Here is a 53,287-nt window from a genome sequence, read left to right as displayed (position 1 = left end):
TGTATGTTTAATGTTTTATTTAGATATTCAAAGATTCGATTTAATGTTTTTGAAAAAAGTTTTTAGGAAATAAACATGGCCTTAGTTGAATTCACGTGCAATAAAAAGCATTTGAACAGGACGGAGCAGCAGTAGCCATCAAATTTGTTTTGGCCCGGATGGCGCCACGCAGCGTTTGCAGGCACCTGAAAACTGTGTTCATGCTGCTGTGCGTACGAGGCAAGCAGGCGCATGGCCTTACGTTCACAGGAGCCGCACCACCCACCGACGCGGCGGATATCGTGACACGCTGCGAACTAACGCTCATTGGCGCAACCAGATACTGCATTCAAACACGTGTAAAATGTCACTGAGTCACTAAATATTTAACATTAATGATTTTTTTATATAAGTTTAACTATTCATCTTATTTAATTTTTTATAAAATATAAAAAGCTATATATATACATAAAAGTATATTTGATAATAAATAAAATAATATAAAATAATTAATAATTATATAATTTTTAAATAAAACGAATGTTTAAACGTGTATAAAAAATGACGTTAACAGTTTAGAGACGAAGGGAGTATAAAATGACGCAACAAAAAGACAAATATTACTCCTCTGCAACACGAAAAGCACGGATCGATCGTTGTGGCCGGATCGATGTGGTGGTGGCCGCCGTTCCTGTTCCCGCCGCCGCCATCGGCGCTCGTGGCGGTGGCGTCGGCGGCGCAGCTCGCGTCGATGGCGAACGCCGGCCTCCGGGAGCTCCGCGGCGAGCACATGGCGTACTCCAAGTTCTGGCAGGTCGTCGCCGGGAAGAGGCAGGACGGCGGCGGCAGGCTGCTGCCCAGCCGGCGGGGGATGCTGGTGGCGTACGTGCCGGCGCTCGTCGTGGCGGCGGTGGCGTTCGCCGTGCCCGGCGCCGTGGAAGGGATGCGCGCCCAGCTCCTCGCCGCCGCGCTCGCCGTCCACTTCCTCAAACGAGTTCTCGAGGTAAAAATCAAAGTATTTAACACCTTGAAATTACCTCGGAAACCATCGATCTGATTACAAAATCGGTTTTTTTTTTCTGATAGAACGAAACTGATTCGAGTATAAACAGATCACATCCATTTTTTTTCATCTTTTCTCTGGGATAGAATGAAAAAGGATTTAACTCTTGTTTTGGAATAGAGGAATTCTGCTGGAATTTCCTGAGAATCGAACTAATTCATGTTAAACCCCATGTTTCAAAGGAGCCTTAGGCATGAATATCATTTTTTCTGTATGATTACATAACATTTTATATTGCTCAGTGTTGAAGTAAACAAATCGGATGGTGTTTCATTCCACACTCAAAAATCTTTTAACTGTTAAAATGGTAAAACACAGCTAAATTACAGTTTGAAACATTTTTTAGTTGAGGGTATGAAACATTTAGTTTTCAAAGAATGATCTTCAACATGTCACCACTATGTCAAAAAGTATTTTTAATATATTAAAAATATTAAAACATAACCGCATCATTGATTAAAACATCCAGCTTTCTCATTTAAAACATCCCTATATTTGTAATAAATAAAAGATATAGATATGAAAGCAACACCAAAAAACTCAGTGTAACATTTCGAAATAACTCCCGTAAGCGTCATAAATTGATTATTAAAAAATTAAAACAGCATTATATGCAATACTAGAAAGATCTATTGAAAAAAAAACAAAAAGTTAACTTTTATATAATGTGATCATATGGGATATTGTTGTAAACAATTAACTATAACAAATACAATGATATAATCGGATCATAGATCGGAGATGCAGTTAAGTAAAAAATAGTAGTATTTACTAATACGTTGTGCATGACTATTAGAGCAAAGCAGCCCTGTGCATGCACTTCACACTTGTTCATATGGGAGCAGACTGCAGAGGAACTGAGTATACACGAGAATCGTGTGCCCGTGTGAGGGCACTTTCGTGTTTTTGTTTGTTCTGGAATAATAGACTGAATTTGAACTATTTTTAAAAAAATTAAAAGACCTTTTGGGTTAAAACAAGGGGTCATCAACCCGAGATTTTTTTTTAGAAATGCATATTTTGCTGTTTATTCTTCAAAACAAACAGGTCAAAACTTCTTCTTTTTTTTAAAGAATCTACACCATTTATATACACTTATATATATTATCCTGCATTGTATGGCAATAAATTATTATCATGCAACAATTGGTATGGTAGAATCTCACGCTACACTGGCGTGACATGCATGTGTTGGAATACGGTGTAAAATTTCGAATATAAGTTTCTAGATGATTTATTTCTAACTATAAAATTAAAATGGTGCATTAATTTAAGAAAATAATTGCTCAGCTCCAGAGACAAATATTTTTCCCCATGTCACTATCGCCGCGTTCGTCCGTGGCGGTAAGTTAACTTATCACTCTCGTTTTCCGCGCGCACGCTTCCCGAACTGCTAAACGGTGTATTTTTTGTAAAAAATTTCTATAGTATTTTAAAAAACCATATTAATCTATTTTATATTTTTTTAATAATTAATAATAAATTAATCATATATTAATCTAGTAGTACGTTTTTCACGCCAGGATAAGTTAACTTACCTTTACCCAACCGAACACGGCCTATGTCAGTTTATACTTAACTGCAAAATGGTCACTGCATGAGACTGTTTCAGGTACTGTTCGTCCATCAGTACAGTGGAAGCATGCCACTCACCACGGCGGCCACCATCTCCTCCAGCTACTTCCTCATCACCGCCGCCATGCTCTACGCGCAGCACCTCGCCGCCGGCCTCCCGGACCCTCCCGTCGACCTGCTCTACCCCGGCGTGGCCGCCTTCGCCGTCGGCATCGCCGGCAACTTCTACCACCACTTCCTCCTGTCCCAGCTGAGGACGACGACGGCGAAGACGAAGGAGTACAGGATCCCCACCGGCGGCCTCTTCGCGCTCGTCGCCTGCCCGCACTACCTCTTCGAGATCGTCGGCTTCTTCGGCTTCGCCATGATCGCGCAGACGGTGCACGCGCTCGCCGTGGCCGCCGGCGCGGCGGCGTACCTCGCCGGAAGGAGCTGCGCCACCCGGAGGTGGTACGAGTCCAAGTTCGAGGATTTCCCTGCTAGCGTCAAGGCGCTTGTTCCATATATTCTGTAAATTTCTCAGTTTGAAATGAATAAGAACTTCTGTTCAGTAAAAAATATATGATCAGACAAGAAATCTGTTAGGTCTTCGTCGCTCGTTTTGAATTTGCACGAATTGTCGATCAGTTGTTTACTGTATGCCGAAACTGGATCCTCTGCAATAGACTGCATATGAACTCGTCGATGACATGTGGGCCCAACGCCCCCGGGCTCACATGTTAGCGACGATTGCACGAGGCAGTCGACTAACCCGATCCATGTACTGCATGTATTAAATAATATACGTGTTGTTTAGCCTTTGATTTATAAAATAATAAAAGTTTGAATTTTAAACTTAATTTTGGAGTTGATTTTGATTTTTTAATCATAGCTTAAAACATGTGTATAGAAGTTTTATCCATAAATTAAATTACTTTTTAATCACTAAGGGTCGATTCATTGCTGCATGATAGGAGAAAAACTCCCTTCGTCTCCCGTGAGCACGTCTTAGTTTATTAAAAAAATCTAAAAGTTACTTTAAAAATTATATTATTTTATATTTTAAGTTTATAATAGCTAGTACTTAATTTATCATTCAATAAAATTACTATACATGTGGAAAAAATAAATCCAAAAAAATATGGGGAAATTTGCTTGTTCTTAAACCTAGTTCATCAGGTGCCAAACACACGCTGATCTGAAAATTTTAGATACTCTGTTAAATGCAAGAGAAGAGTTTGTTTTTCCTTTTGAAGTGAAAGGGAAAAACACCCGAAGTTTTGATAATCCTTTCCTTAGGTAAAAGTCTAGGTCGTCTCCCATTTCAAATAATTTCAGCATATGATGCAACTTTTATAGTTATTAAACATTTTTATTAGAGAAACATGTGTAAGATGGCACCGGTATATATCATATATAGATCGATGACCAAATTGAGATTGACACTCGTTAAACACATAATATTTTATTGTGCGTACCTGCGTAGCATAACCGTTCTTCGAAATGAAATGGTATTTTAATTTTTTGTTAGTTGGTTGGGATTTCTTAGCTTCCTCAACTATGACAGACTGAATCATCAGGATTCATATAGATGCATGTCAGGTTCATGAATAGCAGCTGATGACTTGGTTTAATTTGAAATTTGAATAATGTTCGAACATGCTGACCTTTTAAGCTCGATAGTCTCATCTGATAAGCACTGCAATTAAGAGGGCTGTCAAGTTGCTGAAAAATCATTTGACAAGGTCTAGATCCTTCCTCATATGTAGTGGTCACGGGAGCCGTGATTCCGTGAAATCAACCCACGTCAAAGTCATCAGAGCATGGATTAGAGATATGAAAATTAGTTAGATCTTGAATTTTTTTAGAGGTATTACGAATTGTAAATTCTCATTCAGAGTTTCTTCAGAAGTTCAGAGATCATTCATTATTGGGTAGCCAAGGATTAAAATCTATGCTAGTTCCAGTTGTGACTAACAAAAATAGATTAATTTACTAGTAGGTTTTCGAGGAAAAAAAATACTAGTAGATCATATGATTCTTGCCAGGGTTAGCTTCATCTTCTGTCAGTTTCAAATGTGTTCTGAATGTTTCTTCAGATAATAACATGTTGAAAAAGGGTCAAAAGGAACCTTCTTGGGTGAGGATAAACAATACTCTTTTATGAAAAGTAAAACAATTAGACAACTGCAAATCAAGTCTATAACAACTTGATGTAGAACATCCCTGGACTGTCAGTAAGTTAATTTGACTCTGTCAGACAGTCACACGGCTTAATCAATAGGCCGTGTTAATTTCCTACCAGATGAGGTTGACAGGAGCAGGATGCAGGGATGCTTGGACCTTGTCATGTCTGATGTCAATAGTTTGGTGCTGGACTTCTGGTGAAGTTAATTAGTCTTTGGAGTGTGTCAGTTATGAGAAGTTCTCAAACATCATTTGGAATCAGGTGAAACAAAACCCACCGACTGATAGTCCCCTATATATCTTCTTAGCTATCTACTATGCCTTCTGGTCACCTCCCTCTTCTACATGGCAAGACTAGCAATGAGAACACAGTATAAAGCCATTGCTACTAAGATCTTTATAACCATTAGGCTACATGTCGTTTCACGACAAGACTAACGTTATTTGAATTCATATTGATACTAATAAATCTAAACATGTATATAAAACATATGTATTTATCTGTAGATGAACACAAACAAGTCTAGAAAAATCTTATAATATAAAACCAGAAAAGTAGGATCAATCAGCTTGGTTAAATGATATATGCCAACTGAAGGGAAGGAAATATCTCTGATAATATGAACGAATGAATGACTCTGCGGATGTTGTCAATTGTTCATGACAGGAACATTATGTTTCTGTAAACACAAAATACTGTGTGATTTTAACATGTATTGACTGGATTCATTTTAACTATGTCATAGTTTATTTTCAGAATTTTCATGATCATTCAATTTAGGTAGCATACAGAAAGACAGTGACACATCCCTTAAAGTTAAAAAACAATTTTCATGTTCCCAAGTCCAGATGATGCAAACGGAGCTGAATATTGGGCTGAACAAAATTTTAAAAAAAATGAGCTATCAGATTAATCAGGAAATGTACAGTTCTGAAGACCAAAAAAAAAAAGAAAAGAAAAGGATACACTGAAACACTAGAAATAAATATTACATGCACATCGATCGATCGGTTAGCACTTAGCAGTGCGACTGTTCGTATTAAATTTCTCCCACAAACGAGAGAAATTTTGCACGAACTGTATGATCTGATCCCAACATTAACTAGAATTCTAGACATAATTTAGAACAGAACGCCCAGCTCTTGTAAGGCCTGCATCGTGGTCGGGGAGAAGAAGAGGCTGCTCGGCGATGGAGGAGGCACCGCCGCCGAGCTGTCATCGATCGCCGGCGGAGCAGGCGGCTGACGCTGCTTCCCAAGCGCGAGCACCAGTGGGTCGGCGGCCACCGCCACGGCGGTCGTCTTCGTCTCAGCCTCACGCCTTCCTCCGCCTCCGGCCACCTGACCATGCGATGTCACGGCTGAAGCCGGCGGCGCCGCCGACTGCTTGCCGGTGAGCTTCTGCACGACGGCCCTGAACTCCTCCGGCCGCGCGTGGACGACCCTGGGCGTGAGCTCGTACACGATCACCGGTCCCGGGTCGCCGGCGGCGGCGGCGACGACGCGGGGTTTCTTGGTCGGCCGGCTCGCCGCCTCCGCCGGCACGATCAGCGGCTGCGGCTGCGGGCCGTGGACGCACCCGCCTGGCCTCTTCGCCGTCGACGCCAGCGACGGCGACGACGACATGGCTCGCTCTCGATCGCTGCGTGGGCGTGGGCGTGGCCGGCCGGCCGCGACGTTCGTTCTCGTCGGAAGTTGCTGCGGCGTGGTAGAAACCCAACACACGCGAATGCTTTATATAATGGCGCCAAGCAAAAAAGATTACGTCAAAAGCGCGCGAAAAGGTCAGACATAGAGTTTTATTTTTATGTGATGTGATTAATAAATATTGTTCCAAGCAGCCTTCTGCTCAGCTGCTGCATGCGCCGTGCTCCCTTCGATTCTTTTATTTAGCGCCGCTGAATTTAGAACCGTTCGTTTTATTTAACTTTTTAATAAATATAAAAATGATAAGTTTTATTTAAAGCTAGTTGGGTAATAAATCAAATCATAAGAAAAAATAATTAATAATTATATAAGTTTTTAAATAAGATAAATAACTAAAATTTAACTGTGTTAAATAAAAAAACATTTGGAGTATTAAACATGCAGACGAAATCATGCCGAAACCGCGTAGTAACCTTTACTTAGTAGTAGCAAAGATCTGTCATTAGATTGTAATTGGTGTTAGTTTAATGATATAAATACTCAAGTTCAATACTAATTCATCTATAATCAATCTATAATCAATCTAGTAGCCAATTTGTACGGTAGCTATTATTAAAACATATACTATCATGTCCCACCGCCATACACACGTTATATTTTAGAGTTCATGCTGGCTATAAATCTATTACTCACTGCTATCCTCTCTACCCTCTTATTTACTTAAAATATATTTATAGCCGGTTTATAATCTGCTACTGTATCTCTTATGGGCAGTGCTTCCTTCTTGGACACACACTGCTCCCTGCATGTCTGCTTCCTTAAGGTAGTCACAAACTCGGATTGATCGAGCTGCATCTGCGTGCATGCACTTAAGTTGCGTGTTTGATTTGAGTTCAAAAATGAGAAGCTAGCTTCATCAATTTAATTGATAGAAATTGCTATATAAGTTCGTTAGCATATTTTAGAAAGCGTTCAAGTTTCAATGGTATCTATGTAATTGCAATATAACTATACAAGAACTACATTATAACTTTCAATTTCTTGACCATTAGATCCATCAAGATTTGCATAGTATATATGAAGGGACGAATCCAGGTCGCATCAATATTTGTCGAAAAATCGTGTGTAACATTAAGTTGCATAAAAGTTAAGTTTTTTTTAAAAAAAGTCTATGTAACTCCCCAAAATTATACTCCCTCCATTTTTTTTATATGACGCCGTTGACTTTTGGGTCCACGTTTGACCATTCGTCTTATTAAAAAATTATATAATTATTAATTATTTTGTTATAATATGATTTATTATTATAGAAACTTTAATTATGCATTATAATTTTGCATATTTGGATATAAATTTTGAATAAGATGAATAGTCAAACGTAATTCTAAAAGTCAACGGTGTCATACATAAAAAAATACGAGGGAGTAATTAGTCGTTACTCCGTCTCAAAACATAAACACCTCCTAATGGATTAAATATATCCTAACACGACGAATCTGAATATGCTACAATACATTACGACGTAATTCTATACTACAAATTACTCCCTCTGTCCTAAAAAAACCAATTCTCTGGTTTCCCTGTCCAATGTTTGACCATCCGTCTTATTTGAAAAAATTTTAGGAAATTAGAAAAAAATAGTCACACGTAAAGTACTATTTATAATTTATCATCCAATAAAAACAAAAATATCAACCGCAAAAAATTTTTGAATAAGACGAAGAGTCAAAAATTATAGGTAAAAAGTGAAAAATTGGTTTATTTTGGGATGGAGGGAGTATTTTATAGCCACATTTAGTTTTATTTTAAAAAACTGCAATAAATTCTATTTAAATCCTGTGTAAAATTAAGTTGCATAAAATTTAAGTTGAAAAAAGTCTATTTAACTCTCTCAAACTATAATTAGTTGTTATCTCCATCTCAAAATAGAAATACCTCCTACTTGATTAGATATATCCTAACGCGATGAATCTAAATATGCCACGATACATTACAACGTAATTATATACTACAAATTATTCTATAGCCACGTTTAGTTCTCTTAAAAAAAACTGCGACAAATTCTATAGAAAAAAGTCTGTTAAATTGCGTGTTTAACATGGGTTCAAAATAAGACGCTTGATTAATTAATCTTGTTAATACCCTCCAACTGATTAATCAACCAGAGAGCTAGCGAGCGACTGCCCCGGCTAGCCATCACCTAGCGGATGATGCACGCACGGACGTGTATATGTACTCCAGCCTACACCTTTCATTTTTTATACACGTTTAATTATTTTTATATCATTTCATTTATTATTAAATATACTTTTATGTATATATATAGCTTTATATATTTAAAAAATTAAATAAAATAAATAGTAAAATATTTATAAAAATATCAACGGTGTCATATATATATAGACAAAGATAGTATATACCAAGCAGACGGATAGTACCTGCAACGCATATACATTTGACTATGCTAATGCGCAGGCAAAAAGTAGCTAGCAGGTCAAACAACGCATGCACTTGTGTTTATACGGTGAGTAAAAGATTAGAGGAAAGAACATGGTTGATATAATGAGCGAACGCCCGCGCGCCTGTTAGCCCGAACGAACACTTCGTATATGCATATAAAGTTTACACTTATAATTTTTGATAGTGTATATAAAGTTTCATTTTTGTACATCGAAAGTTTTCCTATAGAAAATTTATACATGAAAGCAAATTTAATATATAAATATGTACTTTAGAATTATCATGTTAGAAAGTTGTATCTTACTTAAAAAAGTTTTTATATGGAAAGTTTATACATATGAATGTTTGTGCGGGTTAGCGGACACGCGGGCACTTACCGGTTAGACTTTTCAGGAAAAACAATGGGGAGAAGAACATATTGTTTGGACAATTGGAATGTTCTGCTATATGTACTTTGTCACTGTACGTGCAGTAAAATTGTGTTTATATGGATCGATGCTAAGGGTGTGTTAGTTATTATGGATCAAAGTTCTCAAGAAAGAAAAAACAGAATAACGATCAATAAATGCAAATTGCAAGCTGGGAAGGCTGATTTTGGTCAAACAAATTCAACAAATCAATTCTGCTTCGTGTGCTAACTATCAGAAATTCAGAATGTCCAAGAACAATCAAGCTACGTATATACACATCGTTGTGCTTTTCTTTTGCACGAACTGTACAATCTCTGAATCATCTGATGCCAAAATCTGGAGCTAATTAGAACAAAGCCTCGAGCTCTTGTATGGCATGAATCATGGTCGGCGAGAAGAAGAGGCTACTCGGCGACAGAAGGAAATCAGCCGCCGGAGATGGAGGCTCCAAATAGTAATAGTGGCCGTCGCCGGTCGCCGTCGCCGGCGGAGCGGCTGGCTGACGTTGCTGCCCAAGCGCGAGCACTAGCGGGTCGGCGGCGGCGGCGGCCACCGGATCAGTTGCCAATGCCGCGGTTGAAGATGAAGCCGATGGCGACGGCGGCGCCGTCGATGGCTTGCCGGTGAGCTTCTGCACGACGGCCATGAACTCCTCCGGCGGGGCGTGGACGACCCTGGGCGTGAGCTCGTACACGATCACCGGTCCCGTGCCGCCGCCGCCGCCGCTGAGACGGGGTTTCTTGGACGGCCGGCTCGCGTCTCCCTCAACCGCCGCCGCCGCCACCATGATCAGCGGCTGCGGCCTTGGGCCGTGGATGCTGCGGCCTGGCCTCTTGGCCTTCGCCGGCGACGGCGACGGCGACGGCGACGGCGACGAAGACGACGACGACATGGTTGGATCGCTGACGTTGTTCTCGTCGGAATGTTGCTGCTGCTGCTGCTGCGTGGTGTAGAAACGAACGCAACCGAGTGCTTATATAATGGAGAGAGGCCGAGTTAATTAAAACAGAATGTCGTCAAAAGCGTACGAAATGGTCAGATTTAGGAGTTTTCTTTGTGTGTGATTAAATTAATCCATTTAATCGTGCATACCAAAGGGTCAGACACAATCATACCTATAACGACGACGATGGTGATATGGATACATTTGTTTTTATCAGATTATTTCTCGATTTTTCTATGTATATCAAACATCAAACTATTTTCTACAAAATATTTCTATATGAAACTTATAATGTTTCGTTTTATAGTATTTAATTTTATCGTGTATATACTATTAAATATATATCATAAAATCAGATATTTTTTCATGTTTCATATTCAATCAACCAAAATAAAACAGCCCTAATCGTGCTTCATCAACTAGCTAGTGATTTGGACGTACTGGTTGGTGTTAATTTAATGATCTGAAGATCTAATTAACCTGTTAATTACATTGCATGCGTGCTTCCGGGACACCCGCTGCTGGCTGCATGGCTGCTTCGTTTCAGGTGGTCAGAAACTCAGATTGATCGATCAAGCCATGCGCTAATTAATTGCGTGTTAAGAAATGAGATCCATGCGATTAATTAAAGAATCGTCAAGCCACGCGAGCGTTGGCGTAGCGGATGATGCACGCGCGCATGGCATCGGCCGGCCGGAGATGTGGACGTAGCCCTATCTTTTTTTTTCTTCTTCTTATATTTATAACGCAAAATTTAAATTTTTAATCTTAAACTTCAAGTTAATTTAAGGTTTGTTTATGTTTTAATATTAACTTTTAAATCGCTAAATAAATATATATATATATAAGTTTTATTTATAATTTATTTTTTATTTATAAATATGTTGTTGGGCTTTTCCTATAAAAAACTAAACAATCACTTGGCCTGTAAGCAGCTCAAGCTAACTATGCTATCTTGGTGACAAATAAATAAATATATATAGCTAGGTAGGCAGGTCAAGAAATGGATGCACGTGCTATGCTGTAAAAGACAAAAGACAAGAACATCCATCCTGAATGGATTGTTCATGCATTATGGAGGTAAGACTGTATGACTTGTATGAAATCATGCATTTTCTCTTGAACAGATGTTGGTGGAATTTTGGACATAACTTCACCCACGTATTTTCGCTTCTAATTATGCTTATAATTCAAAATTTAAATTTAAAACCTTAAATTTGAAGTTATTTTTGGAGTTTTTCATCGTAGTTTATTTTTAGTTTTGCTTTTAAATTGCTAACAATGCATATATAAAAGATTTTGTATGGCAGGTATGAAATCAGTCAATTTTCATTTTTAAATGATGTTGGTGGAATTTTGGACATAATTAACTTGTAAGTTTGGACACAATTAATTGATTGGCTGCGCCTAGCTCACGCCTTGTTTCAGCTACAAATTATTGTAATCATTGTAATCTAGATTATTAGGTTATATTAGTATAAGATGATTATTATAAGCTAAAACAGAAAGAGACGACAAAGATAGATAATTATTTTAAAGTATTTAATAGCAGGGGGTCTAAAGCCACCCAACAATCTTTAAAAAAACATATTTGGATTGGCTTATTAGATTACAGTGATCTATTCTAATAATTCATAAGTGACACGGGACAAATTAGTGAAACTAAGAAATGCACGTCCCCGTGCACGCTGGCTGGTGGGAGTGATGGGTAGTACCTAGGCTAGTGTCAGTGTAACAGCTAGTAGTAGCTTTTTTGGTTTTTATCTGCTGCTACACCTGCGCGTGAAAAGGAGGAGAGTGAGAGCAACACCAAACCAAGAACATTTTCTACTCTCTCTTTGCCAGATCTCACTCCCGCTCATATGGATTTCGCCTAAATTTTTTACTCGTTACTTCACCGTCAGACCATATGGAACAACATGTAAAAACATGTTATACTTTTTACACTCGATGATACCATATGGAACAAGTGTTGATATCATTAATATCACAAGGTATCAGATAATACCAGATAATAATTGATGGTATCATCGAGTATAAATTTTGGCATCATTAAGTACTTAGTGGTATCACACGTAAGGTATCACATGATTCAAGCATGTGTCAACAAGTTATAATTTTTAAACTAGATGATATCATATGGAACAAGTGTTGATACCACTTAGGCTGCGTTCGGCCCCAATGTTAGATAACTTATCTCCCTTGTTTTCCGCGCGCACGTTTCCCAAATTGCTAAACGGTGTATTTTTTGCAAAAAATTTCTATAGAAAAGTTGTTTTAAAAAATCATATTAATCTATTTTATATTTTTTTAATAATTAGTAATTAATTAATCATATACTAATCTATTACTACGTTTTCCGCGCAGGCTAAGTTATCTTACCAACGTTTCAAACGAACGCGGCCTTAGTATCACTAGGTATCATATGACCTAATTGCAGCAGGTATCATCCAGTATAAAATTTGGTATCAGTAGGTACTTGTGGTATCACATCGTATCAGAATATATCACCTAATTCCAGCATGTAGGCACATGTTATAATTTTTATACTGAATGATACCATATCGATACTTGTTGATATCATTTAGTATCAACACATATCAGATGATACCGGATGATAACTGATGGTATCAACCGCTGTCATCTCCGGCGGCCATGGTGTCCGGCCAGGATATGCCACCGCGCCCCGCCGTAGTACACTATGTAGTAACCAGCAGCTACTTGTGATTAGCCAAGGTCTCTTCCATCTTGTCTCCTGTCATTTGCTAGCTACCTCTCTCTCCTATGCCTTGATTTCAACACCTTAATGTAAGCAGTATGGGACATGTCACCATTAACCGAGACTAAACAAAAGAAAAACACAAAAAGAAAAAACTTCATTAACTGTCCCGTCCGAAGGGAACCTAGCTTTTCCGATAATTCATTTGTTCCTTTCAGCTTATAAACCAGATCGTAATAATCCCAAGCTATAATCTCCGTGGCTGGGAATTGGGCCCTGCTTCGCATCGTCAAGCCCATATAGTAGTAGTTGGGCCAGAACGGCACCGTGGCCTATAAATTAGTTGGGCCACAAGTGCGGCCCAACAATGCAAATGTCGTCGTGCGTACGGCCCACATGCAGAGCTGCGTTTTCTCTCTGAAAATTTGTCACTTAGCCGTATGATCCTTAACCCTGTTCGTAGTCTTGTCTTTTTTTATCTAAATTATACAAAATTAAGTTAATGCATGTGGTTAAACCGATAGGTGTATGCCTGTATGACTACGTCCAAGAGGTTTACATAGCCACTTGAGAGTCACATGGTACGCGAAAAATACAAAACCAGGTCAAAATGTCAAACTATGGAGCAAATTGCATGTCAAGTGGCTAAAAAAAAGGTGAATGGTGATCAATAGAGCAATGGATCTCTTCAGTGAAAATCCGGCAAAAAATTGAACTGGATATAACTCATTAGTTAAGTTACTTGTGATATAATAACCGGTTCTTTAAGTTTAAATCCTAGATTCGATATGAATATTTATATTTTAAAAGAGTTTAGAGCGGCGGAGTTGATGAGTGTGTATGTTACACGTTGATGAATATATGCACGTTACAAGTGACTGTTGTTTGAAAAAAAAGATTCAAAAAAGTTTATTAGAAATGCTGAAAACGGTATACATGCCCACTTGAGTCGCATGGTACGCGAAAATACAAAATCCTGCAATATTGCATGTCAAGTGGTGAAAAAAAATAAATGGAGATCAATAGAGCAACGGATCTCTTCATGAAAATCCGGCAAAAAATTGAACTGGATATGACTAAATTAGTTAAGCTATTTGGATATAACGGATTCGTTAAGTTTAACTTCTATATTCGACATAAATGTTCTTCTGTTCACAGTTTGAAGGTGTTTATAGTGGCGGAGTTGATCAGTGCATACGTGTACACATTGATGAATATATGAGCGGAGCAACTGTAGTTTGAAAAAAATCCAAAAAGGATTACTAAAAATGCTAGAAAATGACATATTGTGGAAACAAGATAGTCAAATACCTAGATATCAAACCTAATATATATATATAAATATATAAAATATTAAATCGAATATCTACGTATCAACCATATCCCGTCCTAAAACTGGACGCCGTCAAAAAAAAAATATTGGCGAGATGACCTGTTGTTGCGGCCATCAACATCTCACGTGTAAAGAAAAACAAAATGATCCAATCACGTAACGTACGTGTCTCGTCTCACCATCCTGACCGTCCGATCTGGCGGGCGCCGCATCGGCGTCGCCTGAGCACCCCCCTGCTCTCACTGACAGCTCGACCCGCGAGGCTCAGGTGGCCCACATGTCAGTGTCCCGGGCCCCTGCTCTCCTCGTCCCCCTCCGGCCATCTCCCCTCTCCCTCCTCCACCAATCCCTCCGATCCAATCCGTCGCCGCCGCCGCCGCCGCCGCTGCAGCCGGTTGCCTAGGGTTACGGCGGCCGCCGCGCTCCCACCTCGGTGGCGCGATGGGGAACACCTGCGTTGGCCCCAGCGCCGCGGCAGACCGCCACGGCTTCTTCAACTCCGTCTCCCTCGCCGTGCTCTGGCGCCCCGGAGGCCGCGCCGCCGAGCCCTCGACGCCGGCGTGCCCGCCCCGGGAGTCGAACCACGCCGCCTCCACCACCTCCACGGCCCCCGAGCGCGTCACCATCGCCGACTCCGACCTCTCCTCCTCCTCCCCGACCGCGAGCTCCAACCCCGACAAGCCCAAGCCCAAGGTGAAGCGGGTGCAGAGCGCCGGCCTCCTCGCCGACTCCGTCCTCAAGCGCGACTCCGAGCGCCTCAAGGACCTCTACACGCTGGGCAAGAAGCTCGGGCAGGGGCAGTTCGGCACCACCTACCAGTGCGTCGAGAAGGCCACGGGCAAGGTGCTCGCCTGCAAGTCCATCGCGAAGCGGAAGCTGCTCAGCGAGGAGGACGTCGAGGACGTGCGGCGGGAGATCCAGATCATGCACCACCTCGCCGGCCACCCCAACGTGGTCTCCATCGTCGGGGCGTACGAGGACGCCGTCGCCGTGCACCTCGTCATGGAGCTCTGCGCCGGAGGCGAGCTGTTCGACAGGATCGTGCAGCGCGGACACTACTCCGAGAAGGCCGCCGCGCAGCTGGCCCGGGTGATCGTTGGGGTTGTGGAGGCATGCCATTCGCTCGGGGTGATGCACCGAGACCTCAAGCCGGAGAACTTCTTGTTCGTCAACCATAAGGAGGACTCACCACTCAAGACAATCGACTTCGGTCTTTCCATCTTCTTTAAGCCAGGTCCAGCCTCGATCCTTGCTTGTGTGTTGCATTAATAAGATGCAAGAATGCTGGCAATTTGCGGATTTTACCGCCCACCCCCATCATAGGCAATGCTAATTAAGCTGATGTTTTTGCCAACTTAGCAAGGTAATGGTGGTGCATTGCAACCCCCTTAGCTTTCAGTTGTAGATTTGCATTTAATACATACTGAAGTATTGTACTAGGGGAGTTTGAAATGTCCTTGGGAGTCTCTTCATGTGTTGTAGTTACAACTAGTGAACTAGATGAACCTTTTGCACAACCGCACATACATTGCAATGGATATGTTTGTTTTTCAAATATGCATGTATTTGACTGGTTGTTATATCTTTTTTGTTCTCTGTAGTACCGCAACATCGTAGTTTGACTTTCTTTGCTGTTTGCCAAAAAAAAATGCCAAAATCTGCAATCAAACTGTTGTGCAGGCTAACTTTCGTATTCACTATGATATATGATTCTTAATTGAATGCATGCTATACTTGTGGTGATCCTGAACTCTATGTTGATGAAAGTGCCAAGGGAATGGAATGACATTCTATGTCTCCCTTTCATTTTGGCTGTCAATTAATGCATTCATGTGACAGAACCTTAATTTACTGAAATTTGTGTAATGTGAACTCTAATACACTGCTATCCCCTTCTTTTAGAGCACTGGAATAGTACTGGCTATACACCTTTTCCAATGCATCATGAATTAACTTTACAGGTGAAACTTATTCGGATGTTGTTGGAAGTCCTTATTATGTTGCACCTGAGGTTCTGATGAAGCATTATGGCCGTGAGGTGGATGTATGGAGTGCTGGTGTAATTATTTATATCTTGCTTAGTGGAGTTCCTCCATTTTGGGATGGTGGGTTATGTCTTATCATCCATGCTGCTTTTTCAACCCTTACTTCTGCTTGATGTTGACAATTTTCCTCTATTTTGTGTTCTTTTGGACTCTGGCCTGCTTGCACAGAGTCTGAACAAGGGATATTTGAACAAGTTTTGAAAGGAGATCTTGATTTTTCGTCTGATCCCTGGCCTGCTATCTCAGATGGTGCAAAGGATCTGGTGAGGAAAATGTTAAACCGTGACCCCAGAAAGAGATTGACTGCACATGAAGCTCTATGTAAGCATAAATATCACATTATAGAGCATCATGTCAGAGCCTTCACTAGTGACCCATCTTTATGTTGGCAGGTCATCCTTGGGTTTGTGTTGATGGAGTTGCTCCTGATAAACCTCTTGATTCTGCTGTCTTAACTAGACTGAAGCAATTTTCAGCAATGAACAAACTAAAGAAGATGGCCCTTAGGGTGAATATTGCGTATAATTTTGCTTGTTTTTCTACCAAATGTCTCTATTTAGTCATGGTCCATACTGATGCTCTTATTAAAATGTATGGCATCTGTAGGTCATTGCTGAAAATTTATCGGAAGATGAAATTGCAGGATTGAGAGAAATGTTCAAAATGCTGGACACTGATAATAGTGGCCACATCACACTGGAGGAACTAAAAACTGGCTTGCAGAAAGTTGGTGCTAATTTGAAGGACTCAGAAATTACAGCCCTAATGGAAGCGGTGAATTTTCTAACATAACTATGGCACTTCTATTTTCAGTCCAATATGTGCTAAAACAAACCTCTGCTTTTGCTTTGAACTCCTACCTTGAAAAACTCTGTTGAGCTAGTGTTATTCAAATAACAAACTAAGTGACAGGTATTCAAATATGTTTATTTGACATCATTCTTTAGGCAGCTTGCAAGATTTTTTTGATGTTGATGGTTTAATTCATAAATCTATCGTATTTATGAATTTTGTGGATCTGATAAATTTAACAGTATGTGAGAATGGATCTTCTATGTTCTAAGAAAGGACAGTGAGTCACAAGAGCTGCATTACTAGGTACGAGATATCTTTGGGCCAAGATAATAATGAATACATATGTTTTGCAATTTGCAGGCGGATATTGATAACAGTGGTTCAATAGATTATGGGGAGTTCATTGCTGCAACTATGCATCTGAATAAAGTTGAGAGAGAAGATAATCTCTTTGCAGCATTTTCATACTTTGATAAAGACAGCAGTGGTTACATTACTCAAGATGAGCTACAAAAAGCCTGTGAAGAGTTTGGCATAGGAGATGCACATCTGGAGGATATTATCAAAGATATTGATCAGGACAATGTAAGTGGACATTTGTTTCATTATGAGATCTGAAGGACTGGAAGATTAAGAATCACATGACATGTCTGTGTCTCTTGTTTTGTCTCTGCAGGATGGCCGGATTGACTACAATGAATTTGTAACAATGATGCAGAAAGGGAATAACCCACTGGGTAAAAAAGGACAAGGCCAGCTAAGTTTTGGTCTAAGGGAAGCATTGAAGCTTGGCTAATGGTAACTGCTCAGATCTTGCAAAGTTGCATTTGCTTTTTAGTTGATAAAGTGAACAGCCCAAAGGCCCTAAACTTTGGGACCCGCATTTAACATGATTTAGATTACCTAGATTTTGTTAGTGGCAGTGTGCTTAATAAGATCCTCAGCACATAGAATGCAACCTAAAGAAAATTGCTGAAGCTCTTTGTATGTTCATTGCTGCTAAGGTATTATTAGGATATAATATGTTAGTGACACAATACAGTAACAAATCAGTATAAAAACATGGGCTATCAGAGCATATTTTATTTGTGATCACAAGAAATATTCAGAACTCAGGACTAGTGACCAGTTTCCTGACAATGATGATGTTATCTTGATTGTAGCTGCTACTTTCTTCCAACTTAGCACTACATTCACATTATATCTTCCCTAAAACTTTGAGTTACTTGTTCATAGATTTCTTTTTGATTAGTAAGCTTACAGTGAGGTGGAAGAAGTAAACATACCGTTGCTGTTCATGTCCACCAACATTTTCTGCTATACCTAAATTACCCTGAAGTAGGAGCTTATGGTTCAAATATGAATCAAACTCAACATAGAAAAGGGCTTTGATAGTTTGCGTTAGCTTAATTATAATTCCTTTATCCTACCAAATGTCAATTTCCTTTCCATCTAGTGCATTGGTGGATATTGCACTTTGATACATGATAATAATAATGGTTGTCGTTCACTTTTTTTTCGGCAGGAATAACGGCCCTAAATGTAAAATGAAGTGCTATCCAGTAAAGGACGAAGACTGAATTTAAGAAAGCAGAAGATCCAAGACAAACGCTGCAAGCCTGCAACACTCTTTAATCAACATTTTGTGAAGATACAAACTAACTTTTGGGGTCTATCAGCCGGACACAGAAGATTTCAGACGTATACGAGTTTCTTGAAAGTTGGAAGAGTTAAACAAACGTCCGTGGACCCTCCAACCGTGTAGGTGTTTCTTTTCTTGGAGTAGGAACAGTTCACAAGAATAGCGTGTGTGTTGTTTCATGGCCTTTTCCGTTCTGGAAACTCTAAGCTTGACATGTTTGGATTGGACGGGATTCCTTTGCATTGGAGAGTTGTATATAGTTGTTAGCATATATCTGATGTAAGAAAGTGCGTAGGTTGTACCATAAGCAGTCAAGTGAATAAAATGGTTGGCTTACTAATTCTCGACAGTGTCATCCTTGATCGTTTTCTATTTTCTGCTGCATGTTACATGAACAGCACAAGAGGTTTATGTGTTTAGGCCAACCTTGTATTTTCTGCTGCATGTGGAGTAAATGAACAGGTGAGATCATAATAACGGTAAAAAAATCCCAAAAGTAATTGTTCAGCCCATGGCCTGCAAGAGATTTGTAAACAAACCCAATGAAACAGTTTCCTTCCCTATTCAAGGGAGAATTACTTTTTCTTATTTTCAGGGGAGCATAGAACATTTTTCAGCGAAATCTATGTAGACCTTTTGTTTTTCTTTTTATCCTTTCTTTTTTCATAGATTCCCTGTCTTTATGGCCATCTGTTATCAATCCGGATTGGAAAGTTAAAGTTACATTGTTGTGACTTTGGATCTATTCACAGCAGTTTGATTTCCAGCCAATGCGTTCGATTGATCGTTACAGTACCGATGAATAGTGCATATATTATAGTATTTTACTGTTTTTTAATGTAGCTATATTGTTTAAAGTCAGAGTACTTTGGAGCAAGACTCATTTCACTGTGTTTTTTGGTGACTTTTCTTTAGGAAGTCAGCGAATCCGGATTGATTTGTTATACATGTGATGCTGATACAACTTCCACAACGTTGCCATGGTCAGCCTTGCGAACAAACTCCATGGCGACCAAACGAAATGCTTGCCCCATTTTCAGTCGCTATTACCGCCTCTGAATTTATCTCCATCTTCATGAGCATGGTTGAGCTACGAAGAATATGAAGTGCCGGCTCCATTTGACCTTTCTGACCCAAAAGTACAGTGATCTGAACCCATTTGAGATGGTTGTGATGTTCTTCCAAGAGGAAGGCTTTTAGATCACTGCAACTTGTATATAAAAAATTTATCGATAAATTATTTTTAATCGTTAATAAGCGATTTTGCTTCCGTTTATCACAAGCATACCGATGAGGTTGGTAGAGACTAGTGATTGGTAAACCATAAATTAAATAACCAGTAACCCATGTGTGTTAAATCTTCAATTGAAGATGTTTCCATCAGTTTTTTTGGTACGTCATCGGTTTGTTTTCATAAAACATTTGCAATCACACCAATTTTCTTCGGCTAATGCCGCTGCCGCTTCCGTTCACAAACGTTCATACTCAAATGTTATGTTTGCTTTCGTACTACCTCGTTACATATTTAATAAAGTTGACATACCTTATAGTCCTTATTCATTGTTCATCGCTGTAAGTTATTTTGCTTTTATATAAAAATATAAGCCATCGTATCATTAGATTGATAACTAGTGTGAATATGATAATTGTGTAATCTATCGTTATTAAACATAATCTTATTCTATCTTGATTACATCTGATCTTTCAAGATTATAGATGGCTTATTTTGGTAGATCCACGCCCGCTATTATTTAGATTGTAGTTAATGGTCATCGACTTATTATATTAATCGACTTATTATATTGGCACTGTCTCCGTTTCGTAATATAAGATGTTTGATTTTTTAGTTACAACGTTTAACTATTCATCTTATTTAAAAATTTAGTATAAATATAAAAAATGATAAGTTATACTTAAAGTTCTTTTGATAATAAAGTAAGTCACAAGCAAAATAAATGATATTTCTATAATTTTTTAAATAAGATAAATGATCAAACATTGTAAGAAAAAAATCAAACATGGTTTTGATTTGTTAAAGCATATGATCTGTCAAGAGTATTCTTATTAAACTAAGTTAGATGTTTTATATATTTTAGTTGGTGAGATCAGTTAGTTGAAGCCAATAATCTATGCAAGTTCTTACGTACTTATTGCTTTTACTTCGATAATATAGTTGATTACCTTATTAGTCAATCAGCTGATCTCAACATCTCCTATCAAGCCGTTGCCCGACCATTTGCTTGATTTAATCAAATCCTTTAATTTCCTATCAATTATAGTGTTAAATTGCCTGACATGGATCCTGAACATCAAGATTTAGAACCTACGACTCAAGGCTGGTTTCAAATCTCCATACGAACATGAATTTCAGATTAGATTATTTGAGAGGCTAAGTTCATAACTTAGACTAAGCCTGAATTAAAAAAAAATAGTTGCTATATCCAACCGGATATAGACAGTAGAGTTAAGTAGATCTCTTATGTCTTTGACGCTTTTGGTGTAAGTTTTGCATCAACACAAATCTAGACCTAAAAATTAACATTTTTAAATTTTAAAAAGAGCAAAAGTAACAGTCCTTATAATTTTAATTCTCTCTGATTCAAACTTGCAGTTTATAAGATTGTTGGTTATCCAATAATCATGTGACACGTTATATAAAACTCTCTTTTAAGAAAGTGTAATGGAGCTAAGCAAATAAAATTCGACCAACAGTGGGACCTTTTCCGCGTGAAACACGAGTAAACATTAAGGTTAATAAATGAACTAACTATTATCTCTAATTTTTTATTATAAAGAGCTAATATAAAGTCAACTTATATCCCACAGTTGCACATAAACATATACCGTATAATAAATATATGGCCACCTCTCAAACACTCGGTGTTTTAGCATGTTTTTCTTCTTCTATCTCATTTCTCTCTCTTCTTTATATAAGCATAAAATATGATGTGATAATTTTTACGGTCAGCTTATCTTATAGATTCGCTCTAACAATTTTTTCTTGCTCAGAGAGTAAATAATAATTATCAAATAAATAAATACTCAATCCATCCAATAATATAAAGCACATCTAGCACCGACACTACCACAAAGATTAAGAAAGAGTTATAACCACTTTCTCGTTTAGATTTCCTAGATGTATATAATATGTTTGGATGTATTTGATGGTGAAGAATTTAAAATGAATAAAATTTAGAGAAAAAATTATATTAGTTAATGCATCTTACATACACACATTATATTATACGATTAAAAAATAGTTATAAGTTATACAGAGTATATTATAGAGCAGAGAGAAGGATTTAAAGTGATTCGGATAATTTCTGTCCAATCAGACTATTTTTCATATTCGTATAGCTTCGGTAGAATAGTTCTGAAAATTTTCGAATTCGGAATCGGAATCAGATTTTTTTCTTCGGATACGAAAACAAATACGACAAGAGTGATATCCGTCAGAATTGGATAACGGTCATATACTATCCAGATATTTTTCGGATATCCGGACTAATACATTAACCATTCAATCCAATCAGTCCAACCTAAATAAATTCATCCCAACGACCCAATCAACGTTAATCCTAGCTCATTCTCAATAACTAACTTCAAACAATCTAGATATCCATGGTCCCACGACACCTAAGTCATCACAGATGTTTCTTGTTATGTTATTAGTAATCATTTATATTTAAAAATATCGATTAGTTTTATACTTATATAAAACATAACAAGTTATATTTCTTTAAAATTTTATGCTTAGTTGAGGTCACCGTATTTATCTCGAATCGTATTCGATTCCGTTTTCCTATGCGAAGTAGATTTCGACTCCGTTTACGTCCTCGCAGAGTAACAAAAAGGGAAAGCGCACGACCGCACAGGCCAAGAAGCACAGGAGCACAAACCCCCCACGATTCCCAAACACGACCGCGAGCCGAGCGACGAGAAGCTCCCGGAAATCCGCTGCCGCGAGAAGATCTCGCCGCCGCCCGGCGCTGCGCAGGTGGAGGTGGGAGGGGCTGCTTGGATCGGATCGGATCGGATCGGGCGCGGCCATGATGGATCCGGAGATGATGCGGCTGGCGCAGGAGCAGATGAGCAAGATGTCCCCCGCGGACCTCGCCAGGATGCAGCAGCAGGTTAGATCCGCCCCATCGACCGGTCTGTCGATCCGTCGTCCCGTCGCTGATGCTGATCTGGGGGTGGTTTTTGGTGCTGTTAGAGCTCTAGATCGCGAGGAAATCGCGCTCAGTTCGGTATAGTTAGCGTTTAGGTCAAATTGAATCGTGTCGAGTTCGAATCCGTCCGCGGATTGTGGCTAGGCCATCGCAAGGAAATGCATGTGTACGTGGAGCTCAATCTCGTTGAGTTCGTTCGCGTCCAGGAGAAATCTGATTCCGTGCCATGAGATCGTAGGGTTGAATTGGTCTTACTAGTTACTAGTAGCTCATAGTATTATCTCAAGTCAAATGATCTTACTGTTGTACGCAAGGAAAACATTGGTGTCACTCTCGAAGTCAAATTAGACAGTGAGTTGTGGGCTCCAGGTTGGGTTTTAGTATTTGGTTAATTGATTGCTGATTACGATCGGCGAATGGTATGTGTTTTAACTTTATTTTGATATAAACAACTGATGATTGTATAAACTATAAGCAATAGGAGCGTAGTTGCTGGGTCTTTTGCACATTAGTTTATGACCTTGCCTCAACAACTGGAGTTTCTGCATGTCCTTACATCTGTTTAGACTTTGTCAGCATTGCGCCATACAAACTCAATGATGCCAAATGGTGCCCATGGCATATTTTGCTTGTAGTGACCTAGAGGTCTCTCATACTGATCTATTTTGTTGCTTAATATTGCTGGTTATTTTAGTAGATGCCATGCACGAGAGTTGACAAGTTTCTTGTTATGATTGGGATTATTGCAGCTTCTGTCAAATCCTAACCTGGTAAAATTAGCATCTGAGAGCATGAAGAATATGAGAGCTGATGACTTTAAACGAGCTGCGCAGCAGCTGAATCAAACAAGACCAGATGAAATGCTTAATATGGCCGAGAAACTGGCCAATGCTAATCCTGAGGAGGTTGCGGCAATGAAGGTTCAAGCAGAGCAACAGATGTCGTATGTGATATCTGGTGCCAAGATGTTAAAGCAGCAGGTATATATAGCAGTCCAACTTCATCTTTTACTATTATAATCTGTTGGAATTCAGATTGAATCAGTTTGATTTTTTTTATAGGGTTTCATACTGCATATCTTTGTGTATGTAGTGTTCTTAGTTTTGTTTACACTTTTGGACAATGACAAGTGCGCAAATTGTTAAAATGAAAAAAGATGGTGAACACTCTATGTGCTATGAGGTCCATGCTATATAGGTTTGGGTCACCCTGAGTTAACCAGTGGAGTGCTGGAAAACATAAATATGAAGTTCATGCTACTGTCAACACTGAACACCGAACAAAAGAATACTAGTTAAAACCCTTTTTTTCCCCTTTACACACACCGTTTTGTGTTGACTGTCTACTGCATCTTTGGCTTCTTTGCACATCTACCAATATTCTCTTGTCTAATAAAACATTGCACCTTGTTAATTATTTAACTAATCTGAACTTGCTAACTTCCTAATTTTGAACTTCTTATGTAATATAGACATTTCTTATTCCCATAATATTGCCCTTATTTGTTTCATTTTTTCTTTAATTTCAGGGAAATGAACTTCATAAGCGTGAGCAGTATGCTGAAGCTGCTGCCAAGTACAAGCTTGTGCGTTTCGGATCTGAACCCTTCATTTTCTAAGTAAAGTTTTGTATAAATTTGAATGACATGTCAGTTAAATTGTATTCTTTTCCTGACTAGGCCAAGGATAACTTAAAGAATATACCATCGCAAGCAGCACATTCTCTGCAGTTGGTGTGCACTCTTAATTTAATGGCTTGTTACCTGAAAACACGGAATTTTGAGGAATGCATAAATGAAGGCTCAGAGGTATGTCTATTGTGAATTCCTTGTTTTATTACTAAAAAAGGCAGCACATTCATCATGTTAGTTTTGTTTGTCTTTGATGTACCAAATGTGTCATATGTGTAAACTGCCCTAGCACTAGCAGTGTAAAGTAAAAAACAATATAGGTTAAGAAGTGTACCAAGCTTCTCTACAATTAACTGCTGACAAATAAAATGAGTTGCTCCTATTAAATTAGTCACCACCATCTTGAATACACTATTCTGTTGCTTCTGATTGCCACCTTTGCCACCCGTGGTTTGATTTTATTCTAGCAGTTATGTTTGTTTGCTTTGTTGAGTTCCACTGGACACATCAACTCTTCTTTCACCTCGAGCTGATTCAGCTACCAAATTACAGGTACTAAGTTATGATACGAACAACGTCAAAGCATGCTACAGGAGGGGCCAGGCATACAAAGAACTAGGAAACCTGGAAGTATGATTTGCTTGGCCCTTTCTTCTGGCATGCAAAGCTCTTTTCTGTGTTTTTCCCAACTATTGTAACGATGTTGAAATACTTTTAGGCTGCTGTTGTTGACTTGAGTAAAGCACATGAACTTTCCCCAGATGATGAAACTATTGCTGCAGTTCTGAGGTACAGCTGTCAATTATAGGCTTGAAATATTAAATGCACCTTTTTAAAAGTCCCCAATATGAACAATCATATAACCTTATTTGAAGGACACAATTGTTTTTAATTATCACTGCCACACTGATGGATTTGTTTGTCATATGCATTAAGTGAAAGTTCCCCAAAATATCATTTTTGCTGACATTGAAATTCACACACTAGTGTTTACCTGTCAATGCCCTGCTGATTCCTTCCGTGATGCAGAGATGCAGAAGAAAAACTTGCAGTGGAAGGGAAAGGAGTGAAGCATCCAAAAGGTACTTGCCTCGATATTTGTTTTCATGAGACGAAACAAATTGTATTGGTGTTTATGTTTCCTACTTTCCTTACCACTAGTTCAGCAGCATACTGTGTATGGAATCTCCATGGTTGAGGATTCCTTTTATGATGCATGCATATTTCTTCTTTCTTTTGCATAAACTGGTCCTTCTGGTGAAAATTAGGCATAAATAGCTTAATAAGGAAAGAAATTAAATCAAGCTTAGGCTTGATTATGTTGTACCTTTCCATTAGTTGGACCCTGGTACTACTAAATTTTGGCTCATGGGACTTGATTCTTTTTTATGTTACTGCTTGAAGGTGTTGTAATTGAAGAAGTAGAAGAGGATGCTTCCAACCCATCAAGCAGTCAAATGAGTTCATCCCCTGGATACACTGTTTCACAACCTACTGAAGGAGAAGGGAACTCTACACGTTCAGGTCCTTCAAGCATCGATGCTAATGGCTTATCGAAGCTGGGAATGGAGGGAATGTCACCTGAACTAGTAAAAACTGCCAGCGATATGATTGGCACAATGAAACCAGAAGAACTTCAGAAAATGTTTGAAGCTGCTTCTTCACTTCACGGAACAAGCTCCAGTCCAAATTCGGGCCCTAATATGCCAGAAGTGTCTCCTGAGATGTTTAAGATGGCATCTGATATGATTGGGAATATGTCTCCTGATGAATTACAAAATATGCTGAATTTCGCTTCTAATATGGGTGGACCTAGTACTGCCCCCTTGCGACCAGAGAATAAGTTTCAATCTTCATCAAGGGCCACAACAAGTAGTACTTCCCAGAGATCAGTGGATAATAGCCAACCTTCATCTTCTCAAAATATAATGGAAAATCCTGATGAAAAATTAAGCAATGTAAGGATTGGTGAATCATCGTCTGCTGGTGCACCTTCTACAGCTGATATGCAGGAAACCATGAAAAATGCTATGAAAGACCCTGCGATGCGGAAGGTATAGAATCTTGTAACAGAAGGAAATTTTGAATGAATTTGTTGCCTGGCAAAAATGTTTGGCTTTACTTTAACATATGTATCTTTTCTAATTTAATAACAGATGTATGCATCTATGATGAAGAACATTAGTCCAGAGATGATGTCAAAAGTTAGTGAGCAGTTTGGAATGAAAATGTCAAAGGAGGATGCTGCCAAAGCTCAGGAAGCCTTGTCTTCATTGTCTCCTGAGGCGCTGGATAGAATGGTGAGAAAACTAATCTAACATCCCACATCCATCAACTATATCTAGCTCTTAGCTTTATGTTCATCGTTCTTGCCTGGTTGACACGTGTAACTCATACATAGCCCTGCTTATGCTGTGATGTTCTCCATTGACTGTGCATTAACAAACTATACTCTACATTAGCTTTAAGGGATGTGTTGGTTCTATGGATAGATATTTTATGGCTCCATTTTGATTAGCTGTTTGTATTTTCCTACGAAAAATGCTTCATCTTTCTTCAGCCTCGACTCAATCCAATCCAAGTCACATAGTTGAAGTGTACTTAAATGTCAAGCCAGAATCATACTGATGAATCGTTTACCGCATTGTTCTATATCCAGATGAGATGGATGGACCGAGCACAGCAAGGGGTAGAAGCCGCGAAGAAGGCCAAGAACTGGCTCTTAGGCAGGAAAGGCTTGATCCTTGCTATTGTCATGCTGATCCTGGCCTTCATCCTTCACCAGCTCGGGTTCATCGGTGGGTGATGACCTGAATGCAGAGATCGGCTGTAACTAGCTTGCAAATAATCGTTGGGTAGCAATATGGTGTGCTTCCACTTTCTAACACCTGCCGAAATGCTCCATGGGAAGTAAGGGCTAAGAATTCAATCAATCTGGCCTTTCTTGTAGCACTGTTCCCTCCTATTCTTTTGTCGAGTCATAATTATTTGTAACATTAATCGGATTATTGTGAGGAACCGACTTCAAATTGAGGTAGTATTACTGTTCAGGTTCAGATAACTTGCCGAAATGTAGTGACTGATGAGATACCAGTGTTTTTATGCGCTTATTGGAAGTTATATGTACACGTGCTATGTCTCGTATACTCATGGTACTCTGTCACAAAGTAGTACTACTTGTATTTAAACTAGCAAAATGACTGTGCGATACAATGGTTAAAGTTAAATATATATAATTGTACGTACCTTAATTTCGTTGTTCATCTCCCTATGCGAACCTGCTTATTTCGCCTTCTAGCTAGACCAGACGACGGATGAAAAAGGACGGTATATTCGGAAACGAACGATAATTTATTAATAAAAATTATATCAGTGTTTTTAGTGATCTAGCAAATACTGAAAAAACATATCTCGGTAAAAAAACCTTAACATCAACTCTAAATTTAAGATTAATAATCTAAATTTTTAGTTATAAACAAAAGCACAAAGACAAATTGTCATATAATTAATTAAATATTATGTATAAGTTTTAAAATATATTAATACGATTTTATAAACAACATTCCTATAGCAAAAGATGCTAACCAATTTTTGTTTTAAATAGATCAATATGATTTTAAATGCAACCATCCTATGAAATCATCTTTTTTTTAATATGCTGTTTAGCCATTAGAAAAACATTCGAACACGTACTTAACCTTATAAAAGTAAACAAAACGGCTGTTTCAAATCGAGCTTGCGTGCGGTGGTGAAATTTTATCGAAGCAAACGCATAGTACTATTAAAAAAATAATCAATCAGAAAATCTTTTTCTTTTATCTCGTTCGTCAATAAAACACAGGTATATCATGCGATGCCATTCGTTATTGTGGTAGAGCTCCAATGCTCCATCTCGCCGGCGAGCAGGACGGTGAGCCTCGTCGGTGAAGAGAAGGGAGGTCGAGGTTGTCCACCCTCCGTGGCAGGGGCAGAGCCAGGATGACGGTGGGGGGTTCCCAGTTCCGAAATTTTTTCACGTAAAGTTTATCTATTAAGTTTATCTATTTTCATCGTATATCCGTCTCTGTAATCGAGACCGAAACTTAGGCATTTGTTACGATCAAGCATGAAAAGAATAAGTGAGTGGATATCCTTTTCCCTGCTCCGTGGTCCGTGCCGGCGAGACGAGGAAACGAGAAGTGCGCGGGGTTTCGGATGGACAGATAGATGTGCAGGTTTTGTTTCGTTTTGCTTTGCGCAACGCACGGATTGCTCCCCCGCGCACGGGCCGGGCGTGCTCAGCTGACGATCGGAAAATTTGGACTCATGTAAAAAAGCAATAGTACACTTGGGGTTTATATGCATAAATTTTCATTTTTATACATAGAAAGTTGAAATTTATATGTGAAATAAATTAAACATCTAAAGTATCTAGTAAAAAAATACACATTGAAAATATTATCTTAATTAAAAATGTATCTATAAAGATTATATACTTAAAAAAATATATGTGAATTTTTTATATATATAATATGTATATATAAAGTTTTTATATATAAAGTTGTACGTAGAAAGTTGCTTTCGTGCGGGTTAGCAAGTACATGTACGTTTGCCTGGTAGCCTTTTTCCTAAATACGCCATTATATCACAACCATTTCTCACATTAATCTTAATTTTTTTAAAATATAACATAAATTGAAATATTTTAAGATGAGCAAACTAATAAACATTTTGACAAGCGTATTTCCAATGACGACATGTTTAAAAGCGATAGCTTCTTTGACTAATCCCATTTCTAAGGGGTCAAACCTATGAATCTTTTGATAAATCTTGATTCCTAAGGGAAGGTGTAGAGGGCTCTTATTGTCGTATAAGAGAGAGATAGAAGAGAAAAAAATAAATTGATTTGCATGGAGCCAACAAAACATCGACTCTTAGCGCATAAAACAAGAAGACAACTAGAAAATCTGCTTTGTGCGTGTGCTGACTCTAATCAGAGGCATTGACCAGATGGAATACGAATGAATAATTAATTAGTCTATAATTATAAAGAGTCAGTTTGGGAGATGGTTCTTTGTATGATGAACTTTTTATACTGACGTGGCTCGAGATAGAAGCCATAATAAACTCTCCTATTGAACATGTCCTAACAAGAGATCGACAATTCTATATATATTGGGATAAAAGATTGGCAGTTGTAGATCCTGCGTGATTTAAAAAAAATGAAGGTGACTTTAAATTAAATTATGTGAATTTTATAGCTTGTGATAAAAGATTGAAAAAAATATAAGGTGATTTTAAATTAAATTCTGTGAGTTTTATATATTATGATAAAAGATTGGCCGTTGTAGATCCTGCGTGATGTAAAAAATGAAGGTGATTTTAAATTAAATTATGTGAATTTTATAGATTGTGACAAGAGATTGAAAAAAATAGAAGGTGGTTTTAAATTAAGTTCAGTGAGTTTTATAGATTGCGATAAAAGATTGGCAGTTTTAAATTCAGAATTAAAAATTACAGAGGGCCCAACCGGGTTCGAACCGGTGACCTATTGATCTGCAGTCAATTGCTCTACCACTGAGCTATGGACCCTTTGATTAGTCTATGAAACTAACTTTGAAATAAATTATCTCCATATACGGCATTATTTCACATCAAAAACTCAGGATTTCCAAATCCAGAGGATTAAATCCTGCATGCATCATTCAGTTTACAGGATTGAGCTATAGGAAAAACTCAGAAAATATTCCTTTGCAGCCAGTTGTGTGTGTGAAACACATGAACTTTTGCATCCAGAGAAATCTCTTGGAAAATTTCCTGGCAAGAAAAGACATAAGCTACTACTATGGTTGCTAGGTGATGCAAACATAAAAGATAGTATTTCAAATGACAGTTTTCCTGCAATTTTTCCATGATGCATCTGAATGCACTTCTTCTCAGAATTCATGAGGTTTAATTCCCACAGTATTGAAGTGTATAGCTAACTCATAATCCTCCAGTCTTACTATTCCTTCAAAACAATTAGGTCCAAACCAACACTATAATCATAGTGTCATATACATGGGGACTCTGTACTGTTTCAGTATTTTTACTGATGCGTGGTTTAGGACAAGCACATACATACAATGTAGTCGTTATTTCATTCCTAATTCTAGGTTGGTTTACAGTATCCAGATATATGTCTAAATAAAATTGAAGATATGACGTCATATGGCGTTGTCACCAGTTTTGACCATAAAACACGCAATGACGTATGTTCGCGCTGATTTTTAATAGATAACGTAATTGATTTTTAGATATATATTGGATCAGTCATTTTATATAAAATTTATTAAAAGAATAAAATAGGTATAGAAATTAAATACTGAAAGGTGATTGGTTAAGATGAAAATGTAGGCAAATAAAGTGTTATGTTTTTGATAAAATTTAAATGCTACAAGTTGCTATATTTCGGGATGAAGATAGCGCAGGGTGGTATTTAATCATCATGAAAATACGACCTTGCACACAATTCACTCGTTATATACTTCCAAGGGGGCGCCATCTCAAGGCAGATAAAACTAATAAACGAGGGATATGCCAATGTGCCGTAAGGAGGTTTTGTACGCCTTGTATTGTCCACCAGGCCACCAGTGAGTGAGGGCCCGTTTAGCTACTTAAAAAAAAATTCTCAAAACCATCACATCAAATCTTTAGACATCTAAATAGATCATTAAATATAGATAAAAAACTAATTACATAATTAAGAAAGAAATCGTGAGATGAATGTTTTGAGTCTACTTGGTCTATGATTAACCATAAGTGTTATAGCAACCCATATGTGTTAATGATGAATTAATCATGTCAAAAGATTCGTCTCACGGTTTCTAAGCAAGTTATGAAATTTGTTTTTCATTCATGTCCGAAAACTCCTTCTGACATCCGATCAAACGTCCAATAAAATAGTAATTTTTTTTCGAGCTAAACAGGGCTAAGTCAGGGGCGAAGAGACCACTAATGACATGTACTGCGCATAGGGAGAGAGCGTTATACACTTGTGTCGGTCAATCCTCCGTTCCAACGAAGTCCTGCCCCGCCGGGCTTCGGGGGTGTTTGGATCCTCTTTAGTCACTCACATCGAATATTTAGATAGTAATTAGAAATATTAAATATAGACTATTAATAAAACTCAATTCATACTATGGAATATTTTACGAGATGAATCTATGGAGCCTAGTTAGTCTATGATTAGCGAATGTGATGCTACAGTAAACATTCGCTAATCGTAGATTAATTAGATTTAAAAAAATTATCTAATGAAATAGTCTTTATTTATGCAGTTAGTTTTGTTATTGGTATATATTTAATACTCCTAATTAACGTTCAAACATCCAATGTGACAAGGGACAAAAAAAAGTCACTGGATCCAAACATCCACTTCATCTGTTGCCTCGTGCCTATGTCATTGGATACAGTAGATGGGGGTAGTTAAGGGTTGATTCGCTCCCAAATGTTTGGCCTATCAGCGCATTTTTTTTACCACAATGAAACAATATGTAAAATTAAATAAGTTATAAGATAATATAGCAAGTAAGTAAATAAAAAAAATAAGAAAATCATATCTTCCATGAGACATGATTTGTACGACATCCAAGACATAACAAGAGGTAAGTAACATTAAATTCTTTATGAATATTGTAAGATCGATGTCTAGTACTAGTTTATTGATAACATAAAAAATAATATAAAAATCATAACTAGTGTATTGTACTAGGAATGCCCTCGGCTTAAGCGCCAACCAAGTCAGGCCTTTTAGGCTGGTGGCCACCTTGGATGCCAGCGGCCGATCTAGCCAATGAGATTAGGATGTTTTGAATACTTTAGATAGAGTTTCAGCTCTCTATTTCTATTAATTTTTGTCATAAAATTTTAGAGGGGTATTCGTCGGGGCTCCAATTGTTTTAATGGGAGATATCAGGATCCGCCCCTTGGATCCGATATGCGGGGTTGGTCCCGCTCGAAAGGTTCTACCAGGCTCTTTGGCTGGCTTGAGCACCCTAAGTCTTGGGGGAGACAAATGTATGTTCCTAAACCATTGCCACATGGATCATATTTCCCGTGACACCGACGTACATATAAGAAAGGAAAAAAGTTACACTGATAAAATTTATGCCAATGAGGCAATATCTAATTAAAGTTCACATCAAAATATACAGATAAATACTCCGTTCAATCAAAAAGTATTTGTCGTTTAGAATCGATATAGTCAACCTTCTAAAGTTTTGAGAACTAATTTTATATTAGAATAAATTTATAAAATCTAATAAGTTTCAGATATTATGATAGTACTTTTCAAGTAAAATCGCTGCATGTAATTTGTTAATTTAAGAAATTGTTGATTGTTGGAATTTTAAAAGTTTAAACAAATATTGTCCTAAACATAACTATTTTGACGGGAGAAAATATAAAAAAAGATGCACATGCAGAAAAAAAAATCCAATGCCAATAAAAAGTTGAAAGGTAAATAATATCAAAAGTAAAAAAAAGCTAAAATACAAGTAAAAACAAAAATGCAATGACAATAAAAATATGAAAAATAAATAATATCAAAAGTAAAAAATGATACAAGACAGGTAAAAATGAAAAAAAATGTCAAAATAAGAGGAGGGCCCAACCAAAGTAGTTGATCTGCAGTCAATTGCTCTACCACTGAGCTATGGACCCCTTTATACAGAATTTCGTAAACATTCGTACATATAACATATATCAACATCTTTCATTTTTTTACAACTTTTTCGTTTTTCATATTTTCTGTGGACCCCCTTTAATGACCAATATATATGCAACATATTATAAACATTATGAGCTATGGTAATATATCAATATCCTTTATTTTTATTCACGGGCCAATCTACGTTACTAAACCTGTTGTTTTTTTCACAATTTTCTGTGGCAATATAGACCCATCTGTAGATTATCGACCGGACGGACGTAGCTCAATTCGTCTTTTGTAGGGATACTAGTTACATGTCATTTGGTGATCTAGCTTTTATACCATGCACCAAAAAAATAGAACTGAAATGTACTAGTAAAATAGTTCGATGGAAGAGCTTTGAAATAGAGGATTCTGATTGCAGTTCAAATTAGAAAAATAGTTACCAATTATTGCCACATGTAGGGGTGGACATTTGGCCATGCAGAGAATAAGGGGGGGGGGGGGGGGGGGCATATAGATGTACGACAATACAACTCATATGAAATTTTGCAAGAAGTTCAAGTGGATGGAAATTTTCCTATATTTTTTTTCTCTATATCTTGTAGGAAAGGAAATTTTTTTTGAATTTTTTATACATCATTTCTGTAAACCGAATAGCTTGGAATCCAATTCTTAGGAATTGGATTATTTGTTTTTTCTTTGTAACGAATAGACCCTCATCTTGGCACTTTAAAAGCCCCAGTCAACAAAACATGAGACCGAAAATTGAGCTATTTGGTTTCGGTCGTTTCAGTTCGATCTTTGGTCCAGGGGATCCAGAAAATTGCAGAAAGCACCAATAAATTTAGCCAACACTTCTTTTGTATTAAAAATATTTTAACACTAAACAATTGCAAGTTAACATCAAACAATATATTACACAAAGTAACCAGCTAGCAGTTGTAAGTTTGCATTATTGCTAAAAAAGGATCCTTCATAGGCTTAGCAATTCCAGTATGTTAGTCCGTTCGGTTAACCGAGACCCATGGCTGAATTACTCGCACTAAATTCGATTAGTGAGAAATGCTGCGGTATATTTGACCGGATTATTTGATGTCGGGTTGGTTTGGCTTCGGTTAATCGTGTACCCTAGCCACATGAACAGTGTCGGCGGGTGAACACTGCACATGCTGAATCTCACGCCAAGACTCTTAAAGATATGTTTGAAACATTGTACTCCACTTAAAATATATAACAAATAACGAGTTCAATGTTGAATATATTCAAATATTTTGAAAGAAACTCAAATTACAGAAGTAACTCTTCGGAGCACTTGGAATAATAATTACGCAGTGGATGAACTGTGTGAAATATTACTTCAAGATTCATAAGTAAATAAAATACATGGATTTTCTTTATTTGAAATAATAACTCGATTTTTTTTTTTGAAAATAAGAGTAATCAGCATTATATTAGAAGTAACTAAAAAAAAGATAAAAGTAACTCTCGACGGTATTAGAATTAACTACAGTGCTAAAAGGAAGTCCCTTTGAAACATAGATGTAACTTTCTAGAGGGATAAGCGACTTCTAATCATAATTCATAAACAGAAGCAACTCTTTTCAGTATTAAAAGTAACTACGATGAGAAAATAGAAGTAACCATTAATGGTATTAGAAGTAACTTCTAGTGCTATCAAAACTTTCTTTTATTTTTGTCTTTAGTTACTTTAGGACGAGGTTGAACTTTTATGAACACTTCATTTTGGGGGAATTCCTCATTATCAAAAAGAGCTGAACATAATCAACAAACAAAATAGAACAAATAAAAAATAGAAAGTTTAATTGCTATACATCGGTGTTGATCTTCAGTGACCAGTATAAACAAATTTCCAGCCTTTTTTTTTCCTTTTCCCTCCACCTCCAATAACCAAACAAGGTCTACCATCCGTCTCAACTCGTCCCCATGACACCTTATTTCCTCCTCTTAATTAAGCTTAAAAAACCACCATAATCTTTGTCCATCCATCCATCCACCATCGAACCAGTCATCATCTGTAGTCTTCGTTTCGGTTCATGTTTCAGCGTCATGAGTTGGGCAAAAAGCAGAGGCAGATATACATATTTGTCCATCAAGCCGGCCATTGTCACCGTGTCTATTGGCAGCTCGCGCCTAGGAAGCCCATCACCTGGCATGCCCCTTCCAACAACTTCCCTGAAACATCAAGGCGACAACGACAATATGATTTTAGGAGACCTGGTGAGAGTTAAGCAATGTACAATGAAGCCAAGGAGGCAGGTGTCAACAGTTATATAATGCATTAAGAATAGTAGTGCTGATTAGCTGCAAATCAGCATAATTATATATGCATAGTTTTGTGTTGGTGTTAGATTGGTTGCATCACATTATAGGTACTCTGTCACATCACTACCTGACGCCAATAATCTGCCTATCAAAATTGATCTATGTAGTCTTTGCTTCCAAAGGGAATCATACTTGTCTATTTCAGACAATAGTAGTATTATAAGTAGAGCACAACTGGCAAACATTCCTATAACTAGTATAAGTGTTGTTTAATGGGGTATGGCTTTCCATTCTCTTATTGCAGAACATAAAAGCATATCCTATAAAGCAAAGTTGAATGGTGTAAAAATCAAGGTTTACATTGTCATCAGAGAGTAATTTGGCTGCTCTAACAGCTCGGTCTCAAGTGCAACAGACGAAGAGACAGGCGCACAAAAACAAACCAACCCTCCCAGACACAGACAAGTGGGTCCCAGCAAGACGCGCGATCCGGCCCCACGAGTCAACCCCATCCTCACGCTGACAGCTAGGCCCCACCCCATCCAGCTCAGCTGGGTTGAGCCTTCGGTGTCAAACCGACAGCTCAGCCCTCGCTGTCAAGCACCGTACCCACGCGGTTTCCTCCCCCTCCTCCCAGCCAAAATTCACGGGAAAATTAACCACGCGCCCGCGGCGCCACGCTTGCATTTAATTTACCTCCCCGTGCCACGCTCTCCTCCCTCCCCCCCCCCCCCCCCCCCCCCACCACCACCCAACGGAATTCCGTGCCGCCAATTTACTACAGTACGGTCGCTGTGCAGAGGGTCCCACCCGCAGCCTCAGGAGGTGACTACAGCGAGGCAGAATTTATTAAGAATTGCAGGCTCCGGCATGATTAAGCTGGTTAAGCGTGATGTTTATTGGTATTATTATTAATAAATTAGTACGAGTAGTACTTAATTAACACAGCAAAATGTTGGTGAGATGCGTGGGTGGCCTTGCTGGATGCGCCTTTGCTTCGATTCCCGGCAAATTGCAGCAACAACCCGCGAAAGCGACCCACCACCTCCATCGGCAAAAACTCCCCCCACCGACACTCACTCCCGTTTTTACCGCGCGGTTTTACTCTAATCACAAGTATTCCCACTAATTAACCTCTTAATTAATTAATTAGTGTGGATTTTTACTGACCTCGTCGGAGCTTGGACTTGGAATGGGCGGTGACGGCGGGGGCCTTCCTGGCCGGCGCGGAGGGGGAGGAACCGGAGGAGTCGGAGCCGCCGGTGGCGGTGTCCTGGGGCGGGAAGAGCACGGCGTCGATGCCCTGCACGGAGATCCTCCCGTCGGTGTAGATGTCCGGGTCGAAGAGGTAGGCGGAGCCCTCGCCGTGGCCGAACTTGACCGACCCGTCGGCCTCCCTCGCCGTCACCTTGTGCGGCAGCCGGAGCGTGTCGTACCTCACCTTGCCGAAGCGGCGGACGGCGTTGTACATGCTCTCCTCCGTCTGGTACTCCGGGATCATGTGGTAGTAGAGGATGTTCTCCGGGGAGCCCGGCTCGCTGAGCTGGTCGGTCGTCAGCCGCGTCATGGCCTCGTCGTTGGGCGCCAGGACGGTGAGCACGTAGCCCTCGGAGACGAGGCGGCCCATCTCTGTCGCGAGCGAGGTGAGGTTGACGAGGATGTCGGCGAGCTCGTTGTAGCCGCCGTAGAGGAGGAGGGTCTGGATGAAGTCCTTCACCTGGCTGTGCCCGTCGAAGTGGTGCTTCCCGGACCCGGGCCCCGGCGCCGGCGCAGGCGCGATGGATGGGCCCGGCGCCATTGCGTCCCAGATCGGGAGCACCGGCGGCGCGCCGGGGGGAACGGGCGGGGCGGGCTTCTTCAGCCGGTGCGTCCGGGGATCCACCTCGGGAGCCCCCGTGGGGAGCACGGCCGAGATGGCGGCGAGGCTGCGGCGGCGGTTGAAGTCCTCCTGCACGGAGCGCGGCACGAGGAGGCGCTCGATGCCGTGGATGACGCCGTCGGGGCGCACCACCGCGTCGGGGCGCGTGACAGCGGCGGTGCCGACCCGCATCGAGCCATCCCCACGAGCAAGCTCGACGTGCTCGCCGGAGAGGGTGGGGTGGGAGGAGGGCAGCGAGGAGGCGGCGGCGTCGGAAGCGTGGATGCGGGCGGGGAGGACGTGGAAGAGGAGCAGCTGCTGCAGCGACCTGAGGTTGCGCGGCTCGAGGAGGAAGCGGCGGAACTCCGGGTCGAGGTCGCGCTCGAGCGCCTCGTTCCTGGGCGCGAAGATGGTGACGTTCCCCCTCCCGACGGCGTCCTCCAGCGCCTGCAGCAGCAGCGCCTTCTCCACCAGCTCCGCCAGCTCCGTGTAGTGCGAGTCCAGCAGCGCCACCAGCACCGAGTTGGAGTTCACCCCCGTAGCCGTGGCCGTGCCGTTCCCCCCACCGGAGGAGGAGGGTAATGCGGGCTGCTCCGGCGACGTCTCCGTGGCGCCCGCAGCGAGGAGGGGGAGTAGAAGAGGAAGCAGCAGCAGGGCGCCGTAGGAAGGGGGGGCGCCCATGGCTGCGGCGGCGAGAGGTGGATGGGATCGCGAGGTGGAGGGAGGGAGGAGTAAAAAATGGAGAGAGAGAGAGAGAGGGGTGAGGAGGAGATGGTGTATTAGGAGAGGGCAAGGGGAGGGGTGGGTACAGGCTGGCAGGTGGGGCCCGGGGGGTGTCGGTGTGCGGCGCAGGGGCTTGTAGCTGCTGGGCAGGTTCGTGACACGTTTTCTTGTACGCCTTTTTTTTTGGGGGGTTTTTTTCTGAAGAAAAAGGGCTAAATGTTGGGAGGTTACTTTGGTGTTGCCGCTTTGCGTTGCGTGGTGGCGCGCGAACAAGTATGGAGCGGCCAATTTGCTGTCGTGGTGGTGTCCCTTTTTTTTGTATTTTTTTAGCTGCTTTTTGGGCCATTTTTGACCTTGCTTTGGATCGTTCGTTCAGTAACAGCAGGTGATCGATGTGTACTGGCGTTTGACCTACTCCTCTGCACAATACTCCTGCACGGTTACCCCTAGTCCTTTTTAACTGTGCTCACTCTTATAAGTCAAGTTTTAAATTTTTATCCTAAAATCTAAAGTAGATTTTGAAAGTTTTAAAATAATACGTATATATATATATTTATTTATAAATTACTTTTTATTTGTCAAATTTTCAACGCATACTTCAGTCATTGACCATTTATTTTCATCACGCCTAAATAAAAACCATTATTTGTTTTAAACTGATTATTCTTGGCATTTGATTGAGGTAACGGGAAACACAAGGCTGAGGATGTTTCTTCTGTATACCGGCAACTGGGTGGGGGGAAAAGTAACATGTTTATCTTTTGGCACATCGATGTAAAGACCAAACGGTATATTTGTAAACGAAAAATAATTTATGGATAGAAATTTTATATACGTGTTTATATCGATCTAAAAGCCAAATCTACGAAATAAACTATAATAAAAACCTCAAAACCAACTTTAAATTTAAGGCTAAAATTTTAAATTTTGACTTATAAACATAAGTAAAATCTAAAAAACGGGAATGCAAGAGGAAAGATGTCGGTCAAGCAATGGCAAGGTCGCGCTCTTAAGGTGGTCGATGTAGGTCACCCAACCTGATTGGTGGAGATGGTGAAAGTCGAAAGATGGATATGATGTAGTAGTATCAAATTGTTAATAACTCCCGCTGCGACAAATCAAAACATGATTAATGATCTATGTTAATAGCGGTCACAGTTTAAATACTTTGAATAATTTTTATTGGTGATACATGAATTTGACAGAGTGCAACTAGATCAGTGCCAGGCCAATACTTTATAAGTTGGGTATTTAGAATATAGAAGGGTAAAAGAATTTACACTTAAAAGCTAAATAATTAGCTTGTATAATGTTAAACACTATGACCATACGATTTATAACATTATTACCTCCGTTTTATATCGTAAGACTTTCTAGCCTAGCTTAAATTTATTAACTCGATGAATGTATATAATATATATATATATAAGGGTACAAATTTTTACATTGTGAAACGGGGGAGTATAACGTAATTTCTTCATAAAATTGATCAGAAGGGAATTGCCAATGAAAAATGCACGTAGAATCTTCGTGGAACTGAGGAGGGAGTCTCAATCGATCTTTTTTTTTTTCAGGATTCCAACTAATGCCCCTCTCCTTACAAAGAGAATAATCACTCTGAGCTGAGTGAGGATCGGATCAGATACTCGAAACAACTCGGCTCTCGGCCTGCTCTTGCCCTTCCACTGTAGTTCAGATTTCAGAAACTTCAAATACCGAGAAACAATTCGTTTCATCTCCCCACGTGTAATCAACACTCCTTATGATTAAGATTTTTCATTTTTTAGCACTCAATTCGCATGCCTTTTATCTTTACCATCTAATTCGCGTGCCTTTCACAATATACCATAGGAAGTACGAATTTCTTTGTTCCACACCACTTTCTTATCTTTTCTTCTATTTCATTTTTTTTCCTATTTTTCTTTTCTTTTTAGCTAGGTGGACTGTTTTGCCCCTAGGTCCACCTGCCAGAATACAAATACCGAAAAACTGAGATTGATCGGATCGGAGAAGGGGAATGGATTGTCCTCGCCTGCTCAAGGGATATCATACCTGGCAGATCGCATGCAACATGCAGATATCGTCGTTTTGCCTCCCCGGTACTATTTCCTGGCAGGTCGCATACAGATATCCTGATAGGTGGACCTAGAGGCAAAATAGTCCATTCGGCTGAAAATAAAAGATAAAATGGGAAGAAAAAATGAAATAGAAGAAAAGATGAGAAAGTGTTGTGGAATAAAGAAATTCGCACTCCATGTGGTATATTGTGAAAGGCACGCGAATTAGATGGTGAAAGATGAAAGACATGCGAATTAAATGCTAAAAGATGAAAAATCTCCTTATTAGTTACTTGGATGCAAAATGTAAGTGATATGTTGTCGTATGAAACTATGAGTAAAATTTTCCATTAAGAAAACTTTTTTATTCATCCACTCAAATATATTTCGATGAATATAATGCTATTAAAAACCACACGGTGAAACCTTTATCTAAAAATGACCTTACACTTTTGACCACACGACCTATCTACCTGGCTAATAGTACCCATCCGCCAGGCTCTCGTATGTTTGGCATAATTTTATGAATTACTTTGATTAATAGCCTCGTCCTTTCACTTTTACTCATACTTACAAGTCAAAATTTAAATTTTTAAGTAAGTTGATTTTAGAGATTTTTTTCATCATAATTTATTTTTCAGTCTCTGGTTTTATATCATAAAAAACACGTATATAAAAGTTTTATTCATAAATATTTTTTATTTACAAATATACCGTTTGACTTTTTCTCTAAAAAGCCAAACAATATCTCTGTACGTGAAATGATACTATATGAACAACGGAACTAGCGAATGACAAAGTCTTCGGTGGTTCTGTAAATGGTAGGTCAATGATAAAATGTCGTTGCTCTCATAAAAGGATGACCGGATGATGTATATGTCGGATGTGCATCTGTGAACTACCAAGCAAACAGATGTTGATGGATGAACAGATCCTGCAGCACAATTCAGTTCCTTCCAGGCATATGCGTCTTAGTTTAATTGGGACCATATCGATTAGCAACAAGATGACGCCATATAATTCAGCAACAATACTATTCTAACCAAAAAAATATATTATGTCATAATGTATCATATTAATCCTGCCATGAAACGAAATACTGCTAGTTCATTGGGTTGGTTGGTGCTCACGCGCTTGTACTCTTGCATGAAACACTTAATTTTGGTCTGAATTAATGATATGCATCATGACTAACACGCCGTCTCACAGACTCGTACACGTTTTAAAACTGAAGACATCCCCTCGTACAAAAAAAGACAACCACACCTGTCTTTTCGCTTTTTCTGATACTTATAAGTTAAATTTTAAATTTTTAACCTTAAATTTAAAGTGGATTTTATGTTTTTTTATAAAAGTTTATTTATCAATATTGATTTTTAGATCGCTAAGAATACATATATAAAAGTTTCATTCGTATTTTTTTCATAAACATGCCGTTTGACCCCAAGGTGAATATCAGACGAAATTGATGCTAGCAGCATCGAGAAAGAAAATTCAGCTGCTTCACATCCTATGGCTAGCTTTTCCTTGGCAATTTAGCTACTCCAAGATTTTATAGATTGCACTTGCACTCGTAAGGTAGCAATACAGTTTCAGCCCATTATCCTGGAAAATTTTGCGATAAAACATCATAAATTTATGGCTTTAGTTCTAGTATATGGTAAAACTCAATCTTTTAAGGAAAAACACCATGATTGCTAATGCACCAGGCCAGTCCCACTATACGTACGAAACAATTGTACTACCTGCGTACGACTGAAACATTGCGACCATTGATTAGCCAAAAGGGGGTCAAGTGAGTAGCACTGCAACCGTTGATCAATTGAGTCATATGTAAGTCCGGATAGTTGAATCGTACGCATAACAATTTCCGCACCAGGCCCTGATGGGTTTTTCGTTAGTTTTTACAAAAGGACGTGGCCTCGGACGAAAGAACTTGTTTTTGAGATGCTTTCCAAAACTTTGAAACATGGTTTGATTTTGCTGTTTTCTCATTGTAGTGTATTTTCTGTCCTTAGGTTTTAAAACCTCTATACAGAGAAAAAGTTATACCAATAATTGTTTTTGTTTATATCGTCACACGCTCAGCACAGTGAAGATGAACCCAAGGCTGGTAATTGCTATTCCTCCTTGGACGCTGATGGTACCTACACAAAGAAATGATAGTTTTGATGGATACACAGAGGGTGATTGTTTATATTTTATATGCGTACTTCTATCCATCTACAAGTCAATGTTAAAAAATAAATTTTAGTAAAACAAATTCTAAAATCAACGTTAAAGATTTAAATTTTAACTTATAAGTATGACCCTAAGCCAAATGATATGGGTGAGAGTTAACATGAAATATCTCATAAAAGAAAATCACCCCAATGTTCTCGATGTATATGAATTCAAAAATTTTATGGAGGTTTCTTTGGGTTCGGCCTAAAACTGTGCTCAGCCATTTCTGAATTCTGATCGAACCAGAACCTGTAACCCTTTATGGAGGTTTCTTTAGGTTCGGCCTAAAATTAGTATCGAGGCTTGCTTCAAGAAACATGTACGTATCCTCAATGCAAGAAAGACAAATATTAACACCAGTTGTTTCAGTTCACAATTTTCTGTAGAAATACATGTATACAGATTTGTTCATGTTAACATCATTTTTTTCTCTGGTAGAAAACAATTTCTTGTTAGCACGATCATAATTTTCTAGAAATGGTGGCATGAGTTAGACCATTTTGTTGTGTTTTCATGGAAACAATTGCTCAGAGAAGGGTGTCTTTAGAGTATCCCAACAACTCATCTAAATTTGGTCATCCATATCTTTATTTGGATGATCATCTAAAACAGTTTTATCCTTTATATCTGTTTGTACTCTAATAGATCATCTATATATGACATCCTCCCTATCTCTTTGGAGGATGAAAAGAAAATATTCAAATATGAAGTTTCTCTCGTAATATGGATGCATCTAGAACAAATGTTCTGTTAGAGCTCAACCTTTACTATTCATCCTCTATTTCTAGGACGAAGGATACGATAGATGTGCTGCTGGTATGCCCTATTCATCATTGAAAGTGAAGTCGATAAAATCCAACTTACAGTCTGACACTGTTGAAAGAAATGCAATTTGAAACACACGGGTAGTCATTGTTCCAAAAAGATCAATTAAGAAAAACACCAAAAATGTTTTTACTCAAGCCCAGTAAATAGAAAATGGAAAAATGATTATCTATTCAGTGGCTTCCAGCCTCATCAGAAATTTTCAGAGGTCCACAGTGACGCAGAAAAAAAAACAAATAAAGGTTAAAAAAATCGTAGCAAAAAAATCCAGGTGGACATTGAAGCAGAAAAAAAACAAAACAAAAGAAGTTTAGAAAAAAAATCGTAGAAGAAAAAGAAAATCATGAGCCACAGAAAATAGTAGAGGCCCATGAAGCCCACCGCGTGTCTCAAGTCTGAAAAAACAATCATTTTCTCAAAAGAAAAAAAAGTCTGAAGAAATCAAAGGCAGCAATGGCGACGAGGTGCGTCTCTTCCCTCGCCCTCCTCTCCCCCACCCCGTCCCCCTCCAGCTCCGGGAAGGCCTGCGTCCCCTCCGCCGCCGCGCACCGTCGCCCCAGGACCCGCCTTTCGGTGGCCACCGGCGGGGAGCAGCTCGTCACTGCGCAGGAGGCGTCCCAGGGTGAGTGAGTGAGTGCGTTCTTGCAGTTGCAGTGGTAGCTAATCCGTCGACAAGAAGAGATTTTTTTTTATTTCTGTCTGCGGGTCCTCGATTAGGTGATTGATGGAGTTTTCCTGTTAAAGATTATTACTGATTTCGGGAGGATTCAAGATCAGTCTGAACTCTGAAGTTACATATGAACAAGAAATTAGTAATTTTGGTGATGCTTGGCTGTATAGGTGAAGGATAGAGTTCTTATGTTAAATTTTATTACTGATTTGAGATTTCGGGAGTATTCAAGGTCTGTCTGAACTCTGAAGTTACATATGAGCAAGAACTGTAGGGGAATTTAGGGATTAGTTTGGGACTGACCTGTGAAAGGAATTTGCTTGCAATTTGCAGTTCTGCATCTAGTTCATCAATAGTACTACCTCCACCCCAAAATATAAGGAGTTTTGGCTATGCATTTGTATATCTAAAATCTCTTATGTTTTGGGATGGAGGTAGTATTATTTTTAGTACCAAAGTCAAAGTTGTAGGGTGCCTCTCTGATGGCACATAGACATATGTGATATGCACAATAATTATGCATAAGTTGTACAGGTACAAATGCTCAATATGCTGCACAGTTCATCACACTTTCAATTTTATACTCCTGTGTAGCATTTGAGTAAAAAGAATCATGCAGCGAATATGCTTTCAAACAGGCTAAAATTCATGTCTCTTTTTTTTTTTTTGGCATCGTAGAACTACAAACCATTAGGCACTCTTTCTTGACTGGTTCTGAATCAGCAAAATTTAGAATATTCGTACTGTTGTATGTAGATTGTTAAAAAGCCATGGCCAGACTGAACTTCTCAACATACCTTTCTAAAAGTTGGTTATACACATGACTGTTGTGAGCATTTGCTTTGAAATTGTGGGTGCTGAGCTGCTGGCTACGTTTTCTATTATATAGCTTAATATGCCAGTTAATTCCTAGTTTGCTTCTGTTTGGTTTTTGGCACTCATTGGCTATAGCTAACAAAGAGTAAATATCTTTTTTTCTCTGAACCAAATCAAACATGATTTTCATTGCAGAACCTGATTATGGAGTTGTTAGTGTTCATCATGTTGGAATCCTATGTGAAAATCTTGAAAGGTCGATGGCCTTCTACAAGGACCTCCTTGGTGAGTTAGCTACTGTTGTACATGGCATATGCACTTTCTGCAAGTGAAATAAAACTGATATACAGGTGCAATGTCCTTCCTGCTTGTAACTAAAACTGGCACTTGATCAATCAGGTCTTAAGGTGAATCCTGCTAGGCCAACTGACAAACTTCCGTACAGAGGTGCTTGGCTCTGGGTTGGTTCTGAAATGATTCACTTGATGGAGCTGCCAAATCCTGATCCATTGACAGGGCGCCCAGAGCATGGGGGACGTGATCGTCATACCTGTATAGCAATCAAAGATGTATCGAAGTTAAAAGAAATATTTGACAAAGCTGGTACTATGAAATTCTAATTTATTATCTGTTGCTTATTCAGTGCTCTAGCTACAACTAATAATATATATACCTTGTTTCTCTGCTTGTTGACTTCACAGACATATTAGTAGAGCACTAGATCTTTGTTGCAATAGTCCTATGGTTCTTGCAACAAATAAAACCCTACTAAGGCTGTGTTTTCAACTGATGTGGTAAATTGAAAGCCCACATTGTTTGTCCTCTAAACCTCATCCTTTATGTTAGGTAATTTTTCTGTAGCATCATTGCTAGCCTTCCAAAAAGCCTGTTGTTGTCTTGACAGTCATCAAACTATAAAGGCTATAGTTTTCTTAGATCATATTCATAGCATCTTCCATTCACCTCAAAGTAATGCTTTCATACATTTCCCAATTTGTATGATGTGCAACAAATGATTCATTTTCTTATCTTAGTACTTTTGTCTTTTGGTTGGCATTACCATTTCACCTATTGCATCTTTATAATGCTTAATTGGCATTTCAATTTTTTTGCAGTGCGAACTGTTAACTACATTCCAATCGACAATATGATGACTGCCTCTTAAGGCTCTAACCACTTAACTGTTGGGATGCAGGAATCAGATACACTCTCAGCAAGTCAGGGCGACCAGCCATCTTCGCTCGGGACCCCGACGAAAATGCACTGGAGTTCACACAAGTGTGAAAACTGAACCTTGCATTTTTCAACAAGAAGAGCTCATAGCCTTACTGCAGCAACCAATATCTGGCTGGGGAAAAACTGCTTGTACATATCACCGTATCAGTCAACTGGGTTACTACATGATGATAGATTGATAGTAATAAACTTGTATGTTGATATCGAACCCCTGGAAATATTTTCAGATGGGTTTGTACATTCAAGTGTATTGTTACTGACAGATGAATCTTGTAAACTTCCCGTTTCGAGATTAGTACACATATACACTCCTCATTCTAATACTGTTAATGTCCAGTTTATCCTTCACTCATGAATTACCTACCACACTACAGTTGCCAATTATCGTCTCCTTTTCAGAATGCCTGATCATTGGTTTCGTCTAGACAAATTTATGCAAATTGATACTCTTCTGCCACTACCTTGTTTCTGTTTCACACTTCACTATCTAAACTAATAAATTATGTTAGACAAGACACTTGTTCGCTGCATCATTTTGATGAAAATTTGAAAGTACATGTTCCTTAACAAAGTCATGCAGCAGAAAATGCTCCGGGCGTGAAAACAGCCAGATAAATTGCTCTACGTCCCAATTCTCATCACCAATGTTTATGGTAATCCTAGTGCTACTGGCATCATCAGTCTTCAGAGATTTAGTCAGGACACACTCAGTTCCTGTCAGCAACTGGGAATCATTGAAGTCAAGCAGAGAGATTGAACAAGTATCATGTTCTTGATTCACAAGGCTTTGGATCATGCTCTCCTGGAACGTAGTTGGGCTTCGTATTGTCGCCGGATGAGCAAAGACTGCTGGTAGAGGTTCAGGTCAATACCGTCGACGTTCCTACCTATGCGCGCTTGCAAAATGGCCTGCAGAGATGTAAGCAAGAAGTTTGTTGTAGCATCTTCCAGTGTCATGTCAAATATGATGATGAACTTATAAGGAGAATGATATACATCATTATCTGGTTTGATCAGGAGTTCACCAATGAACTGGTAAGTCGAATTAGTGCGGAAGTTGATGTCCCTCAAATGTTGAGTGTCAACCTTCAGGCTGGCACCTCCATCTTGAATAACAGCAATTGCAGAGCTCAAATCATATGACTGAAGCCTAGAGGGAGAAAAATACAGTACAGTTCAGGACTTGAGTGAATGTTCAGAAGAAAATTGATTGGATGCAAAGTATGGTTATTCCTATACGTACATTCCTGTTACTCTTAGGGATGCTCCTTGTCTGAACATCTCTGAGGAAGGCTCAAGCTCTTGCAAAGTCGCAGGCACCCCAGGCTGTAGAACAGAAGGTGACATCTAGCACCAAGAATCTGATAGAACACGAAATGAGGTAGTCATATCAGGCTTAACAGAATGCATGTAAGGGAACAACCGAACAAGGAAAAATTCTGCCTTACAAAAGTATAATAAAATATCAAAATAACAAATAGAAACTACTATAGCATATGTAGATCTTGGTAAATATACAAGCATTGGCGCATTGCTAACATCCAGCTTTGGCGTGAAGTTTCTTGTGCTAGAGAGTTCAACAAATCAACAGAATAGATTACACCTTGTGCACGGAACTAAATGAAAACTCCCGTTCTGAAGTTTCCAAAATCCTAACAACAAATGCAATGAGAACATGAAAATTTTGTGAAGAATATTATAGCACCTCTCTATTAATCATGAGCAATGGATAAAGCATGTTATATTAGCTGGGAGACAATAGATAAAATGAAGAGATGATATCAATAGAAGTAGATCCTTATGGTTAATAATGAATAAACAATGTTCCTAAAGTTTCACCAGATGCTTTACAGAGAGGGGGAAATTATGTGAAAATTCACAAAATGGTAACATAAAGCAGTTATGACCACATAAAAACACATTGCATACTGATCAATTTCTCTTTCCTTTAGAAAAGAAAGAACCTGCACGGATCTACCATATAAGTTTTGCTTATTTCCCAGTCTTTAGAAGGATGGGGAAATGCAGCGACTCCATTCTGAAGAGTTAAGATTAGAAAAGGGATTTAAAAGTCAGCCCCAGATAGAGTTAGATATATTTACAGCCTTTACATTGCATCCATAAAACAGAGTGAAAATACCCTTTGATCTTAACCGGAAAAGATGGAGCTGGATAACCAGAAACAAAACCAAAAAAATAAATAAAAACTATACAGGACACTACTACAGCATATCAACATTTTGTCATGAAATTTTAACCTGGAGTTATTCCCCGTTGTAAAGACTAGATGAAGCCCCAAAATACTTGGTAAGAAATACCACCAGGCCTAATGACCACAAGCAAGAACAGATCCAATAAACTCTACAACCCTCACAGCAATTGCCTCTGAACTGATCGTTGGGTCAGTCGTATCCACAACGATCCTCGGCACATCCCCTAATTCATAATCTGTGCAACCTTGGTACCCGTCCCGAAGCCTTTCCAGCTCTGCCCACGTCTTCGGCTTATGCCACCCACTACTATAATCTTCTACCACCGCAGCTCCTCGGCCCTCTAGCCTTCGGCGCCATTCCTCTTCATTGCCCGGCCGACATTCCACAACGACGACTAGCGCAGCCGGGAGCTGGGTGAGCGCATCAAGATGCGCACGGCGTGACAGCGGAGAATCCACCACAACCGACAAGCCGAGACGGACCTGCCTCTCCACCACCCGCCACAGCACGGCATAGGAGAGCTCATTGAGCATGCCGACAGCCAGGCCGTCGACACGCTCAAGTGGCAGCGTGCAGTCCCGGACATCGTCCTTGTCCAGGAGCGGGCAGCGGAGCGCAGCAGCGATGGCGCACGCCACCGTGGACTTGCCAGACCCTGGATGCCCCTTCATGGCCACTATCACCGGCACCGGCTTTGCTCCCCCCTCAGCCATCATCACCTCCCTCTCATCAAACAACAATCCCAATCCCCAACACGCCCTCTCCGGTTGCTAATAATACACCTGAAAAGAAAAATGGTTTCTTGGCTGGCTACCACCACACTAGGCACCAATACCCCCAAATTTAGGTCACAATCCAAGAACCAATTTTAACCTAAAATCTATATGGACCAGAGGCATCTAGGGACGGACGCCGACAGGACGAAGAGGAAATGGACAAGAATAACCGATGCAAGCGATGTGACAGGGTTTGAGAAGGCTGTGAGGATTGGGACAAAATCGAATTCCCCACCGCGAGAACAACCAAGCCCGGCAGCGCAGTGTGGTGGGCTTCGACAGCGACCTGATTTCCCACTGTGCAAACAATGGATTGGATCCATCCATCGCCAGTGCAAAATATCGCAGGAAATGGACAAAGTGCGAGACGATCCCTTCCCCACTAACCACGAGGAAGAATGGGTACCTTGAGTTCGATTCGATTCGATTCGAGACGGAGCAGCAGATAATCGCGAGATGGAGGGCCCTCGGCCTGTACGCCGGCCGGCTGGGCGGGGAGGCGGCGGCGGCGGAGAGGCCGCCGGCGCCGGGGAGGGAGCGGATGCACGGCGACGGCGAGGGGAAGGTTGGGCTGAGATCCACCGTTCGTTTCGTTGCATCCAACGGCTGCGATGCGATTAGTAGTGCCTTGTTATACCAGCCCAACTGCAAGAAAAAAGCCCAGCCCAGTTTGGCCCAAACAGCGATCCGTTTCGGCCCAAGTGGCAGGATAGAGCTATTGCTGCATCATTTTCTGTTGAGTAAAATTTCATATAACCGCAAGTTTATATAGATATTTCAAAAAACTACAACTACTATGTATCATTTTATCAGAGAAATGTAATTTATTTGTTTCAAAAGTTTTGGGTTCACATGTCATACGCACGTATTGGTATAAGTTGGGATTAAATCACGTGTCGTATACATGAAGGGTAAGGTTATAGTTTTATAATAATATTTGTTATAAGATTCAAATTTTAATTTCACAAAATTTCAGCTCTATAATTCAAATAAACTCCGAATGACACATCATCTATATCAAAATTATAGAGCGGTACGATATTCACAGCTTGTGGTTCATGACTTTTTTTTTATTTGAAATCATTTAGAGAGGCAAATATATGTATTTTAAGTTTTGAACAATAGAAATAAAAACGATAGCATTCTTACCATAGACAACAGGTGTTTAATAGTGAGATGATAATGTGATGCGTGGATAGAGAGATATTGTTTTCGAATCCTATAAATCACATACTTGTGAATTTAATATGGAAAAAAAATGCCTAAATCCAAAATTAGGATGCACGTGTGTTATAGATGCCCGCTAAAAATCACTTTTTATTTTATTTCCGTACTATAAAAATCAATTTTCACTGGCAGCTGCGTTATGTCGCTGGACAACAAAAATCGATTTTCAGTGGCGTTCAGATGTTGCCAACAAAGAGAGTTGATTAGTTACTTGCAGGCATTCATGTCGCCGCCGGCAAAAATGTGTTTTTAGCCCACAACAAAAAAGAATTATTTGTAGTAGTGTCTTTTTCTAGAATTAAATTGGGCCTTCTCCACCTACTTTAATTTCCACCTCACCTAATCATAGCCATTACTCACTTTAATTCTAATTTCTTAAAATATATACAGGGAGGGAGTGAGTCGCGACTCACGGGCTAATCCGTAAGTCATGATCCAAAAACATATTAAATCAATTTCAAATTTTGATTTATATAGCTCAATAACTTCTCTATATCAAAATCTTATAGCACACAAAAATTTTTTAATTATTTGTTTGAGATTTTTAAAAGTGACTATACAATATTGACAAAATAATCGATTAATGTTTTGCGCATACATAGAGATAGAGTGAGTAAAAACAAAATAGAGGGTGATTTTTATAGGCAGGTTGTGGGTGACAAGAAAGTACAGGCGAAGTGCACGCGCTTGTGGTTTAGGCTTGTTAGTTTTCAATTTTTTTTTTCAAAAACATCACATCGAATTTTTAGACATCTAAATAAAGCATTAAATATAGATGAAACAAAAAACTAATTGGACAGTTACGGAAGAAATGTTGAGACGAATCTTTTGAGTCTAATTAGTCTATGATTAGCAATAAGTGCTACAGTAACCAATATGTGCTAATGATGAATTAATTAAGCTCAAAAGATTCGTCTCGCGGTTTCCAGGCTAGCCGTGAAATTTGTTTTTTCATTCGTATCCGAAACCCATTTTTGATATTCGGTCAAATATTTAACGTGACAATTCACCCAAAAAATTTCTCAATCTAAACGCCCACCTAGCAAGTAGCTATATAGTGATGGACCAAGCAAGCATGAATGAGGCTAAGCCAGAGCCTAGTGCGTGTGTGGGGGTGCCTGCCTGCAGCCTCGATATATCTCTGCCTGAATATATATCACTGATCTGTACGTATCGATTGATCAATTGCTAGCTGCAGGTGCAGTGCAGCTGCCTTTTGTTTTAATTGTCAACAGCATCAATTATTAGTGCATGAGAATCCAAGATATCCGTATCTTGCACATTAATTAGTTCATTGATTTAGTGACTGTTAACTACAACCTCAAATTAATCATGCAAACTAACTGTTTTTGGATAACAATTACACTGCAAGAACTAGGGGAAACTTCTTTCCTGATCATTAACTAGATATAGAAACGTATTATCTCCGTTTCAGGTTACCTCCAATACAGGATGCTTAGTGAGGTGTCTAACAATATAAATATGTTGTTAAGCACCTCACTAAGCACCCTGCATTGGAGGTGCCCTAACATGTTTAGACATTCATGCACTCGATCACCAAATACTCACACTATATGCAAGGCGGATCGTCCTAACACACATACAAATATATTGGTGTGGCTCTGCACAAATAATTATGTATGTGTATACATGCTCTTTCACCACTAAATGCACCTTAATTATAATATTTCCTAGCTAGATTAAATCCAACGATATGAACACTCATGTGAAGTCGTAATAACCATGATCGATTTGAACAAACCCTGTGCACTGATCTTGGTATCTTGCATTAATAGCTGGGTTCTTTATTTCTAAGATGTACTCTGTGGCACAATGGATCATAATCTCGTGCGCGCAACATAGATCTTGAATATTTTAGTGTCACAAACTGCTTTCATTTTAATTTATTATATATATATATATTATATATATACACTATTATAAAAAACGGTAATGATTCTGCCGGGAAATTTTGTCCGTCCATGGTGACGTCAGCCATACGTCATGATGACATCAGCAGCAGCAGCAACGTCGCAATCCGCAAGTTCCTTGTTCGAATCCAGGGCAGGCGACGCGGCGTTTTTTTTGGCGACTTGATTAACTGCAGCTAGCCGATTAATTATAAAATTAAGATTTGATTATAGTTTTATATATTTTTTATTATTAAATATATCAAACAATAAATTACAAATTTAACACAAAAAATTTGCCACATAAATAAATTCTTAAATTAAATTATTTAAAAAACAGCCAAATTTCTAATGTTATAAAATTGATAAATTTTGACACCTACATAAATTCTCAAATTAAATCATTATTATTATGATTTTAGGATAGATTGTTTTGATTGTTATATAATCCAAATCTTTACTATCATGAAACTTATCCAAATATCTACTGTTATAAAAATTAAAAGTGTTTCTGTCGTCCACCTTGCCCAAATAGGCCGATCGGGCCCATTGATATGCTGTGTGTGCTGCGTGGGCCTTCCATTGCTCGGGTAGTCTATCTTGAATAATGTCCAATGGTACCAATTAGCTGTGCACCGAGTCTGAGTAGGAGGGGTGAGCCTCACGAATGCAGACGAACGCTGAAGACGAAATTTCGCAGTTCACACTCGGCCATGTTAATTTCCAATTGTTGAACTCATCGCTTTAAAATGCCAATGACGAGATGATCGATAGATTGGTTGATTGACGTCAACAAATCCAATCAATGTTTACGAAGTTAATTGAAGCTTTTTCTAGAGAAGGGTATTTTTTACCCGGCCTCTATATCCAAGTGGAATCTGAAAACTTAGCCCAAGTAGGGGACCTGGTCCCTCAAATACCCAATCTAAAGTTCATGCTCATATGAAGATTTATACTCAGAACTTTAAGTGCTACTTAGATTACTGCAACCACTGGGCTACGTGCCCTTTCACAAGTTAATTGTAGCTTGGTTGATCAGCAGCACTCCTAAGGGTTCCAAGCCTATGCCTCCTCTATCCTCTTTCTCCAATAGCTCAAGGTACGGTAACACGTGTAGAGGTAGAATTCCTCGGTAGATTTGCTGTTTGTTTTTTTTATTGCGGCATGTATAATTAGAGAAAAAGAAGCCATGTCATCTGTTCAATTACTAATTATAT

At 39.2% G+C, this 53,287-nt stretch overlaps 8 protein-coding genes and 1 non-coding gene across 11 annotated transcripts; 4 read left to right on the top strand and 5 right to left on the bottom strand.

The window, feature by feature from the left end:
* The first annotated feature begins 584 nt into the window (after positions 1-584).
* LOC102717451 (very-long-chain enoyl-CoA reductase) lies at positions 585-3,409 on the top strand. Its single transcript, XM_006658233.3, has 2 exons — positions 585-982; positions 2,655-3,409. The coding sequence occupies exons 1-2, from the start codon at positions 650-652 to the stop codon at positions 3,129-3,131; spliced, it is 810 nt and encodes a 269-aa protein (XP_006658296.3). The 5' UTR covers positions 585-649; the 3' UTR covers positions 3,132-3,409.
* Positions 3,410-5,905: 2,496 nt separating this feature from the next.
* LOC102717171 (atherin-like) lies at positions 5,906-6,409 on the bottom strand. The gene has a single exon (XM_006658232.2). The coding sequence runs from the start codon at positions 6,407-6,409 to the stop codon at positions 5,906-5,908; it is 504 nt and encodes a 167-aa protein (XP_006658295.2).
* An 8,170-nt stretch (positions 6,410-14,579) lies between these two features.
* LOC102716888 (calcium-dependent protein kinase 17) lies at positions 14,580-19,117 on the top strand. Its single transcript, XM_006658231.3, has 8 exons — positions 14,580-15,529; positions 16,257-16,400; positions 16,509-16,661; positions 16,733-16,848; positions 16,947-17,114; positions 17,496-17,720; positions 17,812-17,933; positions 18,661-19,117. Exons 1-7 carry the CDS (start codon positions 14,737-14,739, stop codon positions 17,929-17,931), a joined length of 1,719 nt encoding a protein of 572 aa, XP_006658294.3. The 5' UTR covers positions 14,580-14,736; the 3' UTR covers positions 17,932-17,933; positions 18,661-19,117.
* A 3,522-nt stretch (positions 19,118-22,639) lies between these two features.
* Positions 22,640-27,729, top strand: LOC102712918 (outer envelope protein 61). Its single transcript, XM_006657402.3, has 10 exons — positions 22,640-22,910; positions 23,699-23,929; positions 24,478-24,534; positions 24,628-24,756; positions 25,132-25,209; positions 25,298-25,368; positions 25,609-25,661; positions 25,984-26,633; positions 26,736-26,879; positions 27,239-27,729. The coding sequence occupies exons 1-10, from the start codon at positions 22,827-22,829 to the stop codon at positions 27,383-27,385; spliced, it is 1,644 nt and encodes a 547-aa protein (XP_006657465.1). The 5' UTR covers positions 22,640-22,826; the 3' UTR covers positions 27,386-27,729.
* A 2,349-nt stretch (positions 27,730-30,078) lies between these two features.
* TRNAC-GCA lies at positions 30,079-30,150 on the bottom strand. Its single transcript has one exon. It is a non-coding gene; the product is annotated as a tRNA-Cys (tRNA).
* A 4,914-nt stretch (positions 30,151-35,064) lies between these two features.
* On the bottom strand, positions 35,065-38,109 carry LOC102716611 (fasciclin-like arabinogalactan protein 15). Its single transcript, XM_040526190.1, has 2 exons — positions 36,707-38,109; positions 35,065-35,446 (listed from the first exon to the last, which is right to left on the bottom strand). The coding sequence occupies exons 1-2, from the start codon at positions 38,073-38,075 to the stop codon at positions 35,388-35,390; spliced, it is 1,428 nt and encodes a 475-aa protein (XP_040382124.1). The 5' UTR covers positions 38,076-38,109; the 3' UTR covers positions 35,065-35,387.
* A 5,512-nt stretch (positions 38,110-43,621) lies between these two features.
* On the top strand, positions 43,622-46,265 carry LOC102711902 (uncharacterized protein YwkD). The gene is made up of 4 exons (XM_006657398.2): positions 43,622-43,844; positions 44,904-44,993; positions 45,108-45,311; positions 45,904-46,265. The coding sequence occupies exons 1-4, from the start codon at positions 43,676-43,678 to the stop codon at positions 45,990-45,992; spliced, it is 552 nt and encodes a 183-aa protein (XP_006657461.1). The 5' UTR covers positions 43,622-43,675; the 3' UTR covers positions 45,993-46,265.
* An 83-nt stretch (positions 46,266-46,348) lies between these two features.
* On the bottom strand, positions 46,349-49,472 carry LOC102712185 (CST complex subunit TEN1). Of its 3 annotated transcripts, none has more exons than XM_006657400.3 (4): positions 49,340-49,472; positions 47,188-47,305; positions 46,941-47,094; positions 46,349-46,853 (listed from the first exon to the last, which is right to left on the bottom strand). In XM_006657400.3, exons 2-4 carry the CDS (start codon positions 47,289-47,291, stop codon positions 46,737-46,739), a joined length of 375 nt encoding a protein of 124 aa, XP_006657463.1. In that variant the 5' UTR covers positions 47,292-47,305; positions 49,340-49,472; the 3' UTR covers positions 46,349-46,736. The 3 variants fall into 3 exon arrangements, with proteins under 3 accessions (XP_006657463.1, XP_040381629.1, XP_040381628.1); XM_040525695.1 differs by lacking the exon at positions 49,340-49,472 and adding an exon at positions 48,203-48,217; XM_040525694.1 differs by lacking the exon at positions 49,340-49,472 and adding an exon at positions 47,463-47,534.
* On the bottom strand, positions 48,259-49,318 carry LOC102712645. The gene has a single exon (XM_006657401.3). The coding sequence runs from the start codon at positions 48,871-48,873 to the stop codon at positions 48,271-48,273; it is 603 nt and encodes a 200-aa protein (XP_006657464.1). The 5' UTR covers positions 48,874-49,318; the 3' UTR covers positions 48,259-48,270.
* Positions 49,473-53,287: the final 3,815 nt, after the last annotated feature.

Source organism: Oryza brachyantha, chromosome 7 (assembly GCF_000231095.2).
Source record: "Oryza brachyantha chromosome 7, ObraRS2, whole genome shotgun sequence".
In the NCBI taxonomy this organism is placed as follows: Eukaryota; Viridiplantae; Streptophyta; class Magnoliopsida; order Poales; family Poaceae; genus Oryza; species Oryza brachyantha.
This window is presented reverse-complemented; position numbering and strand designations above follow the sequence as displayed.

Coding starts and splice junctions, on each gene's coding strand:
- LOC102717451 (XM_006658233.3), top strand. CDS start 650: ATGTGGTGGTGGCCGCCGTTCCTGTTCCCGCCGCCGCCATCGGCGCTC. Junction 983..2,654: donor TCCTCAAACGAGTTCTCGAG/GTAAAAATCAAA, acceptor AGACTGTTTCAG/GTACTGTTCGTCCATCAGTA.
- LOC102717171 (XM_006658232.2), bottom strand. CDS start 6,409: ATGTCGTCGTCGCCGTCGCTGGCGTCGACGGCGAAGAGGCCAGGCGGG.
- LOC102716888 (XM_006658231.3), top strand. CDS start 14,737: ATGGGGAACACCTGCGTTGGCCCCAGCGCCGCGGCAGACCGCCACGGC. Junction 16,401..16,508: donor AGTTCCTCCATTTTGGGATG/GTGGGTTATGTC, acceptor CTGCTTGCACAG/AGTCTGAACAAGGGATATTT. Junction 16,849..16,946: donor TAAAGAAGATGGCCCTTAGG/GTGAATATTGCG, acceptor TGGCATCTGTAG/GTCATTGCTGAAAATTTATC.
- LOC102712918 (XM_006657402.3), top strand. CDS start 22,827: ATGATGGATCCGGAGATGATGCGGCTGGCGCAGGAGCAGATGAGCAAG. Junction 25,210..25,297: donor AAGAACTAGGAAACCTGGAA/GTATGATTTGCT, acceptor AAATACTTTTAG/GCTGCTGTTGTTGACTTGAG. Junction 25,369..25,608: donor ACTATTGCTGCAGTTCTGAG/GTACAGCTGTCA, acceptor TCCGTGATGCAG/AGATGCAGAAGAAAAACTTG.
- LOC102716611 (XM_040526190.1), bottom strand. CDS start 38,075: ATGGGCGCCCCCCCTTCCTACGGCGCCCTGCTGCTGCTTCCTCTTCTA. Junction 35,447..36,706: donor CAAGTCCAAGCTCCGACGAG/GTCAGTAAAAAT, acceptor TTGATGTTTCAG/GGAAGTTGTTGGAAGGGGCA.
- LOC102711902 (XM_006657398.2), top strand. CDS start 43,676: ATGGCGACGAGGTGCGTCTCTTCCCTCGCCCTCCTCTCCCCCACCCCG. Junction 43,845..44,903: donor TGCGCAGGAGGCGTCCCAGG/GTGAGTGAGTGA, acceptor TTTTCATTGCAG/AACCTGATTATGGAGTTGTT. Junction 44,994..45,107: donor CTTCTACAAGGACCTCCTTG/GTGAGTTAGCTA, acceptor TTGATCAATCAG/GTCTTAAGGTGAATCCTGCT.
- LOC102712185 (XM_006657400.3), bottom strand. CDS start 47,291: ATGTCACCTTCTGTTCTACAGCCTGGGGTGCCTGCGACTTTGCAAGAG. Junction 47,095..47,187: donor TCCCTAAGAGTAACAGGAAT/GTACGTATAGGA, acceptor TTCTCCCTCTAG/GCTTCAGTCATATGATTTGA. Junction 46,854..46,940: donor TGATCAAACCAGATAATGAT/GTATATCATTCT, acceptor ACATCTCTGCAG/GCCATTTTGCAAGCGCGCAT.
- LOC102712645 (XM_006657401.3), bottom strand. CDS start 48,873: ATGATGGCTGAGGGGGGAGCAAAGCCGGTGCCGGTGATAGTGGCCATG.